General features: G+C 44.4%; 4 protein-coding genes across 6 annotated transcripts in view; all 4 read right to left on the bottom strand.

The window, feature by feature from the left end:
• The window catches only part of LOC127343092 (probable isoprenylcysteine alpha-carbonyl methylesterase ICMEL2), a 12426-nt gene extending 2578 nt beyond the window's left edge, over positions 1-9848 (bottom strand). For both annotated transcript variants that reach the window (XR_007877024.2, XM_051369173.2), the window contains exons 1-11: positions 9556-9848; positions 8518-8594; positions 8274-8343; positions 8111-8191; positions 7950-8024; positions 7748-7849; positions 7175-7312; positions 6629-6694; positions 6405-6545; positions 2152-2242; positions 466-627 (exon numbers count right to left, since the gene is read on the bottom strand). Coding sequence is in view for 1 of the 2 variants with exons in the window: in XM_051369173.2 (XP_051225133.1) it covers positions 469-627; positions 2152-2242; positions 6405-6545; positions 6629-6694; positions 7175-7312; positions 7748-7849; positions 7950-8024; positions 8111-8191; positions 8274-8343; positions 8518-8594; positions 9556-9782 (1227 nt within the window). In the remaining variant the exon portion in view is untranslated. The remainder of the gene's footprint in view (positions 1-465; positions 628-2151; positions 2243-6404; positions 6546-6628; positions 6695-7174; positions 7313-7747; positions 7850-7949; positions 8025-8110; positions 8192-8273; positions 8344-8517; positions 8595-9555) is intronic.
• Positions 9849-35689: 25841 nt separating this feature from the next.
• LOC139837617 (protein ALP1-like) lies at positions 35690-37111 on the bottom strand. Its single transcript, XM_071826976.1, has one exon. The coding sequence runs from the start codon at positions 36941-36943 to the stop codon at positions 35690-35692; it is 1254 nt and encodes a 417-aa protein (XP_071683077.1). The 5' UTR covers positions 36944-37111.
• A 309-nt stretch (positions 37112-37420) lies between these two features.
• On the bottom strand, positions 37421-48258 carry LOC127343093 (probable isoprenylcysteine alpha-carbonyl methylesterase ICMEL2). Of its 2 annotated transcripts, XM_051369175.2 has the most exons (13): positions 47948-48257; positions 47196-47272; positions 46916-46985; positions 46749-46829; positions 46588-46662; positions 46379-46480; positions 45822-45959; positions 44983-45048; positions 44739-44879; positions 43883-43973; positions 42575-42736; positions 38490-38842; positions 37421-37796 (listed from the first exon to the last, which is right to left on the bottom strand). In XM_051369175.2, the coding sequence occupies exons 1-11, from the start codon at positions 48181-48183 to the stop codon at positions 42578-42580; spliced, it is 1236 nt and encodes a 411-aa protein (XP_051225135.1). In that variant the 5' UTR covers positions 48184-48257; the 3' UTR covers positions 37421-37796; positions 38490-38842; positions 42575-42577. The 2 variants fall into 2 exon arrangements, with proteins under 2 accessions (XP_051225135.1, XP_071684391.1); XM_071828290.1 differs by lacking the exons at positions 37421-37796; positions 38490-38842; positions 42575-42736 and having other exon boundaries at positions 44676-44879; positions 47948-48258.
• An 8418-nt stretch (positions 48259-56676) lies between these two features.
• On the bottom strand, positions 56677-59300 carry LOC127343091 (AAA-ATPase At3g50940). Its single transcript, XM_051369172.2, has 2 exons — positions 58110-59300; positions 56677-57434 (listed from the first exon to the last, which is right to left on the bottom strand). Exons 1-2 carry the CDS (start codon positions 59091-59093, stop codon positions 56868-56870), a joined length of 1551 nt encoding a protein of 516 aa, XP_051225132.1. The 5' UTR covers positions 59094-59300; the 3' UTR covers positions 56677-56867.
• Positions 59301-71665: the final 12365 nt, after the last annotated feature.

Here is a 71665-nt window from a genome sequence, read left to right as displayed (position 1 = left end):
CAGATCGGAGAGAGTAATATTGTTCTAGTGCATACATGTGTTAAGAGTATAATGACCGACCCTCTCTCCCAGTTCGTACTTTTGGTTGAGTTGGCTAGCATATCCGTCTAATAACAGGAAACACAAAACTTACTCACTTCCGTTCACGAGCCATGGTGTCAACTATCCAAACTCACACAAGTTCAGCACACCATTGAAGTTGATATTTTTCAACTCTTTAATGTGGATTGAATAACTAATGCATAGCGAAGAATTCCAAGTTACATCAACGTTGATTGGGAATGTGTACTCTTACCACATCAAGTGAATGAACTCGTCAGAATATCAGAACAATTAAGCGCAATTGCATACCTTCTTATAGATTAATGAGAATCATAGCAACTTATTATATTTTTATGCAAAATTAGTTCTAGCAGGAAAAGAGATTAAGGCAAACAAGATTTTCAAAGCGGAAACAACAAGTACCTTTTAAAAGGGACTAATCCAACGGGCCAACCGCAATTGCCACTCAAAAACCAGGCGCCTTGGAGTAGGCGTGGAAGCTATATTTTCACAGGTTGCATTATCAGCGTGAATAAGAGTCAATACATCTTCAACCAAAGGATCCCTTCCACCCCTAAGAGGATCCTGTGAAAAGATTAAAAAAAACAAGTATAAGAGCTCATAACTAGGCTAGATGTTTTTAATCCAAAATCTGAAAAGTTATACAGAAGTTCTGCAGTTACCAGTCTGGAAGGCTAGTTATGCAAATACTAATGAAACTAGGTTTCTAGATGTGATAAGATCTGGCTCTTAGTAGCTAATAGAAGAGGTCATGAATTATGATAATGTAACTCAGACAGGTACACATTTGGTGCAAGATTTCTTGAACTTAATCCCTAAAGATCAGCTAACACTAGTTTCTCTTAAATATTTTGACAGTCCCAGGGCAGCAATGGAATTCGCCTTCACATTTCCATAGGAACTGTTACGAACCAGTAGTTGTTTGGATGGAACGTCAACAACAACAACAACAACAACAACAACCAAGCCTTTCAGTCCCAAACAAGTTGGGGTAGGCTAGAGTTGAAACCCATAAGATCTCGAAGCCAAGTCATGGTTCCGGAACGTGGATAGCTAACTTCCACGCACCCCTGTCCATGGCTAAATCTTTGTCGATATTCCAAACCTTCAGGTCTCTCTTAACGGACTCCTCCCATGTCAAGTTTGGTCTACCACGACCCCTCTTAACATTCTCAGCACGCTTTATCCGTCCGCTATGAAACGTCAGATACAACAATTTACCAAATACAACGCAGTAGATCTAAATAATGCCTCCATAAATTAATCACTTAATTTATTAATATATTTGGTAATATTAAGCTAAACTAATCCATGTGGCCTAATTAAGACAAAATCAGTAATACGTTGGCTATGGAAAGACATTACAACTCTAACGTTCGCCTCACAATGAAATCATTGATCACAACTGCAGTACAACAAAACCGTTTAGAAAATAAAAGCAGAGGTATCTAGGGTATGTTTCGTTTGTGATGAAAACCAACCATATGAATTTTTGGGTCACAGCCAGAAACTTGCTCATTGTTTGGAACTTGAATGTTTGGCAAAGAATTTTGATGCCCCCTTTTCCGCTCAAGCTCATTCTTAATTTATTATTGCCAATATCGGCCAAATCATAGGCAAAAGAAACCTTGGCCAAGATTTTGGTAGGGTATACACTTCGGCCCAACCAGCACACCCTAACACTTCAGTTAATTTGACAAGTCACCAGCCATAAGTGAATGATATAGTATGTTCTACCTCGTCCCCACGTAAAACAATCCATCATTACTACATAATCGGTGGTAAGATTCAGTGCTGCCATAATCTAGTCTGAACTGAAAAAGGCCCACTTAACCTCATTTTCAATACCCTTGAGGATTTGCTCATACAACAAGCTAAGGTGTTTGAAATGAAACACCAAAGAGGCACTGTTTCCAGAAATCCACCAACTTTTATTGATAAAGTAAAGAGTAAGATTAATTGCGAAGCAAGTCCTTTTTGTTTGAGTAAATAGTTAGGATGCAAATTAAGTTGTATTTTACTGATATAGCTACTATGATATACTATGACATGGAAAACTTATTCATTGTCAAAATCCACATTTGTCACCTGTAAAAATATATCTGTATGTGTTTTCCCCTCGTACAATAATAGCTTGGCGTGAGCACCAGCCTGTTGAAGTACTTCTACAAAAGTTTGACTGCACATGAAAGAAGCAGAATAACTTGTATTGTCAAATAGGAAAGCATTATGTTCGTTTAACAAGAGCAATCAACAAAATATTGATCCAACCAACAAACTACAGATCAATCTTGCACTAGAAGCAGCAATATAGATGAGTAGGAACTAAAAAAGAATTCTCAGACCATAGTCCCATTGTTGCAGGTGAAATAGTTGACACTCAATGCTAAATATTCCCACATAATTTGGTGTTCTAGTCAGCCACTCCCCTGATTTACCAGTATTTGGACAAATATACTATCATGCGGAGTATAACGGCCGCACGCCCACGACCATGGCTGCTCCCTGGTGGATCACCGTTGTGTACGGACCACAGGAGGACGCCGCCAAGATCGCGTTCCTTCAGGAACTGCGCGACATACGAGCAGAGTGCGCCGGGCCATGGATGCTTTGTAGGGACTTCAACCTCATCTACAAGGACGATGACAAGAGCAACGGGAACCTCGACAGACGCATGATGGGGCGCTTTCGGCGGTTGCTGAACGATCTCGCTCTCAAAGAGGTTTACCTCAATGGGCGGAGATACACTTGGTCAAATGGGCAATCCCCGCCGACCCTTGTCCATCTCGATCGCGTTCTATGCACTGTTGGTTGGGAAGAACAGCACAGCCACTGTCACCTACGCTGCATTGCTTCCGTGGTCTCTGATCATAGCCCGCTCCTCCTCGACTGCTCTCCCTTGCCACCAACCCACCGGCGATTCCATTTCGAAGACTTTTGGACAAGCCTTGATGGATTCGAGACCACGGTCGCGACGGCCTGGCAGTCAGTCGAGGATGTTGATCCCTTCCGACGCTTGGTCTTGCGCTTGCAGGCCACTGCGCGACGCCTCACGAGCTGGAGCGCTCGCTCCGTCGGCAACATCAGAGACAAACTCGCCATCTCCAGAGTGCTGCTGCTCAAATTTGACAAAGCCCAGGAGGATCGGCAGCTTACTGCGCATGAGGAATGGCTGCGCAATGCGATTAAGCGAGGCTACCTGGGCCTTGCTTCCTTGGAGCGGACGGTCGCGCGTCAGCGTGCCCGGATCGCGGCCCTAAAGGATGGCGACGCCAATACCTCCTTTTTCCATCGCCAGTGTTCCAACCGCAGGCAGAAGAACAGGATATACGCCTTGGATGTCGACGGCACGGCGCTCACAGACCCCGCTCACATGGCCGAGGCCGCGTTCCAGCACTTCGACGGGCTGCTGGGCACGGATATGACCCGAGACTGCACGGTTCACCTCCAGGACCTGATCGAGCCAGATGTCACCCTCGATTGCCTCGAGGCCCCCTTCGGCGAGGAGGAAATCTGGCAGGCCGTCAAACGCTTGCCTGCGCGCAAGGCGCCGGGCCCGGACGGATTCACGGCCGAATTTCTGCGAGCTTAGTGGACCATCGTCAAGCACGACATTGTCGCTGTGTTCCAACAGCTCTATGAGCTACGTGGCCGCGGCTTTGCCCAGCTGAACCAAGCACTGCTCACGTTGCTGCCCAAGCACGCCGGCGCCAGCACTTTACGCGACTACCGGCCCATCAGTCTCATACACCTTGTGGCCAAGCTCTTCGCCAAAGTCCTCGCTCTGCGCCTCGCCCCCAAACTCGACAAGCTGGTCAGCCCCATCCAGAATGCGTTCATCGCCGGCCGGAGCCTCCACGACAACTTCGTCCTGGTTCGCCAAAGCGCTCGCTTGCTGCACCAGCTAAGGAGCCCACGCCTGCTGATCAAGCTCGACCTGGCCCGTGCCTTCGACTCCCTGTCTTGGCCATTCCTCTTCGAGGCGCTCCGACAATATGGCTTCGGTGACCGCTTCTTGGAGTGGCTGGCTGTGCTCCTGGCCTCGGCCAACACTAGAGTCATGATCAACGGAAACCCTGGCCCGCCAATCTGGCACCGCCGCGGCTTACGCCAGGGAGACCCGCTGTCCCCGCAGCTGTTCGTCCTCGCCGTCGACACCCTCGGACGGCTTTTCCGCCGCGCCACTGAGCTCGGAGTGCTGCGTCAACTGCACCCACGCCGCGTGCTACCGTCGATATCGCTCTATGCTGACGACGTCATCCTGTTCTGCCACCCGCTTCGGGAGGAGATCGAGGCCGTCAAAGCAATGATCGAGCTCTTCGGCCACGCGTCGGGGCTGCGCGTCAATTACGGCAAGAGCACGGCCACCCTCATACGCTGTGCCCCGGAGGAGGCGGCGCCAGCCATTGCGCTGCTGGCCTGCCCTGTCGCCGAGCTGCCCATTACCTACCTAGGCATCCCGCTCACCATCCGCAAGCCCACGAGTGGACAACTACAGCCGATGGTGGACAAGGTGGCGAGTAGGTTACCCACCTGGAAGGCCGGCCTCATGGGCAAAGCTGGCCGCCTCGCCATGGTGAAGTCCATCCTTGGTGCGATCCCAATCCACCAACTGCTTGTCCTGGCGCCATCCAAGAAGATCCTCAAGCTCATCGTCAAGATTGAGCGAGGCTTCCTTTGGTCGGGACGTGCGGCCGCCAACGGCGGGCACTGCCATGTCAATTGGCAGCACGTCGCCCGCCCCATCGCCTACGGTGGCCTGGGTGTCCACGACCTGGACCGAACCAGCCTGTCCCTACGCTTACGCTGGCTTTGGCTGAGCAGAACGGACAATCGGCGTGCCTGGCAGGGCCTGGAGCTCCAATTCTCCGAACAGGAGCAGGCCCTGTTCTGCGCTTCCACGACAATGATCCTCGGCAACGGCCGCGACGCCATGTTCTGGGACGATCGATGGATTGAGGGCCGCTCGGTTCGTGAGATTGCGCCGTCACTTTTCAAGTGCATACCAAAGAGGCGCCGCAAATCTCGCACCGTCGCTGATGGGTTGCATGGAAACGCTTGGGCTACAGACATACATGGCAACCTGGGTATCCAAGAGATCGGTGACTACCTGCTTCTTTGGCGGAGGATCGAGGGCACGATGCTCAGTCAAGAACCGGACCGGCTCAACTGGAAGTGGACCGCCTCGGGAGTATATTCAGCCAAGTCCGCCTACTTGGCCACGTTCCACGGGTCCACGGCGTGCCCTGTGGCCAAGCAGGTCTGGCGCACCTGGGCGCCCCAGAAGGTCAAGTTCTTCCTCTGGCTGGCTCTCCAAGATCGCTGCTGGACCGCGGAAAGGCTTGCACGACGAGGGCTGCAGCACCACCCTCGATGTCTGCTCTGCGACCAGCAGCCCGAGACCATGCACCATCTACTGCTGGAGTGCCCGTTTGCCAAGCAAGTTTGGCATGAGGTGCTCTCGTGGCTTAGGATGACATGCAGGATCCCTAGCGCCGAGGATGCTTCGCTCTGTGACTGGATCGCAAAGGTCAAGCCAGCGCTCCCAAAGCCGCTACGGAAAGGGTTCGCATCGGCTTCCTTGCTCATACCATGGATGCTCTGGAAGCACAGAAACGACTGCGTGTTCGACAGGGCACAGCCATCGACGCGCACGCTGTTGGCCAACATCAGGGAAGAAGCTTCTCTCTGGGCAAGGGCCGGAGCTCTGGGGCTGAGGGCCGTCCTCCCAGCCAGCTGGGATGTGCACTAGGCAAACCATCCCCTACCTTGTACCACCGTCTCCTAGGAGGCTTGTAATTATAACTCTTTCTTTTCAATGAAATGAAGCGCAAAGGACCTTTGCGTTTTCTCAAAATATAACGAGGAGTCTTGTGTGAAAAGTTCAGATATTGTACTTAACGGAAACAGTGAATGATATCTTTCAACTTTCCAGCATTTATGTGTAGTTTTGGTTTTAGTATATATGGAGAATTACCTCCTAGAAGATTTGCTAAAAGCCTAGTACTGGAGAAGTAAATGTGAAGAAATTTAAGTTAGAAAAGTTTGACAATGTAACTGCAAAAGAGTATGTTACCTTACCCCAGCTTCTTATTGTTTATGAAATCCAACAAGAATATTTTCTCTAGTCTTCTCAGTTCACCGAAGTTTTATAATTTAGATCATAGGATCAGACATTGCCTTAATTAAGAAGCTAAAGGAAGTTTGTTTTACTAAATTAAAGACCAACTTGACATGGACAGTAAAAGGAATATTTTATACCACAACATCAGGAAATATTGGGGGTATGGTTTATCCTTCATTGTTTTAAATGAACATCTCCAGAAGGCATATGGACAAACCTGGAAGATGATGGTATTGAATAATCATCTGTTCCATGCATAAGGAAAATAGGAGGTAGTAGAGCTATGGTCTGAGCACTTGACTCCTTGGCAACAATTTCAGGAGAATAAGACGACAGCGATTCTTCTCCGTTCATTATGCTGAAACAATAATTTAATATTTGCTTGGTATTTGTATCAATTTATTATCAAATAAACGGACCAAAGCATAGGCATATCACTACCTGAGAAATATTGAACGGTTCAAACCACGCTGATGGAAATGGTCGACCAGATTATGGAGGTTGTATCTGCAAAACCATGTTGAGTATACATCCTCAGAAATGAAAACACAGAAAATTGGAGGCCAATGTTAATTTCATAGTCTGATCAGAAAGAAATATCACAATGTATATTTGTAAGAAAAATTGAAGAAACATGATATTATGATGATATCCCCTTTGTAGATTAGAAGCAACGTTGTTGCATTGATAGATGACTAAAATCAGGTTCAAAAGGTTGGGATAATAAATAATAATGCGTACAGTGCATCATAGATAACGGCTAATGATTGTGGATGTCAAACTAAAACTTCCGAGTAATCACCTAATGTTCTGTGAAAATGTGATATCTGACCTTTGATTATAGGTTTTAAGGAGAATTGGAAAACCCCAAAAGAAGTCATCGGAGCTTACAGGAGCTCTGATGATTGTACTTTTCTTCAGTTTCAGTAGTAGTCAAAAATATAGTCATGCCATCAAAGCTAATCAACAAAGAGCAAAAGATCTCACCCTCCAGATAAACCAAAGTATGCTTTGATTTGTGTAACACTCCAAGGAATGGGCTGCCCGCTAGACTCTTTTACTGCCTGCTCCATAAGGGCACATGCTGCAATATGTGCTCCTGCTGACTGACCCATCAAGTAGATCCTACAGGTTTATATATATCCAAATAGGTTACATAAAGTAATGATAACTACATTGCCATGCATATATAACAAAACATAACTCTGGAAAAAGCTATCTTACCAAACGGTAAGTCAGTAAGTACGGATAATGAGCAGTATAATAAATATATGCCATCAGCATAATGCACAAGTATATGTAAATATTTGAAAAATAAGGGGCTTAAATAAAGTTCTAGAAGTGTTCAGTGACAGTGGTATCAAAAGAGGTCAAACTTTCTGGGTAATTTATACAATTATTTTCCGAAATCTCATTGACAGCCACAGGTTAACTAAGTCTCACATCTTCTTAAGCAAATGCCATGAATTGACATGTAAACTTAACATAAGGAAGGATACAAAACTGATCTGTATGACCCTTCAATAGTAACCTTTACGAAAATGAGAATCGGTATCTTACTGATTAGGATCACCTCCATAACTAGCAATGTTGTTACACACAAATGAAATCCCCTGGGATGCATCACTAACCATGTCGCTTATAGTTCCTTGCGGAAAATTTCTGAAAATAAATGCATGTGTCAAGCAAATAAAAAGTGAAACATTTATTTCATATTAGCAATAAAAATAAATGGATTGAATTTAATGAAAAACAGCAGCACCTGTAATCAATGCAAGCAACTATAATTCCTCTCTCCGCCAACCGCCTGCCAAGAAGGGCACCCCAGGCCTTGTAACTGAAAATTTTGAGCAGGCTCATCAACAAAGGAAGCCACCACAAATGATTAATACCACACCTAGTTGCAAAACTATTAGCACTCACCCAATAATCCAGGCCCCACCAGTTACAAAGGCCATCACAGGACAGGGTCTGCTACTATCTTTGGGTATATACAAATCCAACCTGTACATCACAACTGTCACTAAATCCAAACAAACAAACAAAGGAAATGTCTTTCAGGAGGTTGGGTGGGGGTTGATGTTACCTGTTTCTTGGTTGTTCTCCATAAACAATACTTCTGCGAACCTGACTCGAGTAGAAATAGTAGTATCCAACTGCAACAAGAGAGAGCTGCTTTCAGAATGCTATAGGATATTGCTGTTACCGTATTCTAATGAAATGAGCCAACCACGCAATAACAGAGAATATCCGCCTGCATGCTCTTTTATACGCATAACAAAAACCGGTAGCACAACCCCTGATAAAGTAACGGATTATCTGCAATTTACCTTGCAAAAAACCTGGCATAAGTAAGATAGCGTAGACCGTGAGGGCAAGAAGCTGCCTCATCCAGCGGTAGCCTAACCTGGAAGTAAAAAAAAAAAAAGAATTAGAAGAGATATGAAAAATGAGATACCAACAGTAGTTCCAGTCATCTATACATTCTGACAACACTGAATCTTAAATGTAGGAAGGTAGATAAAGTTTTGAACTACAATGAGTGAGGATTTCGTGGCTTTGCTGTGCCAAACTTCAGAATACAATGCCTTAGAAATACTCCCTGTAATTTTCAATAGCGTAAGTTGTATACTTATATACCAATGGACGTGGCTGTCTACTCTCGGAGGTATATTATTAGACCTTATTTAAGTTCAGTAATTGTGAGAACATCCCCTGTGGCTGCCCTTCTTGTAACGATTTGAACTGCAATTGGTATATTGTTCTAGCGAGTAACAGCTGTATTGTTCAAGTGAATATGCCAAACATGGTTGTTGAAACCAACAAAAAAACACAAGGCAGAACCCTGCATCATAATTGCCCTGTTTTCTCAACCTCTCTATTATACAAAAAAAAAAATGTTTGCCATGTCACCAGGGTGGATGAAGATCAGTTGGCACCAAAACATAAGAATGGTGCGCTAATTAATTTTAATTTTTTTCTGAACAAACGCGATGTGGTACGCAACAACAAAGTCCGCACGGCAGGGAAACACCAAACACAACATTAAACAGCGGTGTGGTCGCGGGAGCTCAATTAGAGTCCGGCGCACGCAATCGTATCGTCATCAAACTTGCGCCTGGAGTTCATCTAGTAAAAAAAAAATTGCCCCTGGTCTGGTGTTGGCTTCTCCGTGGATTTGAAAGCGAAGCTGCCTTGGCAACCCAGCCGTCTCAACGACCACTATGCATAAAGGGAAAAGCTTTCGTAAAGCAGAAGTTCTTGGTCGCCACAGCATCGAATAGAACCGTCACCGCCGCGCCGTCGACCGGTTGAACTCTGAGGGGGACGGGTGGAGAGGTAGTAGTAGTAGGGAGTGATTTACTTACCCGAGGTACTGGAGCAGGCTGAAGGTGAGGCGCGTGACGAGGTAGGTCTCGGAGGCGGCGTGGCCGACGTCCTGGCGGAAGGAGGAGGACTGCCGCCTGAGGCCGCCGGCCCAGCCCGGGGACGCGGACAGCACCGGCGAGGAGCGGCGGCGGCGGCCGGCGGAGTCGGTCCGGTCGAGGAGCGCGGCCGCCTCGCGCGCGTCGTCCCCGGAGTGGAGCGGCTGCATTGCGGGGGAGGCTCGCGTGGACACCGAGGAGGGGGTTCGAGTTCGTGCGCGCGGGTGGGCGCGGTGGGAGAAGAAGGAGAAGGAGGAGTTGGGGCGTGAGGCGGTGGCTAAATAGGAGGAGGTGGAGACGGGCGAGTGCGTGGCGACGAGGGACGCGTGGGGGAGACGAGGCGAGCGAGCGCAACATGGCGAAATTCTCATTGGGTTGCTTCGGCCTTCGGCGGCATCTCATCTGGGTGGCCTCGTGCGGATTTGGGGAAGGAACTTGGGAAGCCTTTCGGCGATTTGCGGTTCATCTCCACAGGGCCCTGTCGGAATGTTCGAGGTAAAGTTGGGTACAACTACCCACGGATCATGAGGTGACCCCGTTCAACATGGCGAAATCAGGAGCTATCTGTCTTTTTTTTGTTTACGGAGTTCAATAAACTGACCATGCCAATCTTGAGATTAACGAAGTCAGTTGTCAACGAATACGTTGTCTCACATTGAAGAATACTCCATCTTTACGAGACACTGAAATGTTAAACATGAGATTTGAATTCTGATGGACTTGAGGTGTCACTGCTCTTCTAACCATCCAATCACATGTTGATTCTCAACTAGGAGCTATCTTCAAATATGTTTCCAAACACCTTCTCATGGCAGCCTCTAAATAAGGTTTCGGTTAGAGCGGCCTAAAGAATTATTTGGCGTTTCAAGCTAATGATATCCCACGGGGAGCGGCGTTGACGCAAATGGACATAGTGTTGCCCACGGGGCAAAATAAAAGAGTGCGGCACCAGCGAGCTACCCATCCTATTTCCCTGCCACCTCGTCTCTTTTGTCCTCGAGACTTCTTCCGCCCTGCCAAATCATCACCATTGGTTGCATCGCCTCTTCATGTTGATAGTTCATTATCGCCTACACCACCCCTAGCTCGTTGCCCGCCGCCTCGGCTACCCCACCCACCAACCCTCTTGATTGGCGGCGACCTCGCACATAGGCTTGCAGGCAAGGTGATCGGTTGTTTACCTCGGCAAGCTTCACTGCATTTTGTTGCTCTCACCGGTGTTCGACCGGCTGGTTCATATGTTGTTTCATTCATAGGCTCTCATGGATAGAGACTGATAAACTACGTATTGTACTAGGATTAGATTAGAGTTTGGTATGGTTACGTACATAACCTGCCGTGTGTTGTACTCCTTGTAACACCCATATAAATACCAACGCCGGCCTTGCTGAGAGCTGTGCACTTTACCCCTACGTCAATACAATCTACAGATTCGTTTATGGTATCAGAGCGTAGGTAAAACCTAGCTCACGACTTCCGCCTACTTGAGATCGAGATCGCCATGACTACTTCCGGTCTCTCGGTCACCAGCTCCGGTACTGCCGGCCCCTTTTCTACTGCATCGTCTTCCTTTGCTGGTTCGATGATGAGCAGGGGCAACATCATGGCGTCAAGGATCCCGACCTCCCCAATAAGTCTGGCGAACCAGATCACGATTCGTCTTACCACGGACAACTACCTCTACTGGCGCACTCAGGTTGCCCCCCTCTTGAGGAGCAATCTCTTGTTCGGGTTCGTCGATGGCAGTCTACCGTGTCCGTCCGAGCAGATCGTCAATCCAGCGGCGAACTCCGAGGGCGGTGCTGCCCCTACCATTACCAATCCTCTCTATGCTGCATGGCACCAGCAAGATCAGGCAATCCTCTCCGCCCTTGTCTCTTCGCTTACCGAGGGAGTCATCGGCATGGTGATGCTCGTTCCCACCTCGCAAGAGGCATGGGAAACCTTAGAGGCGAGTTTTTCCTCGCAATCAACGGCACGGGTCATGCAAATCCGCACGGCGCTGTCCAAGCTTAAGAAACACGACTACCCCAATGTCACTGCTTACTTCAACAAGGTGAAATCCCTGGCTGATGTTCTGTCATCAATCGGGCAGCCGTTACGTCCCGAAGAGTTCAACGCGTTTCTGCTTGCTGGCCTGGATAGTGACTACGACGCCCTCGTCGATCGTGTCTCCGCCCGTCCGGCTCATGATCCGCTACCTGTACGTGACGTGTACGCCCAGATTCTGAACGTTGAGCAACGCGCCGAGGCGAGGCGCGCTGAGATCGGCGCAGATATCCATCATGCCAACTACAGCGCCCGTCCGTCCCCGGGTGGTCGCACCAACTACACTGCCCCGTTCCAACCTCGTCCAGACTTACAGCAAGGACAGGGCAAGCCTTCTTACCCAGCGTCATCATCAAACGGCACGAGGCGCAATGATCAGCAAAGCCGCTCTACAGGCAGCTCAGGAGGTACACGCCCCATATGCCAGATTTGTACAAAACCTGGTCATGTCGCATCCTGCTGCTTTAAGAGGTACCAAAAAGATTATCTTGGTGCTGGCAATGATGGTCGCAACATGGAACGTCAACTTGCTGCTCTCTCTGCAACACACACTGGTTCTACCTCATCATATCCGGTTGACCCTACCTGGTACGCAGACACGGCAGCAACAGACCACTTCACCAACGACCTCGACAAACTTACAATGAAAGAGCAATACCATGGCAATGTACAAGCCGCCAATGGTACAAGTATGCGCATTACACATATTGGTCAATCCATAATTCCTACATCATCTCATCTTTTACATCTCAAAAATATTCTTCACGTACCCTCCATTACTCGTAATCTCCTATCGGTTAAAAGATTTGCTTATGATAATAATGCTTTCTTTGAATTTCATCCTTGGTATTTTCTTATTAAGGACCGGGCCACCAGGGAGGTTCTTCTTAGAGGGGGATGTCGTGAAGGTCTCTATAATCTTGATGTGTCAGCCATAAAGCGAGCCTTCAGCAGCCTCAAGGTGTCACATGATCAGTGGCACTCGCGTTTAGGACATCCAGCCACACCAATTGTTCAGCATATCTTACGTAGTCATGAGCTTCCATCAGTGTCAGTTAATAAAGCTGTAGTTTGTGATGCCTGTCAGCAGGGCAAGAGTCATCAGTTACCCTTTTCTTTGTCTACTCGTGTTACTACTTCACCCCTTGAGATTATATATTCAGATGTATGGGGACCTGCCCAAACTTCAGTTAGTGGTCATCAATTTTATGTGAGCTTTGTTGATGCTTACAGTCGTTTTACATGGCTTTATCTCTTGAAACATAAATCTGATGTCTTCCAAATTTTTCTTCAGTTTCAAAAACATGTTGAACGTCTACTCAATAAGAAAATCATACATGTCCAAAGTGATTGGGGTGGCGAGTATCATATATTGAATAAATTCTTTGCTGACATTGGTATATCACATCGAGTCTCATGTCCTCATACTCACCAACAAAATGGTACTGCTGAACGAAAACATCGTCATATTGTAGAGACTGGTCTCACCCTTTTAGCTCATGCGTGTGTTCCTTACAGTTATTGGAGTGATGCCTTTTCTACCGCTTGCTTCCTCATCAATCGACTGCCTAGTCGTGTTATTAACATGCAAACACCCTTAGAGCGTCTCTTAGGTGAAACCCCTGATTATACTTTCTTTAAGGTGTTCGGGTGCGCTTGCTGGCCACATCTTCGACCATACAATAATCGCAAACTACAATTCCGCTCCAAACAATGTGTTTTCCTTGGTTACAGCTCCCTACATAAAGGTTACAAGTGTCTCCACATTCCTACAAATCGAGTATATATTTCGCGGGATGTTGTGTTTGATGAGACTGTCTTTCCTTTCTCTCAAACCTCCTCGCATTCCACTTCACCGTCATCATCCACTTCTCCATTACTTTCTGACCAATTTGTTGATGTTGCGTATACTCCGTTGCTTTTGGCTAACCATGGTGCAGGAGTGGGACGCGGGGCTCGTCTTGAATTACTGGACGAAGAAACTAAATGTGGTCACGTTGATGATGTTGCTGCTACCAGGGACGTTGATCACATGCATGTACTTAATGAGAATCATGCAACCGGAGCCTCTGCCAACCCAAGTAGTCACCCAAGCAGTCCGGCTACTTCAATTGACCGGAGTAGTCCGGCCACTACTACTGGTAGTCCGCGCAGCTTGTCCTTGCCTGGAATAGAATCGCCTGCGGCTCTTTCTCCTGGGTCCGTGGCCTCTACGACTAGGGATGGCACCCGCAGGGTATGGGTACGGGTAGAGCCATCCCATACCCGTACCCATCACCTTTATTCTTACCCGTCACCCGTACCCATACCCATCAACGGGTACAAGTTTTTCCCATACCCGTCACCCGGCAGGGTAAATGGGTACCCACGGGTAAAAATACCCGTGCTTACAACACATCAAATTGGTTAAAAATATATGACAAGAGGTGAAGCTATCCTAAATAGGGGTCTAATCCTCACTAACCTACCAACGGTTGTGAGACCGGGAAGCGTGAGGTTCAGCCTAGCAACATGAAGGCATGATTATGGAAAAATTAAGTAGTTTAGAATATTCTAGTAGCCTACTTGTTAATTTTAGCTGGGTACATGGGTACGCGGGTATGGGTTATATGATCCCATACCCGTACCCACTCTACCCGATGGGTATGATATTTTCCCATTTACAAACCCATGGATAGTATTTTGTCCCAAACCCGTACTCCTATTGGGTTTTTACCCGGCGGGTACGCGGGTCATGGGTACCCATTGCCATCCCTATCTACGACTGCGGCAACAGATACATCTACAGCCCCTACGACTACGGCAACAGATACGTCATGTACACCATCGATTGATGCTGGGCCAGTCCAGCCTCCGCCTGCTCGTCCTGGAGTGACGACCCGCCTGCAACGAGGCATCCGCCAACAGAAACATCGTACGGATGGTACCGTTGCGTGGAATACAACCAGGACAACTGATCCTACCCTGCTGACTACAGAACCTTCTGATTTTCGTTCAGCTCTTTCATCTCCACACTGGCGTACCGCAATGGAGGTTGAGTTTGCTGCTCTTCAGCATAACCAAACATGGCGATTAGTCCCACCTCGTTCTGACATGAATATTATCGATTGCAAGTGGGTCTTCAAAATTAAAAGAAATGCCGATGGTTCTATTGACAGATACAAAGCACGTCTTGTGGCAAAAGGGTTCAAGCAGCGATATGGACTTGATTATGAGGATACTTTCAGTCCTGTTGTCAAACCCACTACCATCCGTCTTTTACTGTCCATGGCTCTTACCCAGGGATGGCATCTCCGTCAGCTTGATATCCAGAATGCTTTCTTACATGGTGTTCTTGAGGAGGAAGTATTTATGAGGCAACCTCCTGGTTTTGAGGATCCAGCTCACTCTGGTTACTTGTGTCGACTTGATAAAGCTCTTTATGGACTCAAACAAGCCCCTCGTGCCTGGCATGCTAGACTTAGTTTTGTCCTTACTGGTCTTGGTTTTACTCCATCTACAGCTGATACATCCCTATTTATTCTGCGACGTCCTGACATCACAGTATACCTACTTGTTTATGTGGATGATATTATTGTGGTGAGCTCGTCATCTGCTGTTGCTGGTCGCCTTGTACATCAGCTTGGTTCGTCCTTTGCTCTTAAGGACCTTGGCCCCCTACATTATTTTCTCGGTATTGAGGTACATCGACACGGTTCTGATGGTCTTCTTTTGAGTCAACGCAAGTATGCGTCCGAGCTCTTACAGCGTGCCGGCCTTCAGAAGTGTACTCCTATGTCTACTCCTATGGTTCCTTCTGATAAGCTCTCAGTAATAGATGGTACTCCACTTTCTGCTGAGGATTCTACTCGCTATCGTAGCATTGTTGGGGGCCTCCAGTATCTTACTATGACACGACCAGACTTATCATTTGCGGTGAATAAGGTGTGTCAATATCTTCATGCTACTCGGTGTACTCATTGGTCCGCGGTCAAGCGCATATTACGCTATGTGAAGGCTACTATGTCTCATGGTTTATTATTGCGCTCCTCTTCCACTACTCCAGCTCTCTTGTCTGCCTTTTCTGATGCAGACTGGGCTGGTAACACTGATGATCGGCGATCAACGGGGGGTTTTGCTGTGTTCTATGGAGGTAATCTTGTGTCCTGGAGTGCTAGGAAGCAGGCTACAGTATCTCGGTCCAGTACTGAATCTGAATATAAAGCACTTGCAAATGCTACTGCTGAACTTATTTGGGTACAAGCTCTTCTTGGTGAACTTGGAGTGTTACAGAAGAGTCCACCTATTTTATGGTGTGATAATATTGGAGCTACATATCTCTCTTCTAACCTGGTTTTTCATGCTCGTACAAAACATATTGAGATAGACTTTCACTTTGTTCGAGAACGGGTTGCCCAGAAGTTGCTTCAGATTAGATTTATCTCCTCCAAGGATCAGTTAGCTGATATCTTCACCAAACCTCTACCACTACCTTTATTTACTATGTGTAAACGCAATCTCAATCTTCATGGACCAGTTGAGATTGAGGGAGGGTGATAAACTACGTATTGTACTAGGATTAGATTAGAGTTTGGTATGGTTACGTACATAACCTGCCGTGTGTTGTACTCCTTATAACACCCATATAAATACCAACGCCGGCCTTGCTGAGAGCTGTGCACTTTACCCCTACGTCAATACAATCTACAGATTCGTTTAAACGAGATGATGATGCATGCTTTCATGGAAAAGGAAGGCAATGCTACCGCTGACGAAGATGACCACTTCGCAATCCTTGCTTGTCTTCTACAAATGCAAGCGAACGATCTCAACAATGCAGCTCCTAGTGGTGAGGTTCCAAGTTTGGGAGAAGAAAGAGCAAGGAAATGCAGAGGATGGGGAGGGTCATGGCATGCTATATGATGACTATTTTGCCGACCACCCAGCATGTACCTGGAAAAACTTTTGGCGGCATTTTATGATGAACAAGGAGTTATTCATGAAGTTGGTGCACTGTGTGAGGGTGTACCATACCTACTCCGTGATGAAGAAATATTTTGTCCGTGTGCTTTCTTATCATCACTTCATAAATACACTATTGCGATGAGGATGCTTGCATAAGAAGTCCCTGCCAATACACAATACGACTACATGTTGTGCATTCTCTATAAGGAGTTTGTAGATTTCTCTCTACCATGCACCAGCAGATTTGTCATGAAGTTGTTCATTATGAGCTGCAAAATGATCTGGTAGAGCACTTATGGGCGCACAATGGGGCCTCTTAAACTATTTTATTTGGATCGTATAAATTATTTTACTTCTATTTAATTATTAGGGAAGTCATTTTTATTTATCTTATTTGTTAAAAGTTTGAAAAATACCATGGGTTTGCAAAGAAAAAAAATCAAAAATATCTTTTGTGGCCTCTGTTTTGGGGGTGCGAAGATGACCGCGTATATAGTTCGTGTCGGTGTCCCCATACGCTTGAATCAACGATGTTGCCGGAACTATTGTGGGAAGGCACAACTAGAGATGCCTTAATTAAATACTCGTAGATCTCACACGAGACGACAATCGTGTGTTGTTGTCACAAAGCATATCTTTTCACGTGAAAAATGATGCGTGGAAAGTTTAAGGGCGCGTTTCATAGGTCGCAGGCCTTTGGCCCGCATCCGGCGATACCAAAATGGGCTGATTGGTTATCCGGGCACACTCCACGTTGTGTCACACACGGTTCTTAAAGCACATCCGGGCCAGGCTAGGGAGGAACGACCGAATCGACCCATTTCTAACGAGCCACCCTCGTCTTGCCAAAAATCGAGAACACAACGTTCCCGAGAGCCACTGATGGAGATGGTGCGAGCTCACGTGGAACGGCGAAAAGGCAACGGGACGATTTCGAGCACCGCCGCAAAATTTTACCACCATATTTAGGGGCGGCACTCTCGTCACGAAATCCAAATCCCCCTCGAGCTCCTCCACCCTTCAAAATCCATCTACATGGCGAGAGCTTCCTCACCGACCAGGTTCGCGAGGTTGGCGGTGGTGACCTGACATGGCTTGTCGACTCCTTCCTTTGCCCTGAATCATCCGTTGGTTGTAAGCATCTTCGAGCCTGAGTCCATCTCAGATTTGTGGTAGATGGGGCTAGATCTGATGGCTTCGATTGTAGGTCGTCTCTTCTCCCTCGAGCATGACAAAGCTAGTCTTGCAAGGTCCTCCATTGAACATTGCGACATTATTCTTGTCTTGGTCTATATCGAGCATGGAGATGGTGGTCTTGTAAGATTCTCCGGTGGAGTATCCTTGTTCCTCGACCTTTGTGCTACATGTTGTTCATCTTGTTGTAAGAAACATGTGCTCTTTCATGTTCTAGCTAAGCTCTGTATGATTGTGTTAGAGGTTGTTCATTAATGTACAATGCTTAACAATGTTCTCATAACGTATTGTAGACGAACAACCTTGTTAGCTCCCCCGATCGGTCAACTCCTGTCAAAAAACAATGGTATGTCCTCGATGAGCTCCCCCTTATGTAAATGATGAATCACGTATGAACACAAACCTTCAGTGGTTGACCGAGTTCTTCGTTATCCGTTTGGTTAAGCTCGTGAAAAGCGGGATATGATTAACCCTGGCTTCAAAGAGGTCTAGATGAAGAAGGTTGTCAATAATGTTCTTGACTTCACTCGGATCGCTATGAACACTCTTCATCTATACAACAACACCATGAAGTGGAGAAACATGTGGAGCCTCATAAAGCATAAAAAAGGAAGGCAGGCTCAAATGGAGCAATGATGACACTTTGCTTTGTGGTTGATGATGATGAGCAACGGAGGCAGCACCTGCATGTAATATAGTGTGGTATTGTTTTCCATTGAGTTTGTTCATACGTACATGTTCATCTACACTAACAAATTGTCTTGTTAAACGCAGTGTTACCTGGGGCATATTGGGTTTGCAAACAAGGCGATAGTCAACTATGATCAGATGAAGATAATCTTCACGCCCGGGATTGTTATCAAGTAGTAGCTCTACGAACCACAATTGCTGATGAAGGCACTCAACTTCATTGCAATCTGGCCCTCGTTTGGTAAAATACCGAATATCATCACTTTTTTGAGAATATATCGCCGCTTTGTTGTTCATCATCGAGTCGATGCTGGTCATGATCTGATGAAGAGATAGTGTATATATTTTGGGAGATGGTCTCATTTCCTATCTAACCTCCATTAGATAGGACATAACTGGACCCGATCCACGGTCTATAATATGATACACCTGTTCGAGGTGGTATATACTAACCTTTAGTATGTTAAAGTACTGATGCATCACGACTCGTGATTCACGAGTTATAGTTGTTTTAATTGTGTTGTATCATCCATTAGGGTCACAGTGTGTTGCGTATTACCAGCCCTTTTGAATAATTGAATGTTGACACATGGTCTTATTTATTTAGAAATGATGGGTAACCTCGCTACTCTAATGGAGAGGTTGCCATATTAGTCTCATGTGTGCAACTAAACAAGAACTGATTTGGAGAACCAACCTGAGGTTGGGTGGTTAGGAGGATGGTTGTATCCCCAGCCCACCAGAGTTCAAACCCCAGGTTTGACATCTGTGTGTCTCATAAAAAGGCGGAATATTCATTCAGTGGGAGGCGACGTTCCCGTCGACAGCGAGGCGCCTGTGGTGACTTCGTCAATTTCAAGATCCAATCCGCCGGCTCAGTCTTCCGGAGGTGCTCATAGGGGTAGGGTGTGCGTGTGTGCGTTCATAGGGGTGAGTGTATGCGCGTGTATGTGAGCGTCTGCGTTTGTACCGTGTTTCTCAAAAAGAAAAAAAACAAGAACTGATTTGAGTGCAGAAATGAATGTGTGCATCCTACCAAACAAGGGCCAGAGTTTCCTCTCCAATGTAGAAAATATCTCGACGAGCAACTAAACAGAACATCAAATCTAATCCGGATCGATCTTGTTTGCAATGAACTAGGACCCATAAAATCTACTCCTATAGAGCCCCAAAAAGTCTGAGGTTTCACCTGCACAAGAAAACCATATCTCAGAACCACTCCCGTTCACATAAATATAAATGAACGCAATGGCAGCAGTCACGGAAGCGTGTACCTAAATGGCGCGATGATGCAACAATTTGTATGGGCCAAATTGGTTGTTGAGTAGCGTGGTAGGGCCGGGAAAGGAAACTGGTGCCAAAACTGCGTATAATTGTGGCGCGACAGACAAATTCCGGAGAATCTTTGCAGGTTCTAGAGCTGGCTCGCTGCTGCTTTTGTTTGGTGGCTCTAGGCTGCGGCGGCGGTGAGGTGAAGCCCCCCGTGTTGGCCGCTGCCGTCCACGTCCGGCACGGTAGGGCCCGTGATTACGTGTCGCCGTGCCACGCGTTACAACCCAAGTGAACTTTGCTGCAGCTTGCATTGCAACGCGGCTGGCCGGCCTGGCCAGATGCTCCAGCTGCCGTGCCGTTCGATAAACCAGGACGTTCCAGGGGGCGGCTAACGTGCTAGAACTAGCCACAGGGACTCTCCTGGATTACTGATTCCTAGCCTAGAAAACCCGCAACAGTCTACCATTTGTAGTGCCAACGTGCTAGCAACGAGCATCATTTTTTTATTGCCAACGTTCATCCACCATCGGCTACATGTAGCCCAAGATGGTACACTAGGGTTCCACCAAAGATCAAGATCTTTCTTTGGCAACTACTTCGGGGTAGATTGCCGGCAGGGGACCAATTGGTCAAGCGGCATGGCCCTTCTGATGGGCGATGCGCGCTGTGTGGGGAACCAGAGGACTGTAATCACATTTTCTTCGGCTGTACTTTGGCAAGGTTTATGTGGGCCGGGGTGAGGGAACTCCTGGGCTGTGTTTGGAACCCGGCAGGGGCCGGCCAATTCCTAGGGCTCGTCCAAGGACTATCGGGAGCGCTGCGTAGGCTAGTGTGGTTTACGTTTGCGGCACAAAGCTGGGCGCTGTGGAATATTAGAAATAAGCTCGCTATAGAAGGGAGGTTGATCAATAACCCGGCTGATGTTGTTCTACACATGTCCCTTAACATGCAGAGATGGAGGGTTCTGGTCAGACCGAGGGATAGACGGCTCCTGGACGAGGCAATGCTTGTCAACACCCGGATTTTTAAGTCCAGATGCCTATTATGCCATTCCTCGCAATCCCAGGAATATTGTTTTTGCGAGACATAATAGATTGATATCACAACACATCATTCATTACATACCATAATCGTCTTACAAATAAAGGATCACATGATCCAGTCTTATTACAATAATAGAAGTTCTATTGATCCATTACGTAACACATAGCGGAAGCGAAAGTAGCGTAGTAGTAGTCCATCTATTCCACAGGCAACTGTTGACGTCAGGAGTGATCCTAGTTGTCGTAGACGTCCTGCTGTCCTTCTTCCGGGTTCTGGTACTCGTCTTCATAGTCTGGCCATTTGAATAGCCAGGGACACAGCCATGAGTACTTTAAAGTACTCGCAAACTAATACTAAGGTAAATACTATCAACTATAATAAGGGGGTTCTAAGCTCTAGTTTCATTTGCATAAAGCCAGTTTTATTTCATAAACACTTTACTAATCAAAGCCTCTTCATTTTCTTAACTAACTCAAGTGGGAATATTAGTGTCATTTCCACAACTCAGTTGTGATTCAAAGTCAACGTCACCTTTCAATTCAAATCACAAGTCACCATTCATATTTTTGGAAAAGTTCTGATGACGGAACAGTATGGCCTTTCCAACTGTCCATAACCGCGGACGCGGCTATTCGAATAGGTTTAACTCTGCAGAGGTTGTACACTTGTGCCACAACAATTGCAATAGTTCGTCGTGGGTAATCGGCCCTGATTTATCGTACGCAGACGCGAACTACCAATCCTAACCTTTCATTTACATACTCTAGTATGAGCACCTCTCCCCATGAGCTTGGCCTCCCGGTGAAAACCGCGATCCAACCCGGGAACTGCACAGGGCTTGGGCCGGACATTCACCTCATTTCACGTCATTTCACATCATTTCACCAGTCCGGAGGCAGCCCTCAGCATAACCCCTATGACGCTTGTTCAGAGGGAACCCATACTAAAATACATAAGTTTCCAGCTAAGCCTTACCCAGATTCAGGTATTGTGGGGGTACTTGTAAAATTGGAATGGTATCGCATCCGAACCCAACCATCAGTGTTTTAGTAAAATTCACCCAGTCATTCACCAGTCATATTCACCTTCAAAATCTCTCAATAGAATGACTCATCATTCCAAGGTTTTCAAAGTCATTTCAAATCACAAGTTCCCAACTAGAGTAGTCACTTTTGATATTGAGCACTAGCAACTAGTCCTGAGGGGTGCTAAGTATCTTGGAGCTTGCTAGGCTAAGTGTGATTCTCTTGTACTACTCTATAATTCAACCAAGTAAATCATAAATCAAAAAGTAACTTTGATAACTGAAATCAAGTAAAACTTGTAAAGTAAAAACTTGGGATAGGTTCATAAAGTAAAAAATGTAATGGTGCCTTGCTCTAGTAGAGCTTTGCACAAGGGGACCTTGCAAGAGTGTTAGCTTGCCTTGATTGGTGATGTGAGCAAAGTTTTCTTGCTCTTCCTCTTGGTAGAAGACCTCTTCCTCTTGATAGTCTCCGGTACTAGCGTCTATAAACGAATACGAGGATACAATCACCAAACAACACTTAAGTATTCTTAATTAGCCTTAATGGCTCACACAATGAATCTTAGCATCACTACTTAACATTTATCAACAAATTATACTAGGGTTTCTTTATTTAACATTAGGAAAATAATTTCCTCTCATTGAAAATTGGAAGTAGGGTATATCTTTGGTTTGGAGAAATAATTTCCTCTCATTGAATTCTTCTTAAGATTTAATTTCTCTTATGAATAATATATGACCTAGGTTGACCAAAGTCAACCTCTTCATACTTGTCATTGGAGGAAAATGATTTAAATGAGGTTCCATACCTCATGCAATTTAATACTAACATGATAGTGATTTAAATGCCACCCAATAATTCAATATGAGAGTATATAGACCATGGCCACTACCTCATGTTGAATTATTTGAGAACAAGATTTAAATGAGAGGAATACCTCTCATATGTTTTAACGCATAGTTGTAACTAATTTAGTAAAAACAAAAATTGAGGTGATTTAATATTCTCAAATAACCAGGATGATCCCATGTTGACCAAGGTCAACACTTCACACTTAGTATTTGAGAAAAGGGATTTAATTGAGATTCATCATCTCATGTGATTTAAATAACCAAGGCAATTGTAAATACTATTTAGATTTAAAAATCTACAAGTGAGCAAGTATGAGCCTAAGCATTTAAAGGTCAACACATTACTTCACCACTTGTGAGAATGATTTAAATGAGGTGCTACACCTCATTGGTTTAAATTCTAAAATTTGGATATATTTTAAATGGGCTAGTATTGACTACATAGCCAATATTTTGATTCTAGCCCATGATCATGTACAGAACACCTATCATATTTTTACATAGTAAATTAGAGTTTGCTAAATGTGAATTATTGCAATTGGATTCACTGCAAAATTCAAAATGGTTGATTTTTAAGATTTATTTGAATACTGAAAAGTCTCTGTTTTGTTAATTTTGCTATTCAAATTCTACACAAGATATGAAGTTGAATCCAGTGGGGTTAGTTAGAGAAAATCATAAGCTTTCCAGAACATTTTGATTTGCTAAATTTGGATTTGTAGAATTTGAACTATTTAATTTATAGGACAGACCAGTATTGAATTTAAACCACAAAAGAAATAAACGAGTTTGAATTCTGGGCTTTAGGCGGGAAAGTAAACGGGCTAAACAGACTAAACAGACTAAACAGACTGGGCCGGCCCACTAGTGCTGACCACGCCGCGGGCCAACTGACAGGGTGGGGCCTGCGTGTCAGTCTCACTTTAACTCCGAATCGGTACCTGGCAACGTCGACCGTCGGATTAGAATTGAATCGGGCGGTGGAGGTTCGTCGTCCACGTCGGGGGAGGAGGCTTGCTGCGCCGGCGAGGTAGGGGGTCGGCGGCGCGACGGAGGTTCCCGCGGGGCTCTGCTGGGTGCTGGGCGTCGTTGTCGAGGACAAGGAAACTCCTGGTACCGTCGGCGAGGCGTGGGGTGGACTAATTTGACGACGGTGATGAGCTACTGTGGCGGCGGATTCCGATCAAATTCCGGCGGTGGGGAGCGTGATTGGCTTGGAGAAGAGGTGGAGGAGATCGAGGAGAGGGAGTGGAGCAGGAATGGGGTGGGAAAGGAAGGGCGAGGAGGTCTCTATTTATAGTGGGAGGGGGTGGTCGTGGTGGAGCGGCTGGTCGTCAATGGCGCCGGCGATTCACGGCGCGAAGGGGCAAGGCGATGGGGGCGTCGTGTAGGCGACGGCTAGGAGGTGCTATAGCGCTTGATGGTTTAGCTATGGGAGGACAGGAGCGTGCGGCATCATCGCCGTCCTTGCGGTACCGGGCGGCGGGGTTTGATCATGGCGACGGCTAGGGCTCTCCCGCGTGCCGCATGGGTTGTCCAGGAGCTAGCTGGTAGTGTAGGGATGGCGCGTGCAAGAGGGCAAAGCGAGGGGAGGACGAGAGGCTCCAGCGACGACGTGTACTTGCGGCGTCCGTAGTGTCGTCGGGCGCGCTCACCGCGTGCGCTGGTAAGGTTTGGACACGGGCGTTCGGGCAATGCCGTACGGTGGCGATCGAGTGAGTGGTACAGGCTTGGTCCTTATGCATCGCAGATGCTCGCAGACATGAAGAAACGACGAGGGAGAGGCCAGGGAGAGGAGAGCACAAGGGTGGCCGGCATGGCCACGGCATGCATAGTTTTAGGGTTTTCTTCTCCCTCTCTCTTACTTTAATCGATCAAGGAGGTACTGGGAGGATGCAGGGGTCCTAGAACTAGCTAATGATCACAAGTTTAAAGTGGTTTAGGCCAAAATCCAGTGTGTAAAAGGGTGTGTGCAATTTCTGAAATGATGCCTGCCAAGTGTTTGTATAAATGGCCGCATGAGAAAAAGTTTTGAATTTTGAGAATCTTTTTGGTGGAGCTCCAACATATAATTAAAGAGAAAGAATGGTGGTGGTGGTGGTCATTTTGGTGAAGTTTTGTGAGATTTCAAAAAGTGTGTCATCTTCTCTTTATTTCAAAGTCCTCACTTGTCCATTCTATTCTGGTCAACCTAGTCAACTTCAGCAGAGATGGTCAACATGGAAGTTGTTGACCTTGACTTGGTCTTGGATGACATGGTCATAGTTGACCAAGTTTAGTTGAAGAAAAGTCAAATGCAGGGGTGTAAAGTAGGGAAGATTTTATAAATGGGTCATATGACCATTATCACATGTATGTGAGTTTTGAATTTTCCTTTGATTTGATTCTTGTTTCTTTGATTCAAATGTGTTTGTTTATCATATATAAGTATTCTACAAGCAAGAGATCAAGCAATGGTGGCCTTGGTTGAAGATTTGCAAATTGGGCTAAGTGTATGGGAGTGAAATTTGGGGATTTCTCACTATGTGATTTCTCTTCATTTGAATTGACTTTGGTTGACTCTAATGTGATTCTTATTGGTTTAGAAACATTTTCAAACCATTGAATCCATTTCAAAAGGTCTTGGTCAAAGATTTGCAAAAATAGCCATAACACATAAGAGGTGAGGTGTCACTTTTTATTATTTTTGTAAAGTGTTGATCTTGCTTCACTTGGACATGGGTTAGGGTCAATTTAGGGTTATGTGAAGCTTGGAAATGGTTGCACACCATTTGGTCAAGGTTTAAAGTCATAGGGCAAGAATTGGGTATTATGGCTATGTGCCACATATGCCTCTATGCATATGTTGCATTGATTTTAAATTTGACTTGGCTTGACCCAATTGGTGTTGTTGAGTGTTGAAAGGGTATATGGAAGTGATCCATTCATTCACAACAAGTCCTAGGGTCAAGGTTCTTAAATTCACAAATTTGCACTTTTGCTCTCATATGCCTCTATGGCATTTTTAGTTTCTTTTTATTTTCTTTGGAAAACACTTGGATTTGGTTTGATAAGCCTTAGGTAAAGTGTAAGAAGGTTTTCCAAATCTCTAAGCATAGTAGAAAAGCTTAGGGTAAAGTTTTATAAATATTGCCATAGGCACATATGCCTTTTTCTTATTTAATTTCCTTTTATTCTATTTTAACTAGGGTGGTGAGAAGAGGGGTGAGGTTTAGGGTTTAGTGTGGTTCACAATGGTTCACCACCATTTAGCATAATTAAAAAGGTAGGGTTCAAGATTTACCTATTAGGGCTATATGCCCCTATATGTCTTTTATTTTATTTTGGGTTTCTCAAAATAGATCCAAATGATTTTTGGAGAAGATTAGGGTTTAAGGTTTTTCTTATTTGATTTCTTTCTCTTTTATTTTATGGGGTTGGTGATCTTCACTTGATCACTTTAGGGTTTTAGGATTTAGCACATAAGCATAATAACACTCATCATGGCAGAGCACAAGATTTAAACAAGATCTATATGTATCAATCTTATTTTAATAAAAGTTTTTGTTGGTTCCAAAATTTGGAACTAGGGAAATTCATTTGTTTTGTTTTGAAATTCTTGGGATGTTACAAACCCTTCCCCCTTAAACAAATCTCGTCCCGAGATTTTAAGAAAAGTTAGGTTCCTAAGAGAGATTGAGCATTTTATTAACAGGAAGACATACTTGGCATGGTCTGGGGTGCTTCCTGAGCTTCAAGCGATCATGTGGTAGAGACGGCCGTTGTTGTTGTTCTGGTTCCTTCTTAGGCAAAGCGGCATCATTTGCTGAGCAGTGTTTGCGGTATTGGCGGCAAACCTGTCGAGATTTTTGGTGCACTCATTGGAGAATTGACACAAAACTACACACTCAAAGCAGTTGACGGTGGACTTGTCTTTGGGGATTACGGGGGTAGCATTGCTTCCAGTCCTTGGGGCGATATTGGTGTTGTTGTTGTTTCCATTGTTGTTATTGTTGTTGGGGTGGTTGTTGTTGTTGTTCTTTGTTGTTGTTGTTGTTGTTGCCTCCGGTCTTCGGGGTCCTCCGTTGTTGTTGGTGTAGATGGGCGATAATTACGAGCAGGGGGCTTGTTGTATCTTGGGGTGAATCCTCCGAGGAGTTATTGCGGTACTTCGGGTATGGTGGGGTCCATTACGGTTCATCATTCTGCGTTTGCGGTTCTCATTGGCTTGATGCAGCTTTCCTTCCATCTCGTATGGCTGAGTCTACCAGGGCTTCTAAGTCAGCGAACGGAATGTTCACTAACACAGTCTGCATCTCGTCGTGTAGTCCGTTCAGAAATCTTTCCTTTCTCTTCTCATTGGTGTCGGTCTCATCCGGGGCGTACCTTGACAAAGTGAGAAACCTGTCGCGGTATTCCACCACGGACATTCTTCCTTGCTTGAGTTCACGGAACTCGTCTCTCATCTTCTTGATCAGTCCTTGGGGCACGTGGTACTTGCTGAACTTCAGCTTGAAGTCTTCCCAGGTCATCATCTGTCCCGCATTCATTGCACGGGCACTTGTCCACCAGGCTCTGGCAGGTCCTGACAGGTAGTGGGTGGCAAACAAGATTTTTCTGCGGCTTCAACTCCCGCAACTTCAAGGTTGTTCTCCATGGTCTGGAGCCAGTCATCAGCATCGAGGGGCTCTTCAGTCTTGTTGAACATCGGAGGATTGGTGTGTTGAAAGTTCTTCAGCTTCGATCCAGGGTGATCGTGGTTTCCATGGCCTTGATTGTTCTGAGCTAGTTGTTGCAGTGCAGCAATGTTGGCTTGGCGTTCAGCTCTCTCGACTTCTCGGTCTGCTATCATCGTCTGCAGCAGTTGCATCATGGCATCCTGGGTGGCGTTGCGGGTTGGTGGGGCCATCTAAACATTGATGTAGATGATAAGATAAGAGGGAAATTTCTATGGTTTGTTTTGTTAAAGTTTAAAAAGTTCACAAATTGAAATGTTTGAGTAGTGTTGCAGGGGTAACACCGACAACACTTTTTCATTCATACCAAGCATCACATATTACAAATCTAACACACCGTTGGTTTGAAGAACTATTCATTCGCTCTACGATACAAGGGGATCCTGATACAAACTCACACCTACTAAAGTGCTGGGGTGATACTACTCTTCCGGGTGGATTCTTCTTCTTCACGGGTGAGGTGTTTGGCGAGAGGCGAGGGCGTTGTCCAAATCCCTACGGGTTTTGTACTTCCTGAAGTCCTGGTGTGCTACATAAGGGTTCATCTCCGAGGGTGGGGGCATGATCATCGGTCTTCCCATGGAGTCATGTCTTGGGTAGTAGATGAAACGAGTGTTCTTGATGTTGTCCTCATTTTGTCCGCACAGACGGAAAATTGCTTCTTGCATAGCTCTGACTAGTCCTTCCTTCCAAGTGTTTCCCGTTACAGAAAACCAGATGGTTTCCCATACCGGGGCATCATGCCTTCTTCTTAGATCAGTAGAAACGTCCCACCGAGGTGGTTCTCCTAACTGAGCTTTGAGGGGTATTCCGAAGAATTCGGGATACGGGTGCCCGAGATAGTCCACTAGTTGCTTCAAATCCTTTTCGAACCGCAGTTCTCCTCCGTGACCAAGCTGATAGCACTCCCAATTGTACTCCATCTGTGAAGAATTAGGATGAGTAAGTTAGAGAAGTGTGTCAAAATTTTAGGTAATAGTATAAGAAGAATAGAGCATAACTTTCTTATTTGAAAAAGATCTCAATGATAAGAGGGAGAATAAGTTTTCTTAAATAGTCATTTCATTTGTTTTGAAACTAAAATTTTCAGACGTCCATTCTAACTAGGGTCTCCTAAGGTCAACAATGGCTCTGATACCAACTTGTCAACACCCGGATTTTTAAGTCCAGATGCCTATTATGCCATTCCTCGCAATCCCAGGAATATTGTTTTTGCGAGACATAATAGATTGATATCACAACACATCATTCATTACATACCATAATCGTCTTACAAATAAAGGATCACATGATCCAGTCTTATTACAATAATAGAAGTTCTATTGATCCATTACATAACACATAGCGGAAGCGAAAGTAGCGTAGTAGTAGTCCATCTATTCCACAGGCAACTGTTGACGTCAGGAGTGATCCTAGTTGTCTTAGACGTCCTGCTGTCCTTCTTCCGGGTTCTGGTACTCGTCTTCATAGTCTGGCCATTTGAATAGCCAGGGACACAGCCATGAGTACTTTAAAGTACTCGCAAACTAATACTAAGGTAAATACTATCAACTATAATAAGGGGGTTCTAAGCTCTAGTTTCATTTGCATAAAGCCAGTTTTATTTCATAAACACTTTACTAATCAAAGCCTCTTCATTTTCTTAACTAACTCAAGTGGGAATATTAGTGTCATTTCCACAACTCAGTTGTGATTCAAAGTCAACGTCACCTTTCAATTCAAATCACAAGTCACCATTCATATTTTTGGAAAAGTTCTGATGACGGAACAGTATGGCCTTTCCAACTGTCCATAACCGCGGACGCGGCTATTCGAATAGGTTTAACTCTGCAGAGGTTGTACACTTGTGCCACAACAATTGCAATAGTTCGTCAGGGGTAACTGGCCCTGATTTATCGTACGCAGTACGCGAACTACCAATCCTAACCTTTCATTTACATACTCTAGTATGAGCACCTCTCCCCATGAGCTTGGCCTCCCGGTGAAAACCGCAGTCAACCCGGGAACTGCACAGGGCTTGGGCCGGACATTCACCTCATTTCACGTCATTTCACATCATTTCACCAGTCCGGAGGCAGCCCTCAGCATAACCCCTATGACGCTTGTTCAGAGGGAACCCATACTAAAATACATAAGTTTCCAGCTAAGCCTTACCCAGATTCAGGTATTGTGGGGGTACTTGTAAAATTGGAATGGTATCGCATCCGAACCCAACCATCAGTGTTTTAGTAAAATTCACCCAGTCATTCACCAGTCATATTCACCTTCAAAATCTCTCAATAGAATGACTCATCATTCCATGGTTTTCAAAGTCATTTCAAATCACAAGTTCCCAACTAGAGTAGTCACTTTTGATATTGAGCACTAGCAACTAGTCCTGAGGGGTGCTAAGTATCTTGGAGCTTGCTAGGCTAAGTGTGATTCTCTTGTACTACTCTATAATTCAACCAAGTAAATCATAAATCAAAAAGTAACTTTGATAACTGAAATCAAGTAAAACTTGTAAAGTAAAAACTTGGGATAGGTTCATAAAGTAAAAAATGTAATGGTGCCTTGCTCTAGTAGAGCTTTGCACAAGGGGACCTTGCAAGAGTGTTAGCTTGCCTTGATTGGTGATGTGAGCAAAGTTTTCTTGCTCTTCCTCTTGGTAGAAGACCTCTTCCTCTTGATAGTCTCCGGTACTAGCGTCTATAAACGAATACGAGGATACAATCACCAAACAACACTTAAGTATTCTTAATTAGCCTTAATGGCTCACACAATGAATCTTAGCATCACTACTTAACATTTATCAACAAATTATACTAGGGTTTCTTTATTTAACATTAGGAAAATAATTTCCTCTCATTGAAAATTGGAAGTAGGGTTTATCTTTGGTTTGGAGAAATAATTTCCTCTCATTGAATTCTTCTTAAGATTTAATTTCTCTTATGAATAATATATGACCTAGGTTGACCAAAGTCAACCTCTTCATACTTGTCATTGGAGGAAAATGATTTAAATGAGGTTCCATACCTCATGCAATTTAATACTAACATGATAGTGATTTAAATGCCACCCAATAATTCAATATGAGAGTATATAGACCATGGCCACTACCTCATGTTGAATTATTTGAGAACAAGATTTAAATGAGAGGAATACCTCTCATATGTTTTAACGCATAGTTGTAACTAATTTAGTAAAAACAAAAATTGAGGTGATTTAATATTCTCAAATAACCAGGGATGATCCCATGTTGACCAAGGTCAACACTTCACACTTAGTATTTGAGAAAAGGGATTTAATTGAGATTCATCATCTCATGTGATTTAAATAACCAAGGCAATTGTAAATACTATTTAGATTTAAAAATCTACAAGTGAGCAAGTATGAGCCTAAGCATTTAAAGGTCAACACATTACTTCACCACTTGTGAGAATGATTTAAATGAGGTGCTACACCTCATTGGTTTAAATTCTAAAATTTGGATATATTTTAAATGGGCTAGTATTGACTACATAGCCAATATTTTGATTCTAGCCCATGATCATGTACAGAACACCTATCATATTTTTACATAGTAAATTAGAGTTTGCTAAATGTGAATTATTGCAATTGGATTCACTGCAAAATTCAAAATGGTTGATTTTTAAGATTTATTTGAATACTGAAAAGTCTCTGTTTTGTTAATTTTGCTATTCAAATTCTACACAAGATATGAGGTTGAATCCAGTGGGGTTAGTTAGAGAAAATCATAAGCTTTCCAGAACATTTTGATTTGCTAAATTTGGATTTGTAGAATTTGAACTATTTAATTTATAGGACAGACCAGTATTGAATTTAAACCACAAAAGAAATAAACGAGTTTGAATTCTGGGCTTTAGGCGGGAAAGTAAACGGGCTAAACAGACTAAACAGACTAAACAGACTGGGCCGGCCCACTAGTGCTGACCACGCCGCGGGCCAACTGACAGGGTGGGGCCTGCGTGTCAGTCTCACTTTAACTCCGAATCGGTACCTGGCAACGTCGACCGTCGGATTAGAATTGAATCGGGCGGTGGAGGTTCGTCGTCCACGTCGGGGGAGGAGGCTTGCTGCGCCGGCGAGGTAGGGGGTCGGCGGCGCGACGGAGGTTCCCGCGGGGCTCTGCTGGGTGCTGGGCGTCGTTGTCGAGGACGAGGAAACTCCTGGTACCGTCGGCGAGGCGTGGGGTGGACTAATTTGACGACGGTGATGAGCTACTGTGGCGGCGGATTCCGATCAAATTCCGGCGGTGGGGAGCGTGATTGGCTTGGAGAAGAGGTGGAGGAGATCGAGGAGAGGGAGTGGAGCAGGAATGGGGTGGGAAAGGAAGGGCGAGGAGGTCTCTATTTATAGTGGGAGGGGGTGGTCGTGGTGGAGCGGCTGGTCGTCAATGGCGCCGGCGATTCACGGCGCGAAGGGGCAAGGCGATGGGGGCGTCGTGTAGGCGACGGCTAGGAGGTGCTATAGCGCTTGATGGTTTAGCTATGGGAGGACAGGAGCGTGCGGCATCATCGCCGTCCTTGCGGTACCGGGGCGGCAGGGGTTTGATCATGGCGACGGCTAGGGCTCTCCCGCGTGCCAGTAGGGTTGTCCAGGAGCTAGCTGGTAGTGTAGGGATGGCGCGTGCAAGAGGGCAAAGCGAGGGGAGGACGAGAGGCTCCAGGCGACGACGTGTACTGCGGCGTCCAGAGTGTCGTCGGGGCGCGCTCACCGCGTGCGCTGGTAAGGTTTGGACACGGGCGTTCTGGGCAATGCCGTACAGTGGCGATCGAGTGAGTGGTACAGGCTTGGTCCTTATGCATCAGAGATGCTCGCAGACATGAAGAAACGACGAGGGAGAGGCCAGGGAGAGGAGAGCACAAGGGTGGCCGGCATGGCCACGGCATGCATAGTTTTAGGGTTTTCTTCTCCCTCTCTCTTACTTTAATCGATCAAGGAGGTACTGGGAGGATGCAGGGGTCCTAGAACTAGCTAATGATCACAAGTTTAAAGTGGTTTAGGCCAAAATCCAGTGTGTAAAAGGGTGTGTGCAATTTCTGAAATGATGCCTGCCAAGTGTTTGTATAAATGGCCGCATGAGAAAAAGTTTTGAATTTTGAGAATCTTTTTGGTGGAGCTCCAACATATAATTAAAGAGAAAGAATGGTGGTGGTGGTGGTCATTTTGGTGAAGTTTTGTGAGATTTCAAAAAGTGTGTCATCTTCTCTTTATTTCAAAGTCCTCACTTGTCCATTCTATTCTGGTCAACCTAGTCAACTTCAGCAGAGATGGTCAACATGGAAGTTGTTGACCTTGACTTGGTCTTGGATGACATGGTCATAGTTGACCAAGTTTAGTTGAAGAAAAGTCAAATGCAGGGGTGTAAAGTAGGGAAGATTTTATAAATGGGTCATATGACCATTATCACATGTATGTGAGTTTTGAATTTTCCTTTGATTTGATTCTTGTTTCTTTGATTCAAATGTGTTTGTTTATCATATATAAGTATTCTACAAGCAAGAGATCAAGCAATGGTGGCCTTGGTTGAAGATTTGCAAATTGGGCTAAGTGTATGGGAGTGAAATTTGGGGATTTCTCACTATGTGATTTCTCTTCATTTGAATTGACTTTGGTTGACTCTAATGTGATTCTTATTGGTTTAGAAACATTTTCAAACCATTGAATCCATTTCAAAAGGTCTTGGTCAAAGATTTGCAAAAATAGCCATAACACATAAGAGGTGAGGTGTCACTTTTTATTATTTTTGTAAAGTGTTGATCTTGCTTCACTTGGACATGGGTTAGGGTCAATTTAGGGTTATGTGAAGCTTAGAAATGGTTGCACACCATTTGGTCAAGGTTTAAAGTCATAGGGCAAGAATTGGGTATTATGGCTATGTGCCACATATGCCTCTATGCATATGTTGCATTGATTTTAAATTTGACTTGGCTTGACCCAATTGGTGTTGTTGAGTGTTGAAAGGGTATATGGAAGTGATCCATTCATTCACAACAAGTCCTAGGGTCAAGGTTCTTAAATTCACAAATTTGCACTTTTGCTCTCATATGCCTCTATGGCATTTTTAGTTTCTTTTTATTTTCTTTGGAAAACACTTGGATTTGGTTTGATCAGCCTTAGGTAAAGTGTAAGAAGGTTTTCCAAATCTCTAAGCATAGTAGAAAAGCTTAGGGTAAAGTTTTATAAATATTGCCATAGGCACATATGCCTTTTTCTTATTTAATTTCCTTTTATTCTATTTTAACTAGGGTGGTGAGAAGAGGGGTGAGGTTTAGGGTTTAGTGTGGTTCACAATGGTTCACCACCATTTAGCATAATTAAAAAGGTAGGGTTCAAGATTTACCTATTAGGGCTATATGCCCCTATATGTCTTTTATTTTATTTTGGGTTTCTCAAAATAGATCCAAATGATTTTTGGAGAAGATTAGGGTTTAAGGTTTTTCTTATTTGATTTCTTTCTCTTTTATTTTATGGGGTTGGTGATCTTCACTTGATCACTTTAGGGTTTTAGGATTTAGCACATAAGCATAATAACACTCATCATGGCAGAGCACAAGATTTAAACAAGATCTATATGTATCAATCTTATTTTAATAAAAGTTTTTGTTGGTTCCAAAATTTGGAACTAGGGAAATTCATTTGTTTTGTTTTGAAATTCTTGGGATGTTACAATGCTGGAGGTGGCAAGACTCCGGACGAGGGCAAGAGGAACCAGCTGATCTGGTGTCTGCGTGTGTGTGTGTTTCATCTTGGGTGTTTGGCCTATAGCCGATGTGGGTACTTGATCGTGTTTTAGAACTTGTTTAGTACTGTGTTGTTGATGTGGGTGGGCTCAGAGAGCCCGTGGTCAAACTTTGTTGTCGAATTATGCTTGCTTTATTAATATAAAGCTGGGCCTGTTGGCCTTATGTTTAATGTAGCCCAAGATAGTGATCGACTCCATTTATTTACACAGCTTCACCTTTAGCTAGGCCAGCTACCAACGGCCCAACGGCTATATATACGTACCACATTGACTCGGTTTATTACACCTACACCCTGTCTCTAGCAAAAGATGCCGTAGACATGCTTAGATACTCATGTATGTAGACACGTTTTAACGTGTATTTATAAATCTAAATTTAGATAAATCTATGACATCGAATTCAAGACAAAGAGAGTAGTTGTTGTTATTATAATTTTGTTTAGATGTCAAATTCAGATTTTGAGTGCACCGATTCAGTTTTGTTCGCTAAATATTAAAAAAAAATGTGTTTGAGAATTGTTGTCATTTTGGAGAATCTCATTACCAACCTTTGGCATTCCAATACTGTAGAAAATTTATTAGTATTTTGTAGTAATTTCACATTTTAAAATATTCTGCAAGGTAGAAAAAATGGTCTTTTTAAATACAATTTGCATTCATAATGAGAAATCACAAAATGGAGGATTGTACGAAGAATGATTAGCCACACGCCTTCGATATGTAAGTGCAGTGTTATCACATATGTCTACAAGATCGCTAGATGTATACTACTCCATTCCAATGAATAAGTCGTATAAATTTAATCAGAAGTCGAAGCTAACTATGCTTGAAAAATCTAAAAATAACTATGGAGAAGAAAGCATCAACATCTGCAATGTTAAATTAATATATTATATGAAAAAATATTTTATGTGAACCCATTGATATTAATTTGGTATCGTGTATGAAGATGTCTTGACTAAATCACCTTATTCATTGAAACGGAAAGCTTGGATCTTGATCGGTCGATATTAGTGATAAGAAGTAATCCTCCACTTAAAAAGGTCGTGATTTTGTCTTAAATACTTTCTAGTAATCATTCAGTTTTGTAGTCATATAAATTTATATCGCTCTGTCTTGACATGATATATTAAATGTAACCTACAACTTTCTACTACTCCCGCTGTTTTTATTTACTTTGCATTCTAGGTTAGTCGAAGTCAAATTTTGTTAAGTTTGAGAACTACTAGGAAGAGGCCAAGTGGTAAGGCTGGTGCCAATGCATAGCCTCACTCTTACCCGCTACGTCAGCTTTTTTCCTCACTCTCACCCCACTCTCACCCCACGGTGCCAATGCACAGGCTATAGTGCCAGCTTTACTTCTCTTTCCTCCACGTCAGCTTTTCTCTCTCCTCGACATCAGCATTTCATTTTCAGATTACAACAATATAAATAATGCAAGGAAATTATTTTATTGAACTAAAATTGTTACCGATTACATCATAAAAAAAATTACATAAAAATCTGAAAAGATTACATAAGAATCTGAAAAAATTACATAATCTAGGAATTAGCCCACACATGCTCCATCAAATCATGCTGGAGCTGTGTATACATCGGTGACTCCCTCATTTCGGTGTCCATCTGAATCCTGGCTGCTAGGCTTGGTGGTGCATGGTGGTGTATTGCAGGGCCGACATTTGAAGCAACTGTCTCATAGATGTTGTCCAAATTTTGTCCACGCTCATCGTCGATGATCATGTTGTGCAGAATGACACATGCACGCATGATCAATCCAAGAGTACACCTCGGGTAGGAGCGTCCCGGAACTGCTAGAATATTGAACCTAGCCTTCAACACTCCAAAGGCACACTCGACATCTTTGCGATGCGCTGATTGAGCAGAAGTGAACACTCGCTGCTTTTCACTTTGTGGAAGAGTAACACCTTTCATGAACACCGGCCAGGAGGGGTAGATGCCGTCGGCAAGGTAGTAACCATAGTTGTACTCATGTCCATTCACCGTGAAGTTCACTACGGGTGCTTCTCCCCTAAGCACATCAGTGAACAACGGCGACTGGTTGAGTACATTGAGGTTGTTGTTGGACCCGGCCACTCCAAAAAAGGCATGCCAGATCCAACGATCATACGACGCCACGGCTTCTAAGATTATGGTAGGGTGTTTGATGTCTCCCCTTGTGAATTGACCAGCATAAGCCACTGGGCAGTTCCTCCACTGCCAATGCATGCAATCGATGCTCCCTAACATGCCCGGAAAGCCACGCTCCTCGGCTTTCGCTAACAGCCGCTGAGTATCCTCCACAGTTGGGTGACGGCAAAACGTCTCCCCGTAACACTCAATGATGCCTTCACAGAATCTATCTAGACAATCTGATGAAGTTTGTCTAGCTAACTTAAGCCACTCATCTATTGTATCTGCAGCGGCTCCATAAGCTAACAGACGCAAAGCCGCAGTACACTTTTGCAGGGGAGAAAAACCAGCACGGTTGAGAGCATCATTTCTTTGGGTGAAATACGGAGAGTATTCACCCAATCTAGCCACAATGCGCAGGAAGAGGGATCGTCTCATCCGATACCTTCGCCGAAAGTAGCTCGGAGGATAGTTGCAGTCGTCGGCGAAGTAGTCCTCGAAGAGCCGATCGTGGGCACCCAGACGATCACGCCTGATGAACTCTCGGCGGCGTCGACGTCTTGGCACCACCTCCTCGTTGAGCATCTCCTCCTCATACTCCGCCTGGAATGCAGCGATGAAATCACCCTCCACTCCGTCGCTCGAACTGCTGCTGGACGAAGACATGGCGTTGAGTGGAGTGGAAATGGAGAGTGGAGGTGTGGAATGACTGAAAACATATGGGGGTATTTATAGGGGGTTGGGATGAATTTTTGGGGTTTTTTCGGATTTTTTTGAACCAGCAACGGCTACCCCAACAACCAATCACAACGCGCCACCTCAGCCCTTCCCTCTCGCCCCACCCCGCCATCGCTGCCGCCCGCCTCCCGCCTCGCTCCCGCCTCGCTCTCGCCCCCAACGCGGGCGGTAGCCGGGCGGGAGCGTGCGATACCGCCCGGTGCCCCCGCCGTCGCCCCTCCCTCTCGTCCCGCCCGCCTCCCGCCCGCCTCCCGCCCGCCTCCCGCCCGCCTCCCGCCCCGCGCCGGGCGCTATCGCCCCGCCTCTCTCCCGCGTTGGCACCAGCCTAAGGTCACAGGTGGTGCATCCCTGGTGACCAGGGATAGTCCTGTCAGGATGAAATTTCTAGTATCTCACCCGAGTAGGTTTCTTCTATAAAAATAAGCCACCAGGGCTAGTCCTGACTGGTCTCTTTATTTATTTATTTTTGTCAAGTTTAACCAACAATATAATATATCAAAAACTATAATACAAAAGGTATATTATATGAATATAGTTTACTACAACAAAGGCTGCTGCATTTTTTTTTTGAGACAACAAAGGCTGCTGCATTTATCGTCACACTCATGCATAATACTCCATTCGCAATAGCCCATGTAGACGTGCAAGTCCATCCGGCCGGTGGCCGGAGCTGCGCCAGGTCCAGCCGGTCCTTGTGGTTCGTGGTGAAGTTGAGGATGCGCTCGTGCCCGCTGCTGGACCAGAGGCCGTCCACCATGTTGAGCAGCCCGGACAGAGTGACCTGCATCACGGTATATAGAATTCAGGTTGGTAAGTGATAACTGATGACAAGCTAGCCTTAGATCAAATAAGAAAGGAAATCGTGCAGGTTTTACAAAATTCAGGAACCACGGGAAATCGTGCAGGTTCCACAAACAACATCAGCATTACGAATTTGGAGTTGCTTAGCGAGGAGTGATTCGCTGGTAGCTGAAGCAATGCAGTGCTGGCCTGTGTTAAGTGAGGCTGTGACCCAAAGCTCCGTTTAAATAAAGTTCTAAAGGACTAAAGCAAAGAGTTGTATAAAGTGATTTTGCAGTGTTCTGATCTGTAAGCTGCATGCTGATCCGTAAGACCGCACTGCATGAGCGCCTCGCCAGAATTTGAAAAGCTTAGCTTCAAAGTGTTCCTTTTTTTGTGAAGTGTCTTATCGTGACTGTCCTCTTCAGACATAACTTTACCTTCATGTGCATGAAAATCTTTACCTTCTCCGACAAGCAATCCAATAAAAAGACAGTGCTAAGATCAGAGGCTTGTACCTACTGCCTAGTAATTTAGTAAAGCCGTGCTCACGGGTGTGCCTGTTCCTTTGAACGTCGATTAATCCTTAAATTTGCTTCGGTGATGGGCGTATATTAATCTATTCCTCGTCCTATGCAAGTATGCAACTCGCGACATGAGTTGGATTAATGGTTTAGTACAACTACTAACTAACCTTGTGATTCTTGGAAGCTGGGCTGCTCCCATCAGGGCCTTCTCCATCCGTGTCCCTCCACGGCTCCCTGGTAAGGGCGCAATCGACATCCTCGACCAACAATATGGACATGTTCTTCATCTGGACCAGAAGTTTCCCCAGCTCGGTGTTGGACCTGACGCCACCGACGTCGAGGTCATACACATCGAAACACAGGTGGTTGGAGATGGCCGCGACCATCCGCTTCATCTTATCCTGCCTGATGTTTCAGTGCCCTTTCCCAATTTATGTACTTTTGTTCGGGTTCAATTGGCAAATATATGATGCAAAATTCGCCTGAAATCCTAAGGAATTCATCGTCTGCATGCTGTCGCCTGAAAAAGAAAGCGAACTTATTGTGTCATCAATAATAATAGTACATGGCAAAAAAATCATAGGATCACACAAAACCACAATCATCAAACGAACAGAAAATTCGGTAAAACAAAACTGTTACAGCGTCACAACCAAACACCTTAAACGCTGATGGTGTCAACGGTGTGTGTATGGCCGATCACACTCGAGGAAAATTTTGCAGAGCACAACACTAACTTAGAAACAGACAAAATCTGGGCACTTCATAAAATAGCATGATGCATTAAAAAAACTAACAGAAATATCTAGCTAAAACAACTTCTATGATTTTGAGCTTTGTGTTTAACACCGATTAGAATATTTCATGCAGCTTAAAGTTGACCCACTGTCTTTTAAGTCTCACCAGATATGATGTTTAGTGTTCAGAGGGCCATGTGCGTGCAACTCCAAAACCAAGACCTCCTCTAAGGAAAATAACTCTTTTCTTTGCTCAATCGTTGCTCTTGGATTTGGTTGGATCAAAGGACCTGGTGAGGGAATTCACTTTCAATTGAGAGATTTCGTTGATTGAGTCCAGTTCCCCAAGGCTCTTGTGTTGCTTGTGTTTCTTGGCTTTCGTTCTCGAGTTTGCTTCGCTAGTTATCCTTTCAGTTCGTAAAGATCAGGATCCCCTCCGTATCAATTAGGAAAGGACATAATTGGAGGCAGAAGAATAAACTAATAATAATGCCGTAGTCCATACAGGAGAACACGAAATTTACTCACTTCAGTCCTACAGGACCTACCGAGCCATGGTTTTAACTGCCCAAACTCAAGTTGGCATGTGTTATTGGGTTTCATTCTCGAATTTGCTAGGCTAGTTATCCTTTCAAATTAGTGAAGATCGGGATCCCTTCCATATCAGTTTGGAAAATCCAGAGTGGCAAACAGAAGAATGAACTAAAATTGTTCTTGTGGATACAGGAAACATATAATTTGCTCACTTCCATTCTAAAAGACCCAACAAGCCATGGTGTCAACTATCCAAACTCAAACAAGTCCAGCACACCATCAAAGTTGATATTTTCAACTCTTTTTTGTAGATGGAATACCAAAGAGTTTAGTCAACATCAATGTTGATCAGAAATAATTACTCTTACCACATAAAGTGAGTGAACTCATCAGAATATTCAATATTAGAACAATTAAGCACAATTTAGACCTTATAGATTAATGAGAATCATAGCAGACACTGGAGAACAAGCCTTTAGTGGAAATAAGTCAAGTTTCTCATTTGAACTGGCCTGGTTTAAAAAGGAGGGCTTTGTAGATTTAGTGAGGCGTGAATGGACATCTATATCAAAGGGCAATAATCCTATGGAAATATGGCAAAATAGGATTAGACATCTTAGACAGTTTCTTCGAGGATGGGCTCGAAATTTAAGTGGTGAATACAAAACTGAGAGAGATAGACTATCACATATCATAGAAACCCTTGATTGTAAAGCTGAAACCAGTCCGCTAGAAGAGAATGAGAGGGATATCTTGCGAAAGGCAAGAGATGATCTAGCAAAGTTACGTCGAGAAGAAGAGTCAAAATGGCTCCAGAGAGCTAAAGTTAAACATATCCAAGAAGGTGGGGATAATACAAAATATTTTCACTTAATTGCAAATGGTAAACATCATAGAAAGAAAATTTTTCAATTAGAGCAACAAGAAGGAACTATCACTGGACAGGAAAATCTAAAGAACTATATATCAGATTACTATAAGAGCCTATTTGGTCCGCCACCACAGGGCTCTTGTACAATGATTGAGGATATAAATAATGACATTAATCAAATTTCGGGTCAGGAAAATGAAATCCTAATTGCTGTGTTTACGGAGGAAGAAGTTAAAGAGGCTGTTTTCCAAATGGAGAAAAACAAGTCACCCGGGCCTGACGGTTTCCCGGCTGAATTTTATCAAATATGTTGGGATGTTTTGAAAGATGATCTAATGGCTATGTTTGAATGTTTCCACAGAGGTGAGTTACCTCTATTTCATTTGAACTATGGGACCATAATCCTGCTACCCAAGAAAGAAAATGCTATTCAAATAGAACAATACCGTCCCATTTGTTTATTAAATGTGAGCTTCAAAGTGTTCACCAAAGTCGGGACTAATCGGGTTTCCAAAATTGCTGAAAATGTAGTTCAACCGACCCAAACCGCGTTCATGCCAGGAAGACATATTCTTGAAGGCGTGGTTATTTTGCATGAAACCATTCATGAACTTCATAGGAAGAATTTGGATGGCGTGTTATTTAAAATAGATTTTGAAAAGGCGTATGATAAGATAAATTGGTCCTTTTTGCAACAAGCGTTGCGTATGAAAGGATTTGATCCTACGTGGTGTAATTGGATTGAAGACTTTACTCGAAAAGGTAGCGTTGGCATCCGGGTAAATAATGACATAGGACACTATTTTCAAACTCAAAAAGGTCTACGACAGGGTGACCCATTGTCGCCCATTTTATTTAATATCGTTGCGGATATGCTGGCAATCTTGATTGCAAGAGCAAAGGAAGATGGTCAAGTAGCAGGTCTCATTCCTCATTTAGTTGAAGGGGGCCTGTCTATTCTTCAATATGCCGATGACACCATTTTATTTATGGAGCATGACATGGATAAAAGATCATTATACATTGACTTTACTGAGAAGACTCCAGACTCTGTTAAATTCCATGTAAACCTATCTTCATTATCATTTAGCTGAACCAAGATAAGTCTATGTAGGAGATGTGTCCATCTCTCCCATTTGTTACCGTTTAAGGTCCGACGGAAACTAATATTAAGTGGACTTGCTGCAAGCACATTTTCAACCGTGACATTCTTGTGATTTACAATATTGTATAGAGATGGGTACTCTTCCGCGAGAGATTTGTCCCCTAACCAAATATCCTCCCAGAACCTGGTGTTCATCCCATTGCCAACCACAAAAGAACCTCTAGTTAAAAATTCCTCTTTCACTTTCATTAGACCTTTCCAAAAAGGAGAATCAGTTGGTTTTTCCGAAACCTGTGACAAAGTTTTCGAGTGTAGGTATTTCTTAGTGAGCAACTCTTGCCAAATTCCTTCCTCATTCAGAAGTTTGTAAAGCCACTTACTTAGCAAACATTTATTCTTTATATCTAGAACTTCTATTCCCAAACCCCCCTGGTCTTTCGGTCTACAAATAATATTCCATTTAGTCAACCTATATTTTTTCTTATGACCATCGCTTTGCCAAAAAAACCGTGACCTGAAAAAATCTAGCCTCTTCCGAACACCTTTTGGGATCTCAAGGAACGAGAGCATAAACATCGGGAGACTAGTTAAAACCGAATTGATTAATACTAATCTGTCTCCATAGGACAACATTTTACCAATCCAACTACTTAACTTTTTCTCAAACCTATCCTCCACCGGTTTCCATTCACCGTTTCTCAATTTTCTGAAATGGATTGGAATCCCCAGATATCTTAAAGGAAGTGACCCTATGTCACAACCAAAAAGAGTTTTGTAGTCATTCTCCATCTGTTTTGCCCGCCCAAAACAGAAAAGTTCACTTTTATGAAAGTTTATTTTTAACCCTGATAACTGTTCAAAGATACAAAGCACTAGCTTCATATTTAAGGCCCCATTTCGGAAAAAAAATAGCAGATTATTACATTACTATGCAAAATTAAATCTAGCAGGGCAAAAGAATAAGTCAAAATATTTTTAAAGCAGAAAGCCGGAAATAACAAATACCTATTAGAAGGGACTAATCCAACGGGCCAATTTCAATTGCCACTCAAAAACCAGGCGCCTTGGAGTAGGCGCCGAAGCTATAATTCCACAGGTTACATCATCAGCTTGAATACGAGACAGGACATCTTCAACCAAAGGATCATTTCCACCTCTAAGAGGATCCTGTGAAAAGATTTAAATAAACAAGTTCGAATAAAACTCAAGAGTAACAAGTCAACAACTATAAGAAGTCGTTTGGTATCCATCATTTGGGCCTGGAATCCTGGAATTCATTTTGGAATTCCATAGGTGGACTGTTTGGTTGCCACAGAATTGGACCGTCATTTCATTTAGAAAATCCAGCAAAATGATGCCATGGGTAAACACGATTCCGAGCTGAGACATGTCATTTGCGTTTCTCTATGGAAGCCATGTACAAATTCAATATTGAATTCTGTTGTCATTTACAATTCCTGTGGCAACCAAACAAGTGTCCATTTCTAGAATTACAATGTAAATGAAATGAATACATGTATTCATTTCAAAATGCTACAAATGAAATGAAAACCTGGCTTCCAAACGACTTCAGAGCTCATAATTAGGCTAGATGTTTTAATCCCGCGACTTAATAAGTTATACAGAAGTTCTGCAGTTACCACCAGAGGGCTAGTTATGCAAATACTAACAAAAGTGAGTTTCTAGACGTGATAAGATCTGGCTCTTAGTAGCTAAGAGTAGAGATCATGAATTATGATAATGTAACTGATACAAGTCTACATTTGGTGCAAGGTTTCTTGAACCTTATCCGTAGAGATCAGCTAATACTAGTTCCCCTTAAATATTTTGACAGTCCCAGGGCAGGAAAGAAACTCGCCTTCAGATTTCCGTTACGAACTGTTCAGAAACCAATAGCTCTATGTATGGACTATGGAACATCAGATACAGTCATCAGCCATAAATGAATGACATAGTAACTACTACCTCCTCCCCAAGTAAAACAATCCAGCATTACTACATGATCGGTGATAAGATTCAGTGTCGCCATAATCTAGTCTGATCTCAAGAAGGACATGCATAACCTCATTGTCAATACCCGTGAGGATTTTTTCATACAACGACCTAAGATATTTGAAACGCTGAGGAGGTACTCTTTCCAGAAATCCACCAAGTTGTACTAATAAAATAAAGAGTAAGACTAATTGCGAAGGAAGTACTTTTTGTTTGAGTAGATAAGTTAGGATGCATATTAAATTGGATTATACAGATATAGCTACTATGATACACTATGACATGAAAAACTCATTCATTGTCAGAATCCACATTTGTCACCTGTACAAATATATCTGTATGTGTTTTCCCTTCGTACAATAATAACTTGGCCTGAGCACCAGCTTGGTGAAGGACATCTACAAAAGTTTGACTGCACATGAAAGAAGCAGAATAACTTGTATCATCAAATTGGGAAACATTATGTTGGTTTAACAAGGGAGAAATCAACAAAATATTAATCCATCCAACAAATTACAGATCAACCTTGCACTGGAAGCAGCAAAATATAGATGAGTACGAAGTCAAAAAGATTCTCAAACCATAGTCTCATTGTTACAGGTGAAATAGTTGGCATTTAATGCTGAATATTCCAACATAAGTTGGTGTTTTAGTCAGTGAATCCCCCAACATACCAGTATTTAGACAAATATACTATCCTCCGGAGTATAAAGAGGTGTGTTGTATGAAAAGCTCAGGTGTTGTACTTAACAGAAACTGTGAATGATATCATTCAACTTTCCAGTATTTACGTATAGTTTAGATTTTAGGATATTTCATATGGAAGAATTACCTGCTAAAAGATTTGCTAAAAGCCTAATACTGGAGAAGGAAATGTGAGGAAATTTAAGTTAAATTTTTTTGACACTGTAACTGCAAAAGAGTGTTACCCTACCCCAGTTTGCTTATTGTTTATGAAATCGAACAAGAATATTTTCTGTCGGTCTTTTCTGTTCATCGAAGTTCCATAACTTAGATCATGAGCAGACATTGCCTTAATTAACAAGCTAAGGAAAGTTTGTCTTACAAAATTAAAGACCAAAGGGACACAGACAGTAAAAAGAGTTCATTTTACCACAACATCAGGTTTGTCCTTCATTGTCTTAAATAAACATCTTCAGAAGGCATATGGACAAACCTGGAAGATGATGGTATTGAATAATCAGCTGCTCCATGCATAAGGAAAATAGGAGGTAGTAGAGCTATGGTCTGATGACTTGACTCCTTGGCGACAATTTCAGGAGAATAAGACGACAAAGATTCCTCCCCGTTCATTATGCTGAAACAGTAATTCAAAAAAATGAGAGTAATTCAAAATTGTCCTTGGTGTTTATATCACTTTATTATTAAATAAATGGACCAGCGCATAGTCATATCACTACCTGAGAAATATTGAACGATACAAACCACGCTGATGGAAATGGTCAACCAAATTATGGAGGTTGTATCTGCAAAACCATGCCAAGTATACGTCCTCAGAAAGGAAAACACAAAATATTGGAGGCCAAGGTTTATTTATAGTCCGATCAGAAAAGAAATATCACAATGTATAGAAAACTGAAGTACAAAATGGCCGTACTCAATGTGATATTATGATGCATCATGATATCCCTTTTGTAGATTAGAAGCAACTTTGTTGCACTGATAGTTAACTACAATCAGGTTGCAGAAGGTTGAGATAATAAATCATAATGTGTATAATGCATCATACATCACGCTAATGATTGTGGATGTCAAACTGGAACTAGTTGAAACAGTTCAGGCAGTTGGTAGTGGCATCATCCAAAAATTGTGGACCAAACAACATGAGATAATCCATAAGTTATGTGAAGCATCTCTGGCTTATCCATTCTTGGTGACAAACATGAGACATCTGGATGAAGTACAATGTCTAAGGTTGGTTTTGGTCTCCTATTTTAAGAGTAGTTGTCGTAGACACGTTCAAATCCAGAACACAAGAAAAACTGATCCCCACAATTACTTTTTGAATATACAGAAAGCAAGCTAATATTTACCCAGTATCTGACCAAATATGGATGAGATGATATCTTCCAGAACAATCACTCAATATTCCGTAAACAATGTGATATCTGACCTTTGGTTATGGGTGTTAAGGAGAATTGGAAAACCCCTAAAAAGTGTATCTTACTTTCTTCAGTTTCAGTGGTTGTCAAAATAGTCATGTCATCAAAGTTAATCAGCAAGCAACAGAAGATCTCACCCTCCAGATAAACCAAAGTATGCTTTGATTTGTGTAACACTCCAAGAAATGGGCTGCCCGCTAGACTCTTTTACTGCCTGCTTCATAAGGGCACATGCTGCAATATGTGCTCCTGCTGACTGACCCATCAAGTAGACCCTACAGGTTTATCATATATCCAAATAGGATAAATAAAGTTATGATAATTGAATTGTCATACATATAACTCAGGTGGAAGTTATATTATCAAATAGTAAGTCAGTAAGTAAGGATAATAAACAGTATTATAAATATATGCCATCAGCATAATGCACAAGTATATGGAATTTTGTTTTTAAATGGGGTTTAAGTAAAGTTCTAAAAGTGTACAGTGACACACATATCAGAAGAGGTCAACTTTTTTGGGTGATTCATCAATTGTTTTTTGCTATCTCGTTGACAGTCACTGGTTAACTAAATCTCACATCTTTTTAAGCAAATGCCATGAATTGTCATGTAAACTTAAGTTAAGGAAAAAAAACCAGATATGTATGACCCTTCAATAGTAATCTTTGAGAAAATGAGAATGGGTATCTTACTGATTAGGATCACCTCCATAACTAGCAATGTTGTTACACACAAATGAAATCCCCTCAGAAGCATCACTAACCATGTCGCTTATTGTTCCTTGCGGAAAGTTTCTGCAAAAAAATGCATGCCTACTGTGTCAAGCAAATAAAAAGTGAAACAACTAACTCATATTAGCAACAACATTAAATCAAGTGAATTTAATGAAAAACAGCAGCACCTGTAATCAATGCAAGCAACTATGATTCCTCTCTCCGCCAACCGCCTGCCAAGAAGGGCACCCCAGGCCTTGTAACTGAAAATTTCGAGCAAGCTCGTCAACAAAGGAAACTACCACAAAGGATTAATGCCACACTTAGTTGCAAAACTATTTGCACTCACCCAATAATCCAGGCCCCGCCAGTTACAAAGGCCATCACAGGACAGGGTCTGCTACTATCTTCAGGTATATACAAATCCAACCTGTACATTACAGCTGTCGTTAAATCCAAACAAACAAAGGAATAATGTCTTTTGGGAGGTTGGGGTGGGGGGTTGGTTGATGTTACCTGTTTCTTGGTTGTTCTCCATAAACAATACTTCTACGAACCTGACTTGAATAGAAATAGTAGTACGCAACTGCAACAAGGAAAGACTGCTTTCAGAATGCTATATGATATTGATGATGCTGTATTCTAATGAAATGAGCCAACCATGCAAGGGTCCATTTGAGAAGGCCACATGAATATCAGAAATAACAAAGAATATCCACCTGCATGCTCTTTTATATGCATACTAAAAACTGGTAGCACAAGCCCCTGAAATGGTAACGGGTTATCTGCAATTTACCTTGCCAAAAACCTGGCATAATTAATATAGAATAGACCACGAGGGCAAGAAGCTGCTTCATCCAGTGGTAACCTAACCTGGAAGTAAAAAAGAATTAGAACATATATGGAAATTGAGCTGCCAAGAGTAGTTCCATACATTCTGATAAAAAGATAGAAAATTGTCAATGAATCTTAAACGCAGGAAGAGAAGTGAAATTTTGAACTACAATAAGTGAGAATTTGCATGGCTTCGCTGTGCCCAACTTATTACAATGCCTTAAGATACCCCCTGCAATTTTCAATAGTAAAAGCTGTATAACTTATATACCAGACATAAGTGAACGATCTTAACTTGTTCCAGCCAGTAATAGCTGTATTGTTCTAGTGAACATGTCAAACATGGTTTTCGAAGCCAGCAAAGTTCACAAGGCAGAATCCTGCATCATAATTACCCTCTTTTCTTAATTCTCTCAATTACACGATTTATTTTTTGGTAAATTATCGCTTAAATGAAGATCCTCGAAACAGGCTTTGGCTCCCCTTTATAAATAAAGCCACACAAGATCGACATCGCAGTTTGCACGAAACATAAGAATCGGGTGTTAATTTCATTTTTTGCTGGACAAACGTGATGTGGTACGCAACAACAAAGTCGGTAAAACACAAAAGTCGTGTGGTCCCGGGAACACAATTAGAGTCCATCGCACGCAATTGTATCATCATCAATTCTCAGGGAGACGGGGCGAGAGGTAGTAGTAACAAGGAATTTACCCGAGGTACCGGAGTAGGCTGAAGGTGAGGCGCGTGACGAGGTACGTCTCGGATGCGGCGTGGGCGACGTCCTGGCGGAAGAAGGACGACTGCCTCCTGAGGCCACCATCCCAGCCCGGGGGGCTCGGGGACGCGGACAGCACCGGCGAGGAGCGGCGGCGGCGGCCGGCGGGGTCGCTCCCCTCGAGGAGCGCGGCCGCCTCGCGCGCGTCGTCCCCGGTGTGAAGAGGCAGCATTGCGGGGAAGGTTCGCCTAGGTACGGTAGGAGAAGGTGAATGGAGCGAGGAGGGAGGAGTTGGGGCGTCGCCCGGGCCGTGCCTAAATAGGAGGAGCAGGCGGGCAGGAGATTTTATAACTTGTCACACATTACTACATCTTAATTATTTATCGGATTAATTATACTGTAATTTATTTATTTCTCTTTTTTAAAATATATTTGTTTTTTTAATTTAAAAATATGTTGTGAAATACATTACTTATACCCTGTGGCAAATAATGCCTGGCTGGATCGAACCATGTGGTCGGATCAATCAACCAAATATCGATCGAGGTGTGATTCGGTGTCCTTCCCCTCTTTCTCTAAACTACCAAGAGCTCTTTCGGTTCACCAGGGTTGAGGTGGATTAAAAGGTATCGGAAGGGATTAAATCTCTTGTAAGCCAAAATCCTCGTCAATCCATTTCATTCAACGTTAATCTTCGTGTGCACGGGAATAACCGAACAAGGCTGGCCTAAAAGTGAAGAGAGAAGTTAGTCTAGGTACCAAGAAATCCTCATCATCCACAAGGAACCAAATTTTGAAGAGGGGAGGAGGGCGAAACATTGAAGCAAAACTCGCTTCTGCAGCAGAGGAGAGACAGGTTCATGAACAATTAGTTACTGCACTACAAGAACTGTTTGAATACTACGGGACGAAACATGGATATGACTAGTAACTACAATTAAGAGTTCTATGATGGTTGTCTTGCACGCTGCATTTATGGAGTACAGTAGCATTCAAAATCAGGCTGGAGTGTGTTCATTTGAAGAGCCAACATAAGAGCATCCCTCAAAAAATATTCGGCACAAATGATTTGGGGCACGTTGAGGATCGCGTCGGACAAAAAGAGACTAAAAATATGTATAAAAAAGATCCTTCCTAGATGCGTCCCTCAAACAGGGTTCAGATGCATGCATTTTAATAGAAGGGACCATCCCATGTGGGAAAAGTAGGTGAGAAAGTGTGAAAAAAGAGAATGACATGTGGGAACTATGGGCTGCATGCATGCGTCCGGACGCTATTTTTATGTTCAGCGTCCCCGGTAGATACTCTATGTACAGGGTCTCTACCGGGGACGCCGGACATAAAATAAGGCGCTATTTAGCTTTGGGTGACGCAACTGGAACGCGTTTTTCTCCATTTCTTGTCCACTGTCCCCCAAACGTAATTTGCGGGACGCGACTGGAGATGCTCTAAGGATACACCAGCTTGCATATCTGAAGTTAAAGCAGCTGGAATGGCATATGCCCTCGTGGCTTGCTAAACAAAGTAAGATTGCATATTTGTTTGCTCATAAGATGGTTAGGGGTTTCTTCATTTTCAAGTACTATCCGTTGGTTATAATGGGGGCAGCAAAAAGGACAAAACCTGATAACAAAGGGAATATTGGAAAAACACAATTTGTGCCTAATCCGTATGTAGTGGCTATAGAATGCAAGTGGTCCATCATTAGGGTATCCTTTAACTTAAGGGTACCAAAATGATGGACCGCTTGCATCACTAATGGTGCCTGACGGGCGTGTGCCGCTCCTCTGTTTCTCCTCCATTGCATAAGGAGAGTGAGCGAGTTCATCATCGATCGATCAGACCTGGTTTGGTCCAACCAACTGGGGTACTAAGTAGTGTATTTCACAACATATTTTGGAGCTAAAAAATGAATATATATGTAAAGGGAGATGTATGGCAAATTATGAAGGAACTGGTCTAATGTGTGCAAATAATAGCCAAGTAATGTGTGGCAAATTACTAAAATTTTAATAAAATATGCAAATTATAAAATCTCCTAGATCAGGATGTGGTGACGAGGGAGGCACTGTACACCCCGCATGTCAAGGACCCAAAGGTAGTATAGCCAAGGATCTTTTTTTGGCCAAAATCTCATTTGGTTGCTTCCTTGTGTCACCATCGTCCCCTTATGGGTGGCGCGGCTTGTGCGAGATTGGGAATTGGGAATGGTGAGGCACTGAAGTCTTTCGAGGATTTTCACTTCGTCTCGTGAGGGCATCGGATCATTCAAGGTAAAGTTGGATATCCCCTATGTATTTATTTAGTTAGCGTTCTAAGTTTAGTTAAAATCGAACTTTGTTAGATTTGACTAAAGGTATAAAAAAAATCATCAACCATAATACAAAATACATATACCATTAAACTATAATTTATGATGACTCTAATATTATAGATTTTATATTATAGATGTTGATTTTTTTCTAAATATTTGTCAAACTTTGTAAAATTTAATTTTAAATAAACCTAAACTTAAAACGCAAAGTAATTGTAAACAGAGGGAGGGACTACAACTACACACGCTTGGTGAGATGACCCTGTCCAATATTATGAAATTAGTATTATCTATACTCATAAATCACACGAGACATTCATCGCGCTTTACGGTCACGGAGGATATCCTTTCACAGAAAAAGGATTGCGTTGACACGACAGCTTAAGTGATGATAAACACGCAAGGCTGGAGCCGGCGTTTCACCAGCACAAGGAAATCACGTCTCGGATCCTCTCCCATTCAAAAATAAATAAATAAACGCAACGGCAGCAATCACGAAAGCGTGTACACAATGGGGCGATTATGCAACAATTTGTATGGGCTATTATTGGTTGTGGAGTACTAGCTGGTAGGACAGGTGCCGAAGCTGCATATAATTGTGGACTTCTTTGATCTAAATGATCATTTGTGAGAACCAACCTGAGGTTGGGTGGTTAGGAGGGTGGTTGTACCCCCAGCCCACCAGAGTTCAAATCCCAGATTTGACATCTGTGTGTCTCATAAAGGCGGAATATTCATTCAGTGGGAGGCGACGTTCCCGTCGACAGCGAGGCGCCTGTGGTGACTTCGTCAATTTCAAGATCCAATCCGCCGGCTCAGTCTTCCGGAGGTGCTCATAGGGGTAGGGTGTGCGTGTGTGCGTTCATAGGGGTGAGTGTATGCGCGTGTATGTGAGCGCCTGCGTTTGTACTGTGTTTCTCAAAAAAAAAAAAATGATCATTTGTCAAACTTTTAACTATTTGTAGCTCTAGCAAACAAAAACTTCTATGGCTCCTTGGGTAACACCATTTTGGTCGGCTTATTTGAGCACTAGACATAAGACTAGTCACAATGCATAGTATCATATAGAAGTATCATGCGTATGATACTACTACATGTTACTATCTCCACAATGCATGGTATCATATACTACTACCTATGATACTAGTACCCTCTCTCTCATCCTTAATTGCACTGCCACATCAGCATTTTGCATGCATGAAATGCATGATACTACCTATGAGAGCAAGTACAATAAGTCCTAGTCAGCTGGCTATAAGGATTAAAATAGTATATTATTGCTTAGTTGGAGGAGAGAGAGGAGGAGAGAGAAGGAGAGTGGGCTCTTATGCAAGAGCCAGCTCTAGCACGTGCTCCTAGGCACTTTGTGAGATTGAAAGGTGGGCCACACATTGATTAAGTACTACATTTGTATAGCTCACTATTGTATATGTTGGCTCCAAGTTGGCTATAGATGATATGGCACTTGGGTTATAGCCAGCAGCTGGCTACACTATTGGAATTGCTCTGATACTCCCATTGTGGGTAGTCTAAGCGATTTATTATCTTAGGATGGACCAAAAGCAGTTACGGCACGTTCGATCGTTTGGCAATTTCAGTTAGGTCACGCTATCCAATATGTGCGGACTCAATGATACCAAACCCTTCGGAAAATCTAGGTCCGAAAACAGCTAGATCTCTCCATTTTAAATAACTGGATTTGACGAAAACTTGTCAAACCAACTAGTTACTCCACTTAACATGGTGTGACCAAAAAAGACCATAAAAGTTTGAATATCTGCTGCAAATGGTTAAAAAGTTCAGCAAAGATCATTTAGATTAGAGAAGTTATAAATGTGGTGCTAGTGTTGGAGATAGTTCTCTAGAGAGAAATAATAATAGATATTTATTATATATCAAATATTTATAATTAAATTTGTGTCATGCTATAACTATATTAAGCAGAAGCATTAATACACGTGACATGAACCATGTTCTAACAAAATGTTAACTATTATCGGGTCTACGAGGATACGCCACTATATCATTTCCGTGATTGGATTACTACATGGATAAATCTTTACTAGATTTTACGTTTAGTTAGAAAATTTATGTTTCTACTGCGAACCCATGCAGTTAGGCAGGGGAATCTTTGCATAGAGCAGGCTGCTGCTTTGTTTGCATGTTCTCGCCCGCCTCGGTAGGGCCCATGATTACGTGTCGCCGCGCCACGCGTTACATTCCAGGTGAACATCGCAAGTCTCGCAACGCGGCTGGCTGGCCAGCTGCTGTCGTGCCGGTCGATAAACCAGGACGTTCCAGCCTTCCAGGGGACGGGCGGCCAACGTGCTAGAATTTGCCACCAGGCCTCTCCTGGATTACTGTCTTACTGATTCCTATCATCCTACGCTGGCAAATCCGTATCAAGCTGCCATTTTTTATTGCTGAAGTGCTGGAACGACCCAACGGGCACCGTTTTTTTATGTTGCCAACCGTCCACCCACCAGGTGCTACATGTACCATATGATACTCCATTTACTTACACAGCTTCATCTTACCAATGACCGAACGGCTACATGTACTCCCGCGGCCCACAGCCCAACTGGAGTATGTGTTAAACTCTGTGCGCAGTCCAACTGCTCCCGCGGCCCACAGCCCACGAGGGCAGTTTCTCCTTACGCGCCGCTCGGACGCGCCACTTTACGGCCTGCTGACTGCGGCCCATGGCCCGCCAGTGGCCTGCCAACGGCCCCCAGCCCGACTTAGCTTGCCGGCTTACTGCTGGCCATCGGATGAGATCCGACGGTCGCCCTTCACTTTCGCGCGGTATAAAAGCTGGCTGAACCGGCCAACCCCCAAAAAAACCCTAAACCTAAAACATTCCCCCCCCCCCCCCCCCCCGTAACCTCTGTCTTTGCTCTGTGGCGGCGGGAGTGAGACCACGCTCGCGCGCCCCGCTCCTTTGCAGCGGCCGGTGACGGCCGGCGGCGCGAGCGCGTCCGCCTCGCCGCCCGCCGCCCCATCTCTGTTTCTCTTGCACGAGGGCGGCGGCGGAGGAAAAACCGAGCGCCGCTGCCGGCGCGCCGCCGGCGACGGCGAGTCCACCACGGTGGCTGCTCGGCCGTGCTCCCACCACCTTCTTTCTTTCTTTTTCCTCCTGCCTACCCGAGATCCTCGAGTCCACCACGGTGGCTGAGAACCAGCGGCGCGGTGAGAAGGAGCAGCAGCGGCACCCCCTTGCCCCTCTTGCCGGCGTGTGCGTGCACCCGAGTGTGGGCGCACCGCCGTCAAGCGGCACAGAGGTGGTGCCGCTTTTTCTTTGCCGGCGCCACGAGCTCAACCAGCAGGAGCCCGAGGCGGCTCAGTGGCGGCGCGGTCTGCTTTGCCGGCGCCACGGCCAAAAGCAGCAGCAGCCGGTGATACTTTTCTTTGGCATCGATCTAGGGTTTTCATTTCTGTCGGGATCTCGAAACGATATGTTGTTGTAATTTTTCTACCGATTTAGATCTACAACTATGCTCTGATACCAATGTTAAATCTCTAAGATTAACTAGAAGCAGATCAACATCGGTAGTACTATATCTGTAAAGAAAAGTGTTCATGTACTGTGAGAGGGAGAGATATCGAGGGTCACCTTCACCCTTGCAGAGGTACCGGAAGATGTCGACATGGAGATGGTGGCGACAGCGGATCGGTGGGCGAGGTGGTGGTGGTGCTTCCCGTCGCTGTGCAGACCTAGATCGGTAGGTGTGTTCGGTGGGGCGAGTGGCACTCTAGTCAACCTCGTGATCTGTTCCACCGCCCCCACCACTCTATATATAGCACAGGCGACAGGGGCCCACCAACCAGAGATGCGGTTGGGCGCCCCCGATCAGAGCGCGGACGAGATCAAAGGGTCGTGCTCGATCCATTGGGTTCGATCACGTTGGAGATCATCCTAACAGTATGATGTGTCACATTGACTCAGTTTATTACATCGGCATTATTAATGCTCCATCTATCTCGAATTATTCGTAGATTTATCAAAATATGCATGTATCAAGATACGTTTTAGTGTGGACTGTTGAGATTAGATAGTTGCAAATGTTGAGATATCTGTGACATCTAATCTGGGAGAGACGGAGCAGCCGTTGTTATTGTTGTTATTATAGAGGAACGTCAAATTCAAATTTTGAGTGCACTTACATAGTTTTGTTCACTCAATAGAAAAAATCAATCTGTTTCAATTGTTGTTATTTTAGAGAATCATCGTTACAAACCTTTGACATTCTAAGACCTACAGTAAATTTACTCATTTATTATAGTAGTTTCACATTCTTTTAAAATATTCTACAAGCTAGAAAATTGATCTCTTAAATCAAGTTTACATACATAATGAGAAATCACAAAATAGATGGTTGTACTAATAATGATTAGCCACACTCCTTCAATATTTAAAAGCATTGTTGTCACCTATGTCTGCAAGAACGCTAGATGTTTACTAACTCCATTCTAAAATAGATAAGAAGACTATAGATTTAATTAGAAGTCAAAGCTTACTAAGTTTGACCAACTATAGATAAGAAGACATCAACATTTACAATATTAAATCAATACATCCTGAAAATTCTTTTATGTTGATTCTATTGATATTGGTTTCGTGTCATATATTTTCATCTTTTTGTCTAAAATATTGGTATAACTTAGACGTTGTTGAATTTTGACTAAATTTATACGGCTCATTTATTTAAACGGAGGGAGTAGATCTTAATTTGTCGATATTAGTGATAAGTATTTATCCCCCTCTTTTGTAGGAGTATCTTATCCGTAGAATGCTTGTGTTTTTTCCCCGAACACTTCCTAGTAATCATTTAAAGTTTGCTAGTCATTCAAATTTATATCATTCTGTTAATATTTTTTGATGACCTATAATTTCCTACCTCATATACCATTGTCAATGATCTCAATCTCTACAGCCGAGCATTCCACTAACTACAACCATGATGGGTAATGAGCCAAAAGGCACATTCTGTACAACAACATGGCATATGATGGCGAAAGTCTAGCAGTATATAAAGGCTGCTACATCTATTGCCACACTACCGCGTCATAACTAAACATTAAAACACACTTCCACTTGATTTATTTTCCAAACATATTTTTTTAGTTTTTTAAAAAGAGTTGTATGGTGGTTGTCTAATGTATAGTCGTGGATCAGGAGATCCTGGACATGTGCATATTTTTGGAAATAAGTTTTGAGAAAAAAGAATAAGTTTAGACTAAAACTATGTTCGTCAGTTCCCATGGGTTGTGATAACTTCAGGGGTGGATGCAGGAAAAATACCGAGGGTGGGCACACCTCCCAAAATTTTGTTCGCTCCTCATGTTCTTTTACATGTGCATAGATAGGTGCAGCTATATACATGTGTAATTACACTTTTAGTGATTGATTCCAAGGCCGTTTCCGTGCAAACAAGAGAGTTATTAAGACAAAAATGCCAACCACCGATATAAGTTTAAAGATCCCCATATACAACATACATATTTAAGACTTGAGACACGGTTTCTATCATCTCCGCGCATCCCTCCTCCTATCAACATGCAGCGGTGACAACCTTATGTATTCCCTCAACATACGTGTGCACTCATATATTAGTACATAAGATCATCATAGAAGATAACATATACTTGTATGCAGCAAACAATGAACTATTTCACAATTGTCATAAACAAATCACTACTCAAACATAGACATAGCTAGCGATACAATAGATCATGGGAAATCAATAGATTGCATCACACAACATGGTTTCCAAGAGATTACAGTAGGGAGATGTTGGGGTGTTGTTGTAGATGTTGAGGATGAACACCCCTGAGGAGGTGGAGCCTACTGAGACGATTCCGGCAGTGGTTCCACCCTCCGAACTCCTTCCCACAGCAGCCTTCTGGCTCTCTGTTTCTTGTTTTCGATCTCCTCCGCCTCCGTCTCCAAGATGAGTCGGAGGACCGTTATATAGGCATTTTTAGGTCAAGACTTCGAGGTAGGGCTTTCGATGGATGGCAAAAGTGTTGGGGTACGCACCAGAAAACAATATTTTTTCTAACAACCGTACTCCGCGTCTAGATCTATCTAAAAGTAATGGTGTAATGGAGAGTGTTTCGGTGACGTACCACCATAGACTGAAAGCGGTTACCGTTACACCGGAACATTGATGATAGTCGTGATTCATCGCCGACCTCAAGATCATAGAGATCCTCGTACAACAACAAGCGTCACAAATGGCAACATCTCCATGGTCTGGCACACGTGCGTTGTTTTTAGCTTGCTCGATTCTAGGCTCTCCGGACTCCGGTAGGGAGATATCTTTGGCTCGGTGATCCGCCTGAGGACGTTTGTATCCCCTGTCTTTTGGTGATTTAATAGAAGGGACGGATGTTGCTAAAAAAAAGACATGATAAAACAGTCGGGAGAACTACCCCTCCATCGACCGAGGGCTAAGGTAAATCTCGACTAATCGAGAATTAGCAAATCGCACATTGTAATGCTACCTTAGTGTGCACAAGATTTACAAAAGATCCATCCGTATGTAGTGGCATGTGCTGATTGTCACGGCAGCTGGCGTTTGGTACAGTAGTACGTTTGTTTACCGCCGTCCACGTCCGCGCACTCCACCTCGGCCACGGCGCGCTGTCCCTGATCCACGGCCCCCTCGTCGCGAGGAACCACCAACTTCCTCGTCGAGCACCACTCGTCTTGCAGAACCCACGACGCCACGGCGAGGCGCCGGCGCCGGCTGCCGACGCGGGCGCCTAGGCCCTACGTGCAGCTTCTGCTTGATGTACCCGGCATCTTCCCCGGTCCCCGCCTTCCTGTCTCTCAGCAGCTTGACGGCCATCTCGACAGCGGCATCGGCGTCGTCGATCGCGAGCAGCTTCTCGGCGACCTCCGCCGGCGCAACCTCCACCTCCCGCAGCAGCGCCTCGATCTCGGCGAAGAGCGGGTGGTCGTGGACGCCGTGGTAGTTGGCCGCGAGCTCCCTGAAGGCGACGAAGCAGCAGTAGCCCATGTGGACGTGCATGTCCATCCGGCCGGGCCGGAGCAGCGCCGGGTCCAGCCGGTCCTTGTGGTTCGTGGTGAATATGAGGATGCGCTCCTGGCCGCTGCTGGACCAGAGGCCGTCCACCATGTTGAGCAGCCCCGACAGAGTGACCTGCATCGCGCGGCACATGGCAAGGCAACGTGCAGGTTGGTAAGTGACAACTGATGACAATCAAATAAGAAAAAGGGAACCGTGCAGGTTTTACAATATGCAGGAACCACAGGAAATGATGTGGCCAACTGCTATGGTTGGAGAAACAACAGTAATAGTACAGACGTACAGTACTGCGAATTTGGAGCTGCCTAGTCAGAAGTGACTTGCTTCTAGTTGAAGCAATGCAGTGCTGCTCTGTCGTTTTTAGTGTTCAGTGAGGCTGCGAGACAGTGACCCAAAGCTCTGTTTAAAATGTTAAGTAGTTAGGACTAAAGCAAAGATAAAGTGATTTTGCAGTGTTCTGATCTGTACTGCATGATGACATGTGCGCCTCACTAGATTTTGGAAAGCTTCGCTTCAGAGCGTTCCTCTGTTTTTATACAGTGTCTTATACCTTCGTGTTCGTGAAAATCTTTACCTTCTCCGAGAAGCAATCCAAAAAAAAGGCATGTACTGCTACTTAAAAATCGCTCATGGCGGTACCTGGTCCTTTGAATGTCGAATTGTCGATAAATGCTTAATTTTGCTTCAGTGATGGATGTATTATATCAATCTATTCCTCGTCCAATGCAAGTATGCAACTCGCGACATGAATTGGAATAGCACAGTTTAGAACAAGTACTGACGACTAACCTTGTGATTCTTGGACGCCGGGCTGCTCGCATCGGGGCCTTCTCTGTTCGCGTCCCTCCGCGGCGCCGTGGTAATGGCGCAATCGACATCCTCGACCAACAGTATGGACCTGTTCTTCATCCGGATCAGCAGCTTCCTCAGCTCGGTGTTGGACCTGACGCCGCCGACGTCGAGGTCATACACGTCGAAATGGAGGTGGTTGGAGATGGCGGCGACCAGACTGGACTTGCCGGTGCCCGGCGGCCCGTGGATCAGATACCCCCTCTTCCACGCCCTCCCCGTCTGCCGGTAGTACTCCTTCCGTGTCAAGAACCTGTCCAGGTCTTCCACCACGGCCTCCCGCAGCGCGCCGTCCATGGCCACCGTCGCGAGCGTCGACGCGTTGCGGAGCCTCACGGTCCGCCACTTGCCCCACTCGTTGCTGTACAGCTTGGTCTGCCTCTGCTCCTGGGACATGGCCTCCGCGCGGGCCATGACGGCCGGCAGGTAGGAGCCGAGCACCATGTCCTTGTGCCGCGCCTCGAAGCTGAGCTTGAACACCTCGCGCGCGTCCTCCGCCGCGGCCCGCCGCCTGCTGCCGTCGTGCTTCCTGCTCAGGCGCCACGTGAGATCCGCCCCGCCGAACGCGTCCACGACCGACGTGCCGGGGCGCATGGCCAGCAGGACGTGCTCCGCGCCGGCCCCGCGCGGCAGGCTGGCCTTCATCAGCGGCACGGACGGCGCCGCGGCGAGGAGCGTCGAGACGTACGCCCTGGCCGCCAGGAAGACCCGGTTGTACAGGGCGCCGTCGAACTCCTCGATGAGCACCACGTGGCGACGGGCGGAGGCGGGCGGCAGGAGGAGCAGCCCGCCCAGGGCCGTGCCTGGGAGGATGTCGGCTATCAGCCGGCGCAGCAGCATGGCCGCGCCCACCACGGAGGTGGCCACCGTCACGGCGCTCTTGTACCGCTCCAGCGCTTTGTTGTTTGGAGATGCCATGGCCATGGGCGGCTCCGACTGACGGTGTAGCTCTGTGGAAGGGGATTGGGTCGCTTAACACTTCGATCTTTTAATCATGTACTAGTACTGACTACTGAGGGCGGTTCTTGATCGGAGTGATAAGAAATGCAAGGTCGGTTCCAATGGCAATTGGCGGTTCGTCATTCGGTGTGATCAGTGTATGCAATTGTATTTCTTTGCAGTAGTTTGGATCAAACTTTGCTTCCAAAAGGAGATTTTAGTGCGTCTTGACTCCTTAGCTTTCTGAGTTCAGGCCATCGAACGGGCGACGCAAACGGGGCGTGGACAGAAAATGCGCATGCACCTTGTTCCAGCTAGGCGACGTATAGTGTTTGGGTCGTTCGCGGAGACGCAAACGCGGGAAAAAATGCGGCAGTTTGCGTCCCCTCAGATGCTGCGTGGTCGCGCCGAGCGTCCGCTCGCTTGTCCTACGGGCCCGCCTGGCAGCGACCCTGGCTCGCGTCGGTGCGAATTAAGCACAACAACTGCCGGGAGGGCAATCGCAGGAATGGAAAACGTGCCGATTGACGCGCAAACCGCCGGAATGGAGCACCGAACCGCCGCGGAAGGGCAACCACATCCCTCTTCGTTATACGCGTCGCCATTAACCCCCGCTCAATAAGACCCCTGCGCCTGCGCTAATTCATCTCCAACCGGGCTGCCATTCATCTTCATCTCCAACACCAGCGTGCCACCTGCGTGAAGCCATGAGCAACTTGTCGTTGCCATCAGACACCGACAGCGAGGGGAAGCCATTGGGATGGTGGTAGTGGTGGGATAGAGCTGCCACGCCGAGCAGCTCTAGCTCCCCGCCGACGGAGGGTGAGGGGAGGGGGAGGCCGTCGCCATCGACGGCCAGGATGAGGAGGGGGACGCCGTTGGCCACGACGGCCAGGATGAGGAGGAGGAAAAAGAAGAGGATTCAGATGCAAGGTGGACACGGCTGGAGGTGGAGGAGACGGTCGAGGAGGCGACGTTGGCAAGGAAGGAGGAAAGGGCCTGGGCGAGGGCGCGGACGTAGGCGGAGGCTTATCATCCGTTCAACGGTGACGACGAAGACCCCAATGACCACTCATCGGACGGGGACTCAAGCTCGTTGGACGCGTCGACCGCTAGTGTACCTCTTCGGAGGAGGTGACGAGCAGAAAGCGCGTTCGTGAGGATGACGAGGCGTGGCCTTCAAACAAGAAGTAGGTAGTTTAAAAATTTGTATGTTTTTACAATTTGTATGTTTAATTTGTTTAAACTTGTTGCACTAATTTAAAATATGGATCTACTTAGAAATGTAAGGACAACGATTTATACTTCGCATGGTATGATCAACACTCGTTCGAGATACTTCGCATAGGCAACCGTGGAATCAGTTTAGGAAGGGATTCATGCAAACTTTAGCCAAAGAAGTATCTCCAAAATATAGAATTCTACTTTAGAAATGCATCGGGCCGCCGGGTTGCCCCCGACGGAAATGGACAATTTGCGCCTAGCGATCATTTCAGCCTCTGTGGGTCGATCCAAACGGACGCACGCAAAATAATTTAGACATCCGAAATGCGTCGTCCCGTTAGAGATGCCCTCAATGCAACTGAGTTAGGGTTAGGTGAGTCGTCGAGGAGACCATGGATGTGACTTGATAGTCTGTGGCCGGTTTCTTCGAAACATCGTATTCATCGACCCCAACACCACGGCAAAGTCAAGATCTTTTTGTAGTGAGACTAATTGTTTATATGGGCTGCATTAATTAATTTGGGTAGAAGGAAATATAGTAGTCTCTTCGTCTTATGAAACATGTTAAAAAATTATTTAAATTTAAATATATCTAAGCACCACGCTCACTGCCCCCCCCCCCCGCGCCAGGCGTTCATCTCCGGAGCCGCCTGGCAAAGCTCGGGCGGTGCTGGCGGCGGCAGCCTCCCTCTCTTCCATTCGTGGTGGCGACCCGACGGGGCGGGCTCGTCCCTGCGGCGGCAGAAAACGCCGGCTCTAGCCCCGGCCGACGCGGCTTGGTCCCTTGGGGCTCGGGTGCGGGGCTCCGCTCTCCCGCACGCGGTGGTGGCCCGTCGGGGTGGGCTCGCCTTGGCGCTGCTACGGCCGTGTGGTCGACGGTTGCGGCATGGAGGTTCTCCTGCGCGGCGCAGCTTGGTCCACCGGCGGCATGGTCGCCTAGGGTTGGCGTGTGGCGGCGAGATCTGGGCTTGTGGGCCTAGATCTAGGCCTTCCAGGGCCTGGCCGAATCTCGTGTTACGGGTGGCCTTGGATGCTCCTGCTGGCTCCTCCACCGCCATGTTGGTCTACTCCTGGCGGGCCCAAACCCGGCGACCTGGCCGTTCGCTGCCGTTGGAGGCCTGCGTTCTCAGGATTCTCCGGCGGTTTGATGTCGCTTGGGGGTGAGGTCCTTGCTGGCTATCCGGGATGGGTCCCTGGGTCGGCGCATGCTTGTCGGGTTGGCAGTGTGCCCAGTACTGTTGCTGCTCCCGCGACGGTAGTCTGGTTTTCCCTCCGACCAGTTTGGTCCTACTAGTGCAGTTGCTGGCGACCTAGGGATGGTGAGGTCGTTGGTTGCCGCCGTTCTAGTGTCGTTGACGTCTAGATCTGGGTCTAGCCCGGCATTGCTAGCCAGTGTGTGCTTTCACCCTGCGGATAAATCTAGTCGGGGCTAGTTCATAGTGCGGTTTTGGTTGGGGGAGCGGCGGTTATTATTGTGATGTCTACTCTATGTCCTTGCGATGGCGACCGGAATTTCGATCGGCTTTGGACCTCATCGAAAGCTGAACATGCTGGTTGTGGCATGTGCCGGTGACGACGGCACCTGCGGGTGTCACTCCCTTGTTGAAGGCATCCCGATGACGTCTCTCGTGTTCGAAATGATGGACTCTGTCCCTCCGGCCCAATCTGCTCCCCTTGGGGCCCTCACTTTGTGCATGCTTCTCTAGTAGTGTCTTGTAGATCACTCTGTGATCTCGCGTTGGTGTCGCAACCCTCTCGCAGCATCGGTCTGGCTGCTTTTACACGGTATGTTGCGGTAGCTGATGTCCTTCGTAGCGCCTTGGGGGGCTTTGCTAGGGTGGCATCTGGTTTTAGCTCTTGCCGGTGTGCTTATCCCAACGGTAGGGGAAATGTTGTGTTCTTGGTCTGGACCTAGCCCGAGCTCCAGGGGTGGTGGCGCCCGAGTGTAGGTGAAAACTTTGTAGGACCTCCGTCTCTGCCGACAACGATGATGCATTCTTGCGCCATTCACCTTCTTGGAGGCGTCGCCACAAGACCCTTCCCCCTTTGGTTCCTCAAGCTCTGCTAGGTGTCCGGCCCGTCGTTGAGTTCCCTGTGGGTTGCAGTCTTGGTGTGGTGGAGGTTGTGTTGGTGTGAACATGGTCGTGATTGCTCCGGTGCTGCAGAAGAAAAGACTCCCTCCTCATGGTCAAGTTGGTGCTTCAGCTCGACATTATCTGTGTTGTCTTCTGTTTAGGTTTCGTCGTGGACGTGTGTGTTGTAACTTCTGACGTAACTCCTAGTGGTTGATAGCTTCGTTAATTCAAAGCCGAACTCATTTCGAGCCTTCCGTCTAAAAATATATCTAAGCACTAAATAGTGTGTAGATATGTTTCAATTTAGATAAAGTTACAACATATTTCATGGGACGCATAAAGTATTAAAGATGATGTTCACGGAGGTTCGTATGGTTTGTTCTTGTTTCTTCCTAATAAAAATCATCCATTAGTCTTATGTGCTTCAGTTAATATTCTATAAGTAGCCCTCTTAAATATAAATGGGTCGCGTGAAGTAAAATTATATATTTGTTCTTTGAGCGCTAATGCGACCGACACGCATGATAATCTACTGGGTAATGTTGGTTTTACCTAGTTCGTGTATTCTGTGTAAGGACAAAATAAACCTTAGTTTCATAAATATGGTCTCCACAAACATAAAAAAAAAGGAACATGAGGATAAAACTAGAAGATAAGTTCGAAACGAAATTACTTAAAACAAGAGGGTTGTGTGCATCGTCACGATGCAGGAGCCGGGGCATACCCCTATTTCGGAAAAAAACTTAAAACAAGAGGGAAATGCATGTGCATTCCTAAGCTTGTGGTTCGCTAGTTCTTTTCCTTTACTCCTTTCTCATCATATCATGTCTTAGAGCATCTCCAGCCGCGTTCTCCAAAACGTTTTCCAAAGGAATTTGGGGCGTGTTGGCTAAAAAAACATTCCCAGTCGCGTGCCCTAAAGCCTCTTTTTGTCCGGCGTGGCCCAATACGGTGTCTGGAGCCCGAGCCCGTCCCTGCTACACATGGGACGCTTCGGACACACCGGACACAACGAAAAGCGAGGCGGGCTCCCACCTGTCGGCGACTATTTCCATAACTGTTGGTTCGCGCTTTTTATTTCTCGTCGCGCCTTCCCTCCCGCGCCTCCCACCCCTCCATCGCCGCTGGATTTGCCGGCCGTTTCGACGGCTGATCTCTTCTGAGAGTCGGCACCGTCGTTGCGGCTGGCTCTCTCGCTGGCCTTTTCGCCGCCGCCGCTTCGCCAGCGCGTCCCAGAACGTGGCGTCAAATCCGCCCCACCTCCGCGCACACAAGGTGCTCAACGACTTGTCAGGTAGGCGCGATTGGCCGTTGTTCGTTGCCTCATATGCCGCGGTGCAGTTTTAACCATTAATTTTGCTTCAGACATGTATAGCGACAACGAGATGCTTGTCCGACTGCTAGAGGACGAGCAAGCCTTCGACGATGACATCCGGGAGCATTTGCTGATCATCGCGTCCCTCCAGGACATGATTGACGCCGAGGCAGAGAAGCGGAAGAGGCCACGCCGCGAAGGATCAAAGCCGGGGAGAAAGAAGTCGAAGCCCCTGTAGAGGACGGAGGGGCATACCATGCTGCACAACGACTACTTCGCAGATGAGGCAGCACATGCCAAATGTGGGAGGTGATGCAGGCTTGTGTGATCATGCACAACATGATCATCGAGGATGACCGCAAGAATCATGTCAGGACACATGTTGGTCCCTATGAATGTCAGACCCCTCTTGAGGAGGTTGATCATGAGTTGTCTGCAGATTTTGCCGATTTCCTCGCCATGCACGCACAGATCCGTGACAACAATGTTCACGAGCAACTTCAACATGATCTTGTTGAGCATATGTGGAGGATCAAAGGATTATCAACAAATACCGTGGCACCTTTATCTAGCCCCATTTATTACATTTGTTTAGTTGTTTTATTGTTTGTTGTATTTTAATTTGAAAACAATCTCGGCAAACATATTTATTTGTATGTTATATTTAATAAATGGTTGTGTTTTCAAAAACCCTGTAAAAAAAGTTTGGGTGGCGTTTGGGGGACGCGCTGGGAAGCAACGTGTAATATTCCAGGTTTAGAGGCTACAAAAAGAGAGAACAGAGATGTGTGCATTGCATTCATGCATAGAAAATCCGGGGAATTTTCGCGCGTTCATTTAAAACAAAGAGATCGAGGTTTCTCTTGTGTCGATGGTATTGATGTAGGTCATTGACACAAGTGCGATAAATTTTGACATAACCTTTATTGATTTATTATGTTTTCGAGGGAAATTCTTTGAATTCAAATTCAAATATGAAAGACAGAAATTCAAATAAGATTTTGAAATGGAATTGGAATTCTAAACAATTATATAAATACAAAAAAAACATAAATGAGAATAAAATATTACTAATAACAATTCACATAAGTATTATTACAACACTTGTTGAAATATTACAAGTTACAAAAGAATTATGAGATTACAAAATGGAACTAAAAGAAATTCTAAATCTAATCTAAATCTTCTCAACGTTTCTTATTCTTCTTTTCCTGCAATAAGAAAAATAAACAATAGACAAAGAAATGTTGTGTTAAGGTTAAAATGTTTGTCTCCGCATTTTGGGAGACATTTTAGTTTTGGAAACTAGCTATTGGGAGTCAAGAATTAGTCTTGATCCCCAAATGGTGATTAGAGGGAGTAAATCAGAATTCAGCATCAACGAGGCATTATCATAGAAAAACCAGTGATCAAGAAGGCAACCAGGGACACAAGGCATCATTAGATGATCCATCTCTGAGGGATAAGGCAACACATGATGCTCCACTAAATACATGCAATATATTTTCCCTCTAATCTAGCTAGAATCTGTGAGGCACCACAAAGTTGTTTTAATGGATCATTACTGACATGGAAAAGTCAGTATGATCCTAAGCCACTAGTTAATAACCACATGTACATAAGCAGGACTGAATTTAAATCCACACTTAGTTAAGCAAAATGGCCATTAACTAAAGCCATATAGAGACAGCAGCCAACAGGAGTATTTTCACTTAATAGTACCAAAGATAGACATAATAGGATAAGTACAAGGTTGAGCAATGGCTTGCACCTGAGGCAAGGAAAGTCAAGTTGGCAACATGCACATGGAGGGGAAGCAGCCTACTTAACAGCTCACACACACATGCAATCTCTGTGTTGTGATCACCACAGTAGTTAGCCCAGTACTATAAAAGCAAGGGCATCACAACCAGCCAAACCATTTGGCTCAGGTTTCACCAAAACAGTATAACAGCCATCGAATAGCTAGTTGCAAGATCTACCAGACATGATACATCTCTCCATTAGCACAACATCAAGAATTAGTTCAGCAGCCATATATCACTAGCTAGATCTTTAGGAGCTATCAAGAAGCTAGCAAGGAGGAGCAGGAATACCACAAGAAGAAGATCAATTAACAGTCCAGAAGGCCAAGATCTCTACAAACAGCAGGTTGATCCATCAACTTAATCAAAGCATGTGTTCTTAGCCTTTGCATCTCGGGAAAAATAAAAGGGTAATATGCAAAGAAAGCGGATCCATCTATGATACGTCTCCGACGTATCGATAATTTCTTATGTTCCATGCCACATTATTGATGATATTTACATGTTTTATGCATACTTTACATCATATTTATGCATTTTCTGGAACTAACCTATTGACGAGATGCCGAAGAGCCGATTCTTTGTTTTTCTGCTGTTTTTGGTTTCGTAAATCCTAGTAAAGAAATATTCTTGGAATTGGACGAAATCAACGCCCAGGGCCTATTTTCACACGAAGCTTCCGTAAGACCGAAGAGTCAACGAAGTGGGGCCACGAGGTGGCCAGGAGGTGGGGGGGCGCGGCCCTGGTGTGGGCCGCGCCGACCTGTCTCCTGGGCCCCTCGTGACGCCCCTTGACCTGCCCTTCCGCCTACAAATAGCCTTCGTCGCGAAACCCCCAGTACCGAAAGCCACGATACGGAAAACCTTCCAGAGACGCCGCCGCCGCCAATCCCATCTCGGGGGATTCAGGAGATCGCCTCCGGCACCCCGCCGGAGAGGGGATTCATCTCCCGGAGGACTCTACACCGCCATGGTCGCCTCCGGAGTGATGAGTGAGTAGTCTACCCCTGGACTATGGGTCCATAGCAGTAGCTAGATGGTTGTCTTCTCCTCATTGTGCTTAATTGTCGGATCTTGTGAGCTGCCGAACATGATCAAGATCATCTATCTGTAATGCTATATGTTGTGTTTGTTGGGATCCGATGAATAGAGAATACCATGTTATGTTGATTATCAATTTATATCTATGTGTTGTTTATGATCTTGCATGCTCTCCGTTACTAGTAGATGCTCTGGCCAAGTTGATGCTTGTAACTCCAAGAGGGAGTATTTATGCTCGATAGTGGGTTCATGTCTCCGTGAATGCTGGGAGTGACAAGAACCCCTAAGGTTATGGATGTCTTTGTTGCCACTAGGGATAAAACATTGATGCTATGTCCGAGGATGTAGTTATTGATTACATTACGCGCAATACTTAATGCAATTGTCTGTTGTTAGCAACTTAATACTGGAAGGGGTTCGGATGATAACCTGAAGGTGGACTTTTTAGGCATAGATGCATGCTGGATAGCGGTCTATGTACTTTGTCGTAATGCCCAATTAAATCTCACTATATTCATCATAATATGTATGTGCATGGTCATGCCCTCTCTATTTGTCAATTGCCCAACTGTAATTTGTTCACCCAACATGCTATTTATCTTATGGGAGAGACACCTCTAGTGAACTGTGGACCCCGGTCCATTCTCTACAACTGAAATACAATCTCATCGTAATACTTGTTCTACTGTTCTCTGCAAACAATCATCATCCACACTATACATCTAATCCTTTGTTACAGCAAGCCGGTGAGATTGACAACCTCACTGTTTCGTTGGGGCAAAGTACTTGGTTTGTGTTGTGCAGGTTCCACGTTGGCGCCGGAATCCTGATGTTGCGCCGCACTACATCTCACTGCCATCAACCTTCAACGTGCTTCTTGGCTCCTACTGGTTCGATTAAACCTTGGTTTCATACTGAGGGAAAACTTGCCGCTGTACGCATCACACCTTCCTCTTGGGGTTCCCAACGGTCGCGTGCTGTACGCGTATCAAGAATGTTTTCTGGCGCCGTTGCCGAGGACCTTAAGAAAAGTTACACCACAGAGATCTCTAACTCCCACGTCAACTTTGCGCCAGCAACTGTTTTCTGGCGCCGTTGCCGGGGAGATCAAGACACGCTGCAAGGGGAGTCTCCACATCCCAATCTCTTTACTTTGTTTTTGTCTTGCTTTATTTTATTTACTACTTTGTTTGCTGCACTAAATCAAAACACAAAAAAAAATTAGTTGCTAGTTTTACTTTATTTGCTATCTTGTTTGCTATATCAAAAACACAAAAAATTAGTTACTTGCATTTACTTTATCTAGTTTGCTTTATTTACTATTGCTAAAATGGGTACTCCTGAAAATACTAAGTTGTGTGACTTCACAACCACAAATAATAATGATTTCTTATGCACACCTGTTGCTCCACCTGCTACTACAGCAGAATTCTTTGAAATTAAACCTGCTTTACTAAATCTTGTTATGCGAGAGCAATTTTCTGGTGTTAGTTCTGATGATGCTGCTGCCCATCTCAATAATTTTGTTGAACTTTGTGAAATGCAAAAGTATAAAGATGTAGATGGTGACATTATAAAATTAAAATTGTTCCCTTTCTCATTAAGAGGAAGAGCTAAAGATTGGTTGCTATCTCTGCCTAAGAATAGTATTGATTCATGGACTAAATGCAAGGATGCTTTTATTGGTAGATATTATCCCCCTGCTAAAATTATATCTTTGAGGAGTAGCATAATGAATTTTAAACAATTGGATAATGAGCATGTTGCACAAGCATGGGAAAGAATGAAATCTTTGGTTAAAAATTGCCCAACCCATGGACTGACTACTTGGATGATCATCCAAACCTTTTATGCAGGACTGAATTTTTCTTCGCGGAACCTATTGGATTCAGCTGCTGGAGGTACCTTTATGTCCATCACTCTTGGTGAGGCAACAAAGCTTCTTGATAATATGATGATTAATTACTCTGAATGGCACACGGAAAGAGCTCCACAAGGTAAGAAGGTAAATTCTGTCGAAGAAACCTCTTCCTTGAGTGATAAGATTGATGCTATTATGTCTATGCTTGTGAATGATAGGACTAATGTTGATCCTAATAATGTTCCGTTAGCTTCATTGGTTGCTCAAGAAGAACATGTTGATGTAAACTTCATTAAAAATAATAATTTCAACAACAATGCTTACCGGAATAATTCTAGTAACAACTATAGGCCATATCCTTATAATAATGGCAACGGCTATGGTAATTCTTATGGGAATTCTTACAACAATAATAGGAACACACCCCCTGGACTTGAAGCTATGCTTAGAGAATTTATTAGTACACAAACTGTTTTCAATAAATCTGTTGAAGAAAAGCTTGGGAAAATTGATATACTTGCTTCTAAAGTCGATAGTCTTGCTGCTGATGTTGATCTTTTGAAATCGAAAGTTATGCCTAATGAAAATCATAATAATAAAATTGTTACTACAGCAAATGCCATCCAAGTTAGAATTAATGAGAATATAAGATTGATGGCCGAATTGCGTGCTAGGTGGGAGAAAGAAGAAAATGAAAAGGAAGATAATATAGCTAAAGTTTGGACTATTACCACCACTAGTAATGCTAATGCTACACATGTTGCTGCACCTCCTACTAATAATGGTAAAAGAATTGGTGTTAGCAATGTTTCCACTTCAAATGCAAAGCGCGAAAAACTGCTAAAACTGCTGAAACTGCCTGTGATAAAACTGCTGAAATTTTTTCCAACATTGGGGATGATGATCCCATTGCTTTAGATTATAATGGTTTGAATTTTGATGATTGCCACATATCTGAAGTTATAAAGTTCTTACAAAAACTTGCTAAGAGTCCTAATGCTAGTGCTATAAACTTGGCTTTCACAAAACATATTACAAATGCTCTCATAAAAGCTAGAGAAGAGAAATTAGAACGCGAAGCTTCTATTCCTAGGAAGCTCGAAGATGGTTGGGAGCCCATCATTAAGATGAAGGTAAATGACTTTGATTGTAATGCTTTATGTGATCTTGGTGCAAGTATTTCTGTTATGCCTAAAAAAATTTATAATATGCTTGACTTGCCACCATTGAAAAATTGTTATTTGGATGTTAATCTTGCTGATCATTCTACAAAGAAACCTTTGGGGAAAGTTGATAATGTTCGCATTACCGTTAACAATAACCTTGTCCCCGTTGATTTTGTTGTCTTGGATATTGAATGCAATGCATCTTGTCCCATTATATTGGGAAGACCTTTTCTTCGAACTGTTGGTGCTATCATTGATATGAAGGAAGGTAATATTAAATATCAATTTCCTCTCAAGAAAGGTATGGAACACTTCCCTAGAAAGAGAATGAAGTTACCTTTTGATTCTATTATTAGAACAAATTATGATGTTGACACTTCATCTCTTGATAATACTTGATACACACTTTCTGCGCCTAGCTGAAAGGCGTTAAAGAAAAGCGCTTATGGGAGACAACCCATGTTTTTACTACAGTACCTTTGTTTTTATTTTAAGTCTTGGAAGTTGTTTACTACTGTAGCAACCTCTCCTTATCTTAGTTTTGTGCTTTGTTGTACCAAGTAAAGTCGTTGATAGTAAGGTTCATACTAGATTTGGATTACTGCGCAGAAACAGATTTCTTTGCTGTCACGAATCTGGGCAAAATTCTCTGTAGGTAACTCAGAAAATTATGCAAATTTACGTGAGTGATCCTCAGATATGTACGCAACTTTCATTCAATTTGAGCATTTTCATTTGATCAAGTCTGGTGCCTCAATAAAATTCGTCTTTACGAACTGTTCTGTTTTGACAGATTCTGCCTTTTATTTCGCATTGCCTGTTTTGATATGTTTGATGGATTTTTCGATTCCATTGACTTTCAGTAGCTTTGTGAAATATCCAGAAGTGTTAAGAATGATTATGTCACCTCTGAACATGTATATTTTGATTGTGCACTAACCCTCTAATGAGTTGTTTTGAGTTTGGTGTGGAGGAAGTTTTCAAGGATCAAGAGAGGGAGATGATACAACATGATCAAGGAGAGTGAAAGCTCTAAGCTTAGGGATGCCCCGGTGGTTCACCCCTGCATATATCAAAAAGACTCAAGCGTCTAAGCTTGGGGATGCCCAAGGCATCCCCTTCTTCATCGACAACATTATCAGGTTCCTCCCCTGAAACTATATTTTTATTCCGTCACATCTTATGTGCTTTGCTTGGAGCGTCGGTTTGTTTTTGTTTTTGTTTTGTTTGAATAAAATGGATCCTAGCATTCTTTGTGTGGGAGAGAGACACGCTCCGCCGTTGCATATGGACAAATATGTCCTTAGGCTTTACTCATAATATTCATGGCGAAGTTTCTTCTTCGTTAAATTGTTATATGGTTGGAATTGGAAAATGATACATGTAGTAATTTGCTAAAATGTCTTGGATAATGTGATACTTGGCAATTTTTGTGCTCATGATTAAGCTCTTGCATCATATACTTTGCACCCATTAAGGAAGAAATACATAGAGCATGCTAAAATTTGGTTTGCATATTTGGTCTCTCTAAAGTCTAGATAATTTCTAGTATTGAGTTTGAACAACAAGGAAGACGGTGTAGAGTCTTATAATGTTTACAATATGTCTTTTATGTGAGTTTTGCTGCACCGCTTCATCCTTGTGTTTGTTTCAAATAGCCTTGCTAGCCTAAACCTTGTATCGAGAGGGAATACTTCTCATGCATCCAAAATACTTGAGCCAACCACTATGCCATTTGTGTCCACCATACCTACCTACTACATGGTATTTCTCCGCCATTCCAAAGTAAATTGCTTGAGTGCTACCTTTAAACAATTCAAAAATTATTACCTCTGATTTGTGTCAATGTTTTATAGCTCATGAGGAAGTATGTGGTGTTTATCTTTCAATCTTGTTGGGCAACTTTCACCAATGGACTAGTGGCTTCATCCGCTTATCCAATAATTTTGCAAAAAGAGCTGGAAATGGGATTCCCAGTCCCAAATTAATTAATAAAAATAGACACTCCTCCATGGTATGTGATTGTTGGACGGCACCCGAAGGATTCGGTTAGCCATGGCTTGAGAAAGC

This window comes from Lolium perenne, chromosome 3 (genome assembly GCF_019359855.2).
Source record: "Lolium perenne isolate Kyuss_39 chromosome 3, Kyuss_2.0, whole genome shotgun sequence".
In the NCBI taxonomy this organism is placed as follows: Eukaryota; Viridiplantae; Streptophyta; class Magnoliopsida; order Poales; family Poaceae; genus Lolium; species Lolium perenne.
This window is presented reverse-complemented; position numbering and strand designations above follow the sequence as displayed.

Excerpts from the sequence above, each read along its gene's own strand:
- LOC127343093 (XM_051369175.2), bottom strand. The coding sequence starts at position 48,183 with ATGCTGCCTCTTCACACCGGGGACGACGCGCGCGAGGCGGCCGCGCTC. Across the intron at positions 45,049-45,821 it reads TACTTTGGTTTATCTGGAGG|ATACAACCTCCATAATTTGG; the intron begins GTGAGATCTTCT and ends ATGGTTTTGCAG. Across the intron at positions 42,737-43,882 it reads ATACAGATATATTTGTACAG|GATCCTCTTAGAGGTGGAAA; the intron begins GTGACAAATGTG and ends ATCTTTTCACAG.
- LOC139837617 (XM_071826976.1), bottom strand. The coding sequence starts at position 36,943 with ATGTCTTCGTCCAGCAGCAGTTCGAGCGACGGAGTGGAGGGTGATTTC.
- LOC127343091 (XM_051369172.2), bottom strand. The coding sequence starts at position 59,093 with ATGGCCATGGCATCTCCAAACAACAAAGCGCTGGAGCGGTACAAGAGC. Across the intron at positions 57,435-58,109 it reads CGGCGTCCAAGAATCACAAG|GTCACTCTGTCGGGGCTGCT; the intron begins GTTAGTCGTCAG and ends CGCGCGATGCAG.